General features: G+C 35.4%; 7 protein-coding genes across 10 annotated transcripts; 1 reads left to right on the top strand and 6 right to left on the bottom strand.

Annotated features, from left to right (window-relative positions):
- Positions 1-7,594: 7,594 nt before the first annotated feature.
- LOC115993724 lies at positions 7,595-10,836 on the bottom strand. Of its 2 annotated transcripts, XM_031117682.1 has the most exons (5): positions 10,346-10,836; positions 10,112-10,212; positions 8,942-9,121; positions 8,465-8,865; positions 7,595-8,384 (listed from the first exon to the last, which is right to left on the bottom strand). In XM_031117682.1, exons 1-5 carry the CDS (start codon positions 10,357-10,359, stop codon positions 7,848-7,850), a joined length of 1,233 nt encoding a protein of 410 aa, XP_030973542.1. In that variant the 5' UTR covers positions 10,360-10,836; the 3' UTR covers positions 7,595-7,847. The 2 variants fall into 2 exon arrangements, with proteins under 2 accessions (XP_030973542.1, XP_030973541.1); XM_031117681.1 differs by lacking the exons at positions 10,112-10,212; positions 10,346-10,836 and adding an exon at positions 9,201-9,744.
- A 3,593-nt stretch (positions 10,837-14,429) lies between these two features.
- Positions 14,430-15,583, bottom strand: LOC115950999. Its single transcript, XM_031068300.1, has one exon. The coding sequence runs from the start codon at positions 15,306-15,308 to the stop codon at positions 14,643-14,645; it is 666 nt and encodes a 221-aa protein (XP_030924160.1). The 5' UTR covers positions 15,309-15,583; the 3' UTR covers positions 14,430-14,642.
- A 19,968-nt stretch (positions 15,584-35,551) lies between these two features.
- On the top strand, positions 35,552-39,812 carry LOC115994655 (lipid phosphate phosphatase epsilon 2, chloroplastic). The gene is made up of 4 exons (XM_031118871.1): positions 35,552-35,973; positions 37,178-37,403; positions 38,108-38,181; positions 39,190-39,812. The coding sequence occupies exons 1-4, from the start codon at positions 35,632-35,634 to the stop codon at positions 39,427-39,429; spliced, it is 882 nt and encodes a 293-aa protein (XP_030974731.1). The 5' UTR covers positions 35,552-35,631; the 3' UTR covers positions 39,430-39,812.
- A 420-nt stretch (positions 39,813-40,232) lies between these two features.
- Positions 40,233-43,649, bottom strand: LOC115994654 (putative pentatricopeptide repeat-containing protein At3g47840). The gene has a single exon (XM_031118870.1). The coding sequence runs from the start codon at positions 43,364-43,366 to the stop codon at positions 41,225-41,227; it is 2,142 nt and encodes a 713-aa protein (XP_030974730.1). The 5' UTR covers positions 43,367-43,649; the 3' UTR covers positions 40,233-41,224.
- A 680-nt stretch (positions 43,650-44,329) lies between these two features.
- On the bottom strand, positions 44,330-47,510 carry LOC115994383 (mannan endo-1,4-beta-mannosidase 7). The gene is made up of 5 exons (XM_031118515.1): positions 46,978-47,510; positions 46,690-46,884; positions 46,195-46,317; positions 45,390-45,592; positions 44,330-45,132 (listed from the first exon to the last, which is right to left on the bottom strand). Exons 1-5 carry the CDS (start codon positions 47,299-47,301, stop codon positions 44,676-44,678), a joined length of 1,302 nt encoding a protein of 433 aa, XP_030974375.1. The 5' UTR covers positions 47,302-47,510; the 3' UTR covers positions 44,330-44,675.
- Positions 47,511-50,731: 3,221 nt separating this feature from the next.
- LOC115994384 (GTPase ERA-like, chloroplastic) lies at positions 50,732-57,395 on the bottom strand. Of its 2 annotated transcripts, none has more exons than XM_031118516.1 (9): positions 56,958-57,395; positions 55,289-55,434; positions 54,482-54,622; positions 54,277-54,390; positions 54,049-54,174; positions 52,070-52,168; positions 51,852-51,953; positions 51,262-51,342; positions 50,732-51,079 (listed from the first exon to the last, which is right to left on the bottom strand). In XM_031118516.1, the coding sequence occupies exons 1-9, from the start codon at positions 57,343-57,345 to the stop codon at positions 50,993-50,995; spliced, it is 1,284 nt and encodes a 427-aa protein (XP_030974376.1). In that variant the 5' UTR covers positions 57,346-57,395; the 3' UTR covers positions 50,732-50,992. The 2 variants fall into 2 exon arrangements, with proteins under 2 accessions (XP_030974376.1, XP_030974377.1); XM_031118517.1 differs by having other exon boundaries at positions 51,033-51,116.
- A 4,982-nt stretch (positions 57,396-62,377) lies between these two features.
- LOC115994940 lies at positions 62,378-68,158 on the bottom strand. Of its 2 annotated transcripts, none has more exons than XM_031119286.1 (4): positions 67,816-68,158; positions 65,939-66,687; positions 65,099-65,500; positions 62,378-63,228 (listed from the first exon to the last, which is right to left on the bottom strand). In XM_031119286.1, the coding sequence occupies exons 2-4, from the start codon at positions 66,657-66,659 to the stop codon at positions 63,050-63,052; spliced, it is 1,302 nt and encodes a 433-aa protein (XP_030975146.1). In that variant the 5' UTR covers positions 66,660-66,687; positions 67,816-68,158; the 3' UTR covers positions 62,378-63,049. The 2 variants fall into 2 exon arrangements, with proteins under 2 accessions (XP_030975146.1, XP_030975145.1); XM_031119285.1 differs by having other exon boundaries at positions 65,939-66,663; positions 67,816-68,036.
- Between the last annotated feature and the right edge of the window lie 3,015 nt (positions 68,159-71,173).

The raw sequence follows: 71,173 nt of genomic DNA, 5'->3' as shown, positions 1-71,173 counted from the left end.
AAAGAAAGGGTTACCCAAAAAAATGCATATGGAAATATTATTTTTATTTATAGTAAATAGCACATCATTAACACCAGATTGTGAATGTCAATATCAAACTAGGATTTGAAAAATGCAACTGCTAATGATCTTCTTATAACAAATGTATGATTTGGACTACCATTCTTGTGTAAGCCCTTATTTGGTAAGAATTCTGATATTTATTAGAGCTTAATTGCTGATCAAGTAGCCCTAAAAAAAAAAAAAAAAAAAAATTAATGATCAAGTTCATAGAAGTAATGCAAGAATGGAATTTATGTCTTGGAGAAAAAACAACTACCACATCTGGTTGACAACAAAACAAATTGCCTAACTGGTCTGATCCCATATACACAGTTTTGGCTAGATTTTATGCTGTATAAAATTAGAGTAATTGTTGTATGGTATAGTGAAAAAGGAACATGATAATTCTACTGCAATAATCAACATTCAGAGGACCAAATACATTGATAAGGATCCCCAACAAGTTGGCTCATGAGCCTGGCCCTAAAACCAGAAGAGACAACTGGGGAAGGCTGTCAATTGTAAGAAGCCAACTATCTAAACAATTCTAGGCTAGCTGGCCCCTCCTCCATTGACTGTATAGGATATCTTTCTTGTCACTTTTTACAAACAATCCCCCTCATACATATCCAGAATTTTACCCTACAAATTTGCCCCTACCCCCACTTCCCTTTTCAATGAAAGTGTAAGGAAATTTGGGGGGAATTGGAATTGGGATAATTATATAATAAAGTACTGAAATAATTATATAATAAACTTTAGAGCATGTTATAGTTTTTAAGCTAAACTCAAAAGTTTAAGGCTTTAAGCACATAAATGCTTATAATATAGTTTTAAACTATTACAATTTGAAGGTTTTATGAGTTTATATTAACCAAAATTACAAAAATTTATGTAAATTGCAATTGATATTTATCTATCAACTAAAAATCATTCCATTTCTATGTGGAATTTGGACTTTGAATTTTTTTTTTTTTTAAATGGATTATTCATATGAAAAACCCATAATAGATAAACAAAATATGATGAATATTGAAGATGGTAAGATTTAGTCTGGTGGGCCTATCTTAATGGGCCTGACGGATAGGTACTGTTTGGTCTGTGTAAAGCGGGACCCACGCTCCCTAAAGGCCCATCATGGACAGACATAGTAAGGGCCCATAGCCCGAAATCTCTATTGCCTGGAAAAGCCTTAAGATCCAATAAGGGAAATGGTATCAGAGTCCCACATTGGAAAGATCTGGAGGTCAAGAAGAAAAGCCACCTCTCCACTGCTATAAAAGGAGTAACTTTCACGCAAATCAAGGTAAGATTAATTGACCCTCTCTAACGCCTTTAAAAAATAACTCAAGGGACGAATTCTAACTTGACCTTCGGAGAACTTTTGGCCGGCACCACACCGGTGCTCTCTAAGGGTTTTTCTCCCGTTCGTTCTTGTTGCGCAGGTTCGTTGACTCGCGAGTACAGTGCGACTCATTGGTGACAACTCTCAACGTCATCAGTTGGCGCCATCTGTGGGGAAGAACGAGAGACGTATAGTACTTCGTAGATTCCCAGACAAAAGAGTTACATGGTACTCACTCGCTCAATGGCAACCACGAATGACGTTCAGGAAGAAGCCCCTACGACGGCCCTTGAGAGACAGGTCAGGACGCTCGCCGCAGCCGTAGAGCGCCTCACCAAGCAAAACCACGACCTACAAGAGCAGCTGAACCAAAAGAATGCCGCGGTCAGTAACCAAGGAGCGGATCAAGAGGGGAACAGCGCCGAAAGGAGAAATCAGGACGGACCACAGGGGAGTAACGCCCCGAGCAAACCAGTAAGACGGGACATAAGCATCCCTTCCCCGACGGACACTGCCCCACAATCCATCATCGCGGAGATGCAGGCGATGAAGGAGCAGATGGATGTGATGATGAGCGCTCTCAAGGGGCGAGTGTCAAGTGATCTTGACGACCTTGTCAACCGGACTGACTCACCATTCACAGCAGCTGTTAACTCCTTCCCCCTGCCAAATAAGTTCCGTATGCCAAGTATGGATAGTTACGACGGAGTCAAGGACCCTCTAGATCACCTAGAGACCTTCAAGACCCTGATGCACCTTCAGGGAGTGGCAGACGCGATTATGTGCAGGGCCTTTCCTACAACCCTGAAGGGCGCAGCAAGGATTTGGTTCAGCCGGATAGCGCCCAACTCCATCAGCACCTTCAAGGAGCTAAGCGCTCAATTTACTACGCATTTCATCGGAGGACATCGGTACAAGAAATCCACGGCTTGTTTGATGAATATCAAGCAACGGGAAGAGGAGACGTTAAGGGCCTACATATCACGCTTCAACAAAGAAGCACTCTCGATCGACGAAGCCGACGACAAGATATTGGTAGCAGCATTCACAAACGGACTAAAGGGGGGTAAGTTTTTGTTCTCCCTATACAAAAACGACCCCAAGACCATGTCGGAGGTCCTTTACAGGGCCACCAAATATATGAACGCTGAAGACGCACTATTATCGCGAGAAGATAGGCCCAAGAAAAGAGACCGACAGGAGGATTCTCGACAAGACCAGGGGCGGAAGAAAGGAAGGATGGGAGACCGAAGGGAGGACAGACGTCCAAAACCCATGGGCGGAAGGTTCGCGAGTTTCACCCCTCTAAACGCGCCGATTGACCAAGTCCTAATGCAGATTAAGGACGAAGGGTCCCTGACGTTCCCAGGAAAGCTGAAGAGTGACCCCAGCAAAAGGCCTAGAGACAAATATTGCCGCTTTCATCGTGACCACGGCCACGACACGGCCGATTGCTACGACTTGAAGCAGCAAATCGAAGCACTTATCCGACAAGGGAAGCTGCAGAAGTTCGTCAACAAGGGGAGAACGGATCAACCCCCACAGGAACAACACCTCCGTCGAGAAAACGAGCGACCAAGACCCCCAATTGGAGACATAAGAATGATAGTCGGAGGGACTGCTGCGGCCGGATCGTCAAAGAAGGCTCGCAAAACATACCTTCGGACGGTACAGAATGTCCAGTTGACGAGCAGACTGCCAAGGATAGCAAACGGAGAAGAACCTATTGTTGGGTTCACGGAAGAGGATGCACGGCGCCTACACCATCCACACGACGATGCCCTCGTCGTCAGCGTGCGGACAGGAGACTACAACGTCCACCGAGTGTTGATCGACAACGGCAGTTCGGCCGACATATTGTACTATCCGGCATTCCAGCAGATGAGGATTGATAGGGACCTGCTAATACCGACAGACGCCCCGCTCGTTGGTTTTGGAGGGAGTAAGGTATTCCCTCTGGGCTCAGTAACGTTACGGGTGACAGTAGGAGATTACCCCCAACAAATCACCAGGAACGTGACATTCTTGGTGGTCGATTGCTCGTCCGCCTACAATGCCATTCTTGGACGACCTACGCTCAACACGTGGAAGGCGTCAACATCAACTTACGCCCTAATGGTCAGGTTCCCAACGGAATATGGGGTAGGAGAGCTACGCGGAAGCCAAGTTGCCGCACGAGAATGCTACGTCGCTATGATGGAGATGCAAGACCAAATCCAGGCCTTGAACATAGAAGAGCACCGAACGGTGGCGGAACCGACAGAGAAGCTGGAGGAGATAACTCTTGACAGTTCCAATCCGGACAGAACAACCAAGATCGGAACGCTTGCCAAACCCGGAATCCGTCAAGAGCTAGTAGCTTTCCTGAGGAGCAATAAGGATGTGTTCGCCTGGAGCCATGACGATATGCCGGGAATCGATCCCTCCGTCATGGTACACAAATTGAATGTATTACCCTCGTTTCCACCCGTCCGACAAAAGAAGAGAGTGTTCGCAACGGAACGGGACCAAGCAATAGCGGAGGAGGTCCGCAAACTCCAAGAGGCAAGCCTCATCAGGGAAGTCTACTATCCCGATTGGCTGGCGAATGTGGTAATGGTAAAGAAAGCGAGCGGCAAGTGGCGCATGTGCGTGGATTTCACCGATCTTAACAAAGCGTGCCCTAAAGATAGCTATCCCCTTCCAAGAGTCGACGTCCTAGTAGACTCGACGGCTCAACACCAGTTACTAAGCTTCATGGACGCTTTCTCGGGTTACAATCAGATCCGCATGCACGAGGCCGATCAGGAAAAGACTTCGTTCGTAACCAGCCAAGGACTATTCTGCTACAAAGTAATGCCATTCGGCCTGAAGAATGCGGGGGCAACATACCAAAGGCTAATGAACAAGATGTTCGCGCAGCAGATCGGGAGGAATGTTCAAGTCTATGTCGACGACATGCTTGTGAAGAGCCGGAAGGAGGAAGACCACCTCGAAGATCTTAAGGAAACGTTCGGTACGCTACGATCCTACAACATGAAACTCAATCCGGGAAAATGCGCATTCGGCGTAACGGCAGGCAAATTCCTAGGCTTCATGGTATCCCAGAGAGGGATTGAGGCTAACCCGGACAAAATCCGAGCCATATTAGAAATGGCACCCCCGCGAAATGTGAAGGAGATACAAAGCCTTAACGGCAAGATAGCGGCGTTAAATAGATTCGTGTCGAGAGCCACGGACAAGTGCCTGCCCTTTTTTCGCACATTAAAGAAATCCTTCGAGTGGACGGACGAGTGTCAGAGAGCGTTCGAGGAGTTAAAGGCATACCTATCTTCACCACCCCTATTGAGTCCATCGCAACCTGGCGAAGAACTTTTCCTCTACTTGGCAGTCTCATCTGTCGCCGTCAGCGCTGCTTTAATTAGAGAAGAGGATAATGCACAGAAGCCTGTATACTACGCCAGCCGGGCGCTCCGCGGCGCCGAAGAAAGATACCAACCTATGGAGAAACTCGCTTTCGCATTGATAACGGCGGCTCGCAAGCTGAAACCTTACTTTCAAGCCCATACCATGAATGTAATGACCGACAAGCCCTTGCGAAGGGCACTGAGTAATCCCGAAGCCGCGGGTCGACTGACGTTGTGGGCAATAGAATTGAGTGAGTTTGACATCAAGTACCGTCCGCGTGTAGCCATCAAAGGACAAGCTGTAGCCGACTTCATAGCAGAGTTTACGCGAGACGAGGACAAGGGGGCAGAAGAACCCCCCAAATGGAGCATCTACACCGACGGGTCCTCCAATCGGCGAATTGGAGGGGCCGGCATAGTGTTGCTGTCACCAGAAGGAGACAAGATCGAATGTATGGTCCGTCTCGACTTTCCCATTACCAACAATGAAGCAGAGTACGAAGCAGTGGCGGCAGGACTCGACCTGGCAAAAGCCGCCGGAGCGGAAAGTGTAGCCGTTCATTGCGACTCGCAGGTCGTAACCAATCAAGTAAACGGAGAGTATGAATGTAAGGGGGAAAGGCTAAAGAGATATCTTGATCAAGTGAAGGCGAGAATCAACGGGCTAAAAGCGACGGTCGTCCAAATCCCCAGAGGAGAGAATGAGCTCGCCGATCGCCTAGCCAAAGCCGCTTCAGCAGAACATGTGACGACACCGGGTAATGTACTTTCCTTTGTTCAAGTCTTCCCACTAATAGACCCCGACAATATGCAGGAGATACGCTCCGAAAGAAACTGGACTACACAGATAACTTCATACTTGAAGGACGGGTTACTGCCCCAAGAGAAGGAGGCAGCGAGGAAATTAAAAGTCCAAGCGGCGAGATTCGTCTTGATAAAAGACATTCTTTACAAGAGGGGTTTCTCCCGTCCTTACCTAAGATGCCTCGGGGTTGAAGAGGCAGACTACGTAATGAGGGAAGTACACGAAGGGATATGCGGGAACCATTCTGGGTCGCGGTCGTTAGTGCACAAACTGGTACGAGCTGGGTACTACTGGCCGACCATGCAGAAGGATGCCGAGTCTTACGTTAAAAGCTGCGACAAATGCCAGCGGTTCAGCAATTTTATCGGACAGCCGGCTGAGGAGCTCACACCCATGACGGCTCCATGGCCGTTCGCTCAATGGGGACTGGATATCATGGGGCCTTTCCCAACATGGGGCCTTTCCCAACGGCGGTAAGGCAGCTCAAGTTCTTGGTAGTGGGTATTGACTACTTCACAAAATGGGTAGAAGCGGAAGCCTTGGCCACCATCACAGAAAAGAACATTAGAAGTTTTGTCTGGCGGTCCATCGTATGCAGGTTTGGTATTCCTAGAGTCCTTGTCTCGGACAACGGGAGGCAGTTCGACAACGGCCACTTCAGGGATTTCTGCACACAGCTAGGAATAAAAAACCACTACTCATCACCCGCCCATCCTCAGGCCAATGGCCAGGTTGAAGTCACGAACCGATCCCTGCTAAAGATTATCAAGACTCGGCTCGAGGGGGCAAAGGGGATATGGCCCGAAGAATTACCGAGCATACTTTGGGCGTACAGGACGACGGCTAGGACTCCGACAGGAGAGACGCCATTCCGACTGACATACGGGAATGAGGCGGTCATCCCCGCAGAAGTTGGCCTCACAAGTTACAGGGTTCATAACCATGATGAAGGCAGGCACTTTTCCTTTACGCAATTAGAAACAAGTATGATTTTCTGTCTACTTTGATGTCACTACAATTGTCCTCAAATTGAACGGATGCTAGTTAAAAGTCCACAAAGTGGACGGATCACCTAAACAGGTGAATAGTTCTACATGTCCGTAAAAGTGGACGGTTAATACGCCACTAAGTGGACGGATCACCTAAACAGGTGAATAATTCTACATGTCCGTCAAAGTGGACGGTTAATACGCCACTAAGTGGACGGATCACCTAAACAGGTGAATAATTCTACATGTCCGTCAAAGTGGACGGTTAATACGCCACTAAGTGGACGGATCACCTAAACAGGTGTATAATTCTACATGTCCGTCAAAGTGGACGGTTAATACGCCACTAAGTGGACGGATCACCTAAACAGGTGAATAATTCTACATGCCCGTCAAAGTGGACGGTTAATACGCCACTAAGTGGACGGATCACCTAAACAGGTGAATAATTCTACATGCCCGTCAAAGTGGACGGTTAATACGCCACTAAGTGGACGGATCACCTAAACAGGTGAATAATTCTACATGTCCGTAAAAGTGGACGGTTAATACGTCACTAAGTGGACGGATCACCTAAAAACGGTGAATAATTCTACGCGTCCGTAAAAGTAGACGGTCTATACGCCACAATGTGGACGGGTAACCTAAAACGGTAAATAATTCTACATGTCCACGAAATGGACGGATCATCAAAACGGTGAGTATTTAAACAAGTCCACAAGTTGGACGGTATGGCCTCCACAAAGTGGACGGACCTACGTAATTCAATACTTCCATAAGTTCGAGGTATTTATGCCACTAAGTGGACGGATCATCTAAAACGGTAAATAATTCTACATGTCCACGAAATGGACGGATCATCAAAACGATGAGTATTTAAACAAGTCCACAAGTTGGACGGTATGGCCTCCACAAAGTGGACGGACCTACGTAATTCAATACTTCCATAAGTTCGAGGTATTTAAGCCACTAAGTGGACGGATCATCTAAAACGGTGAATAATTCTACATGTCCATAAATTGGACGGTTCAGCCAAAACGGTGGGAAAATTACATACATAAATAAAGCGGACGGCTCCAGAACGCCCACGAGGTGGACGGACGACATGACTATATAAGTCAGCAACAGCTTTTAAAATGGACGGATCAACAGATTAGCTTGTGCAAATCAACACTTAAAATCAAACATTGTTCAATACAAAATCAAACTTTAAACAAACCGTCTACAAATAATTAACTGTATATAAAAGGGAGACGGATCCTCCTAAACGATTACATGGGTTACTCTGCTTTCTTGGGGTCGGCAACAGCGACCTCATTCGGCGGAGCGGACTCTCCGTCACCCTGAGCTGCTTCTTCCCCAAAGAGGTCCTCCGTATTTTCGGAGGCGACGGGCAGGGCAGAAGTCTGATCTTGATCAGTAAGTGTTATCATAGACACGTCCAGATCTGGGTAGGTCTTTTTTATCTGACGGAGCGCATCGTCAAAGCCTTGAAGGAACGATCCTCCAAGCTCCTTCAACAAGGACTCGGAGTTGCGATATTCGCTGACGGCGTCGTCCTTTGCATGACGGAGCTTTTTCTTCAGATCTTTCACCTCGTCCGCTCTGCTCTTCAAGACCTTCCCAGCTTCTTCCGTCTTCTGTTCGAGCTCCTTTCTTGTATTCTCAGACAGTTCAAATTTCTGCTCCATGGTGGACTTCCACTTGTGCAGCTGGCTAAGCTCTTCTTCCGTCTTCCCAAGTTTTGACCGTACCCGTTCCAGAGCCGCTTCACGGTTGAGGCAACGGTCCATCAAGCCCTTCATCATAACCAAGGACTGAAATAAAGAAAATTAGAAGTGTTAAAAATGAAACTAGAAAGTGAACGGACATACACTGAAGGATAATGAAAAGTTACCTGTCCGACGGCAAATAACCCCGTCTCTCCCATCGCCTCCGTCGAGTGATTCCCCAGATCCTCATAGTCCTCTGCAGAAAGTATGGACGTAAGCTTTTCCAAAGCGAACTTCGAATCATCACGAAGAAGGGGAGGGGGCTTCTCCTCGCTGACGGGTGGAGCATGCATTAGGCCCTTACCGGCCCCCTGTTTAACTTGGTTGACGGCCTTAGGGCCCTCAGCCATCAAGCCCACGATGGGCTCCATTGACACCTTTGGCTGCTTGTGTGGACGGTCGGACTTTGGTGGCTGCTTCCTCTTGCCCGATGACCCCGGCACACTGGGAACAACGATCTCACCCGTCTTCTTTTGCTCGACGGCTAGAGATTTTATCATGGCTCTTCTCTTGGCGTCGTCCATTTCTGCAATACAGGACGGATGATGATGTTCTCTCAAAAGTAAAATTTCAATTTCAAGGGTAAAAGTAGACGGACTCACGTTTGTGTATTCTTTCGTCGTAAGCAATGGCCTCACGGGTAGGTTCTGGACCGTCACAATACCAGTGTATTGTCTTTGGATTCACTAACTTGGCCCAGGTCCTTTCGTCCGGCTTAGCTTTTCTACAAACCTTTTCAAGGAAACTAAATTCCTCGAGGCTAACCTGCGGGCGCCCTCTACCTGCAAAGAGAGACGGTCAAAATACGCACATAATAGAGGACGGGTGTATAAAAAAGGAACAAGCAAGACGGGTGCATACGCGCTTGGTTTATTATCCCCCAAGTTGTATCGACGGGCATGTACTCCGTCTCTCCTGGACGGTTCATCCACCTGTCACCCTCCAGGAAGAAATAGCGACTCTTCCAGTCTCTATTTGAGTCTGGGGTCTCAAAGATGACCTTCAACAAGGGACTTCGACTAGCAAAACGGTACAACCCCCTTGATCTATCAATCTCATCTGGACGGTAACAGTGAAGAAATTCACGGACCGTCAGTCTCCTTTCTCCATTCGACATTGCGCCATAAAGAATCTCCATTGCTACGAAGACCCTCCAGGCGTTTGGAGAAATCTGGGTGACGGACAGTCCCAGGTAATGCAAGAGTTCCCTATGGAGTGTAGAGAGCGGGAACCGAAGTCCAGCCTTCAACACCTGCTCGTACACTCCAACACCTTCTACTCCGTCATAATAACATCTCTCCGACACGTAGGGAAGACGGATCGGGATGTAGTCTGGTATCTGAAAATTTGTTCTAAAGGTACTGAAATGTCTCTCCCGGATGACGGATGTGAACCTATGCACTGTCCACTCCGGTAACATGATGAACTGCCTTAGTCCATCAGCACCTACGACGGACTCCAGTGCTTGATTCCCGTCAGGACCCTCTATCTCAATTTTCTCCACATCCTCACTTGTTGAGGACGAAGAGGATGCAGACGGACTCCTATCTTCGCCTGGACTATCTTGGTCTTTATGACCGGACGGGTATACATTCTCGTATTCCGTCCCGTCACGAACCACCGATTGGTTACTTGACGCACTAGACATTTCCTACAATTAATGATGAAACCTAAGACTTGACGGGTTTAAAAACATTGACGGGTATATTAAGCCTAACAATATTGCTTGGTCGAAAATGTAACTTGAATATGAAATTAAAGTAAATACTTACCACACCTGACGGAGTAATGCTGACGGTTGTGGTAATTGGTGGTTACCAGTGCTCGACGGACTTCTCTGGCAAGGTTGACGGTTCTCTCTGACAGACGTTTTCTGTTTGGAAATGCGAAAATGAGAGATTGAGACGCCTCATATATATAGGAGATACACGGAAGACGAAGCGACGCTTCGATCCTATACAACGGCCAGTCAGAGATTGACACGTGGCATGCTAATAAATGCTAACCTGTCTGCTCGCATCAGTAGATGGTAACCGTCGACTATATGAAACCGTCTGAAACTGCAAGATACCCGTCATCCTATCTGACGGTTAAAGATCTGAAACCGTCATACATTCTGACGGTTGTGTCCGCCTATTACTTTAAATCTTCTGTTTCACGGATCCATTCCGTCATTAAAGTACCCGTCATGCCCCTACATTAGGATCGTCACCCCATTGATCCTTGGAACAGACGGACCATTGGGGTGAAGGGGGCAACTGAAGATGGTAAGATTTAGTCTGGTGGGCCTATCTTAATGGGCCTGACGGATAGGTACTGTTTGGTCTGTGTAAAGCGGGACCCACGCTCCCTAAAGGCCCATCATGGACAGACATAGTAAGGGCCCATAGCCCGAAATCTCTATTGCCTGGAAAAGCCTTAAGATCCAATAAGGGAAATGGTATCAGAGTCCCACATTGGAAAGATCTGGAGGTCAAGAAGAAAAGCCACCTCTCCACTGCTATAAAAGGAGTAACTTTCACGCAAATCAAGGTAAGATTAATTGACCCTCTCTAACGCCTTTAAAAAATAACTCAAGGGACGAATTCTAACTTGACCTTCGGAGAACTTTTGGCCGGCACCACACCGGTGCTCTCTAAGGGTTTTTCTCCCGTTCGTTCTTGTTGCGCAGGTTCGTTGACTCGCGAGTACAGTGCGACTCATTGGTGACAACTCTCAACGTCATCAAATATAATCGGCAATGATGTTTCAGCCAAAAATACAACATATGTTAGGTCATAGTTGTCACACTTACTTGACAGAAATTTTGATCAAACATTTTAAGAGTGCAACGCAAATCAACCTTCCTTGACGCATGAACTCTATCATGATTGACTTTTGCAATAATTTTTTATTTTGGTAACAATTTTTGTAATAATTGTTTCGCTTATAGTTCTCTATCTAATCCTATGACATGTGTCTTGAAATACATACATATAATGTTGTGGTACAAGACAAGGAAAGCTCATATGATAACTTTGACTTCTTTCTTTCTATGATGGTTGTCATCTCATCTCAAAGAAACCAAAACTTGATCACATCAAGGGAAAGGTTTAATAAGATGGAATTTGATTCAATATGGTTATATTATTGTTAAGCAAAGAAGCAATTATTATCAAAGTCCCCAGAGAGGACAGCTTTCTATTTTCAAGATTGGAGATGGTGCTCTTGGAATAATTGGTCATGGTGATGGTGATGTCTCAGTAGATGCCCCATGACTAACAGAAACATTGTATAGTTTCTAAAGTTCGAACATAAATTTTTCTTGGTCCTGTTACATGTAAATTTTATTTAAAAATGCATTAAATCTATAGATTAATGACGGAGTTGATTTGGAGAATATATACATAGCTTAGTGCAATTTGCCATGTGGGACCTTAAACACAGACATATTTAAAAGCTAAATAGGAGTAGATAGATGGGAAATACAAAAAGTACCTGTACTCAAATCTCCAATATTCAAAGTCCTTGTCAACAGGTTTCTCCTTCTAACTTCAGTTCGCAGTTTTTGTAGGAATCCAAATAAGTGAGTCCCCAGTGTCTGTCTCCATCTATGTCCCCATCTGTAAGCTGCAGCTTGTAAGTATAAGTTTGTGAAGGGACCAATCATACAATAACTTATCTTATCATATGCTTCCAATTCTTATATAACTACGAAAAGAAATATGCCAGCTTCTTCCATAATTGGCTTTAATTACAGCCTCCTTTAGTTAGTTTTGAATTTATGAATCAAATCCATAAAAAAACTTGTGCTTATTTAAAAAAACTTGTTTTCATTGGTTTATTGGGTTTGACAAAAATAAAACCTAACTCACTAAGCTAGGAATTACAAGAGTTAAAGCAAATTTACAAAATTGCAATATATCTCCTTATTCTCATCAGTGTAGGGAAACAAACTTTTAAATTGAATTCTAGCCTTCACTTGCTTTCTAATGAAGCAATGATCTGCTCTTGTGCTTAAACTAACGGCCTACATTCATTGTGAAATTCCTTAACGGTTCTACATAATTAAGCATGCGTTTGGGTAAGAATGAAAAATTAAAATTATTTCACTATTCAGCTTATTTTTGCTACTATTCATTAGCTTCATTGCACTTTTTGATACTATTCATGGGTTCCACTGTACTATTTCAACTCATTTTTATCTTTATTTACAATAATTTCAGGCTTCAGCAATAATTTTTTAGTTTCAGCAAAATAAACGGTATCTAAATACACCCTAAGTGTGATTACAAAGAATTATATATAAGAGCTAAAAGAGTTTATGGTTAGCCCCAGATGAATTTTACACTAGATAAAGCCTCTTGGGGCCTTACACAAGAACCAATATAATGTTGTCTTTTTTACATTTCCAATTTTCCACACGGCAAAGAGACTGACCTTCCATTTTTTCCAACGGACAAAGGAAGGTCTTCTTCCCCTTTACAAAAATAATTGAGGGGTCTCTTTTGAAAGAAAAAAAACTTCTCCAACTAATGGATAAGAGCAAGCTGCTACATTATAAATAAGTTATATGGAATTCACTAGATTTAGAATATACATTCCTTTAAAAAAGGTATCGGCTGTTGGCACCCACCACTAAAAACCCCAATACAACATGCCTAAACAAATTCTCTCTACCGGGTCAAGCAAGCTGAGAAATAAAACAAAATGGTAGTCTTGTTTGGTAGAAATAAAGTAATAAAAACAAATACAACTTAAAAAAATAAAAATGACATAAAAGAAATTAAGGCAAAGTGTATGACATGTCTCATGGGAGACATTAAGCAAAGCAATGAGCAAAAGGTGTTATTTATAAATTTGGTAAAATCTGTTTTAGAATCCGATGAGGTAAATAATGCAAGCACCATTGTGGATTTATCATCATTGCCTTAAAAGAGAGAAGGGGAAAAGGGGTATTTTAAAAAAAAATTAAAGTGGGAAAAGAAATGAAAAAAGCTAGTTTGGCGCAGAAAAATGAAGATCACTCCATTAAAAATCTGATCTCTCAATGGAATTATGGAAGCATAAAAGCTACTTTTCTATGAGAGATTACCGGGATAGTGAAAGTTAAGTACACTTGGGAAATAATTATCATATAATTTTTATGATGATTGGTACATATATCCACTAAGAAACTATGTTGCTTAGAGGAAAAAGAATAAAGTTCTTTGAGTGGGACAATGCTAAATGGTAACCATTTAAGACTATATAGCATTGACAAAGCTTGGTGTGACCTCTTAGATTGTTAATCATTCCAAGAAGAAGAATGTGGAAACTTTTACAGTAATGGGTCCTTTCAAGTTTGTTGCATGTTAATGACAAATCAATAATATTTACAAGAGGCTTTCAGTTCTTTGAGAGCAAGGGAACAAGGCATGTCAGTCAAAGACCATAATTGGTCATTGTTGATTTGTTGCTAGCAAAGAAGAATGAGCCAAAAATATTGAGGAGGCCCCATTTTTCCTTGAAATCAATCATCAATATATAAAAGAGTGTATGAGGTTTTGCCACGTGGTACTCTAATGTTGCATTTAACATTTTTTACCTCTTGTCATTAAGTCTATAACACTATAACATGGATGTAGAATAATTACTTCTTGTACATACAATAAAAACAAAACCAATGCCAAATTGGATTAAAGCACAACCCTTTTGAGCTCATATCCAAGTGATACATCTTCCCACATCAACAAGCAAATTTTAACATTCATCCTTTATTAAATTTTGTTTCATTCAAATACAAATAATTATTTTCTTTTTGTTCCTATCAAGCATTCTTCTATGGTTGGGAATTTCACACCTTATAATTGAAGATTTGTTTAGAAGTTTAAAGGGAAAAATAAAAGGGTATTGAATGCTGACAATATTTTCTTCGAAATCCATAAAGCAACAACTATTGGGTAGGAAAACATATTCACAATCACACACATCACCATGGTTTGATGGAAATTCGAATACAATACTATTCCCTTACTACCACCAATATAGTATTATTGAAAAGAACTTTCCAACTCGAAATATCAAAAAACTAGACAAACAGATTTTAGTTCCAAAATTCCATATCTTCCATTTCCTTTAGCACAAATTCCTTTAACACTCACATACACTCATATTTTAACAAGTTAAATGGTAAAACTGTCGCACTAAAATAACCCAGAAATTCAACATATTAAAAGAAGTTAATTTCATTTGATTTTTTTTTTTTCTCAGCTAGAAGTTACTAACAGTGTACATAGCATATTGACAAAGTGTAAAACAGCAACTTCATTGTTCATGTACTCATCAGCTATGGTTGGAAACAACAATAGCGAGAGACTCTTGGCGATGAAACTTAGACTGCTTGGCAATGAAGGCCTCTATGGTGCGCTGGAACTCCTCGTCGCTTAGCTTTGGATACTCTTTCTCCGGCAAATTCTCATCGGACTGAGCAACTTTCATGCACTTCTCCGTCTCCGAACGACGGAGCTTTTGGCGAGGTTTCTTCGAACTCTCACGCTCGAACTTCTCCGACTGAGTCCTCCTACAGACTTTCGAATCCGAACCCATTTCAGCTTCGCCTATGATAGTGCTCTTCTTCTCTTCGAAGACGATCTGTTTGTCTTGGTAGACAACCAATCCCGATGGCTCAGTCAGGACCGAAGGGTCGGTTTCCAACGGTGGCTCCGCGCTGTCGCCACCGTGTTTGATGAGTTCCTCGTAGATTGCAGTCTCGGCATTGTCAGCAACAGGTTTTTGGGCAGAGAAACAGCCGGATTTGACGATTAGTGTGACGATGATGACATTGCATATTATGAACACGAAGAGAGGGCTCGAGACGAAAGCTGAGAGTTGCCGGAAATACTCACCGGAGAGTCTGACGGCGAAGGGGAGACGAGTGAAGGTCCACGAGAAGAGAACCACAGCCAGACAAATCTCCACGTAGCGAAAGAGGTTCGCCATGCGAAACATCGTTACTCTCTGCCTCTGCTCTGCTCTGCTCGCTTTCTTGAAAGTTGAAACTGAGAGTAAAAGAGAAATGACTTTCTAGCTAGGATACTTTGAAAGAATATGAAATGAGAATTGAAGGGGAAAATTCTAATTTATAGAGAGAGAGAGAGAGACAGTGAGTGTGACTGAACAGCGAGAGAGCAGTGACTAGTGAGCAGTGAGTGGTGAGAAGCTGTGGGTGGACCATATATAAGACCAAAGACTATTAGACTCAGAGCGTGGAGTGTGGACTGGACTCTGGCTTTGCTTTCGCTTTCTTTGTTTGAGAGAACAATCACTTGTTCCTAGATAACTGAACCTCTCCCCACGCAAATCTTCTTCTTTTATAACCAAAAAGTTCCATCTATGTCGCTCTTTTTATATTATTGGTTTAGTCTAATAATTGTATTTTAGGACAAAGTTTGATAATAAATTTTTTATCCAAGTTTTTAAGCTAATGAATCATGTAACTTGTTTAATAAAATGTCACCTAAGGAGTTGAAAAAAAAAATCAAACTAATTTAGAGCCAACTTTTATTTTATAATGAACTGAAAATCAATCCGGTTCGGTTATATATATATAAAAAAAAAAAAAGGGTTAAACCGCCAATCGGTAGTGCAACCACATGCTTTTGAACTGGTTTAAAAATCAACTCACTTTGTATGTGTTTGGAAATTGTTAAAAAAAAATTTATTTTTTTACTTTTTATTTCAACTTCTTAACAAATAATCTAGCTTTTAGTTTTTTATTTAAATAAACTATTATTTAGTTTTTTTATTTAAATAAACTATTATTTAGTTTTTTTAAAAAACACATTTAACACTAAAGTTACCAAAAAAAAAAAAAATTATTAATATTATAAAAAAAAGTTATCGAAAATTAGCAATCACACACAAATCTATCCAATCTCAAGCAATTTGAGAGGAAGGCTTTGAATGGGCTGAAATCTCATGCTATCAAACACGTGACTATGAAACATTGTTTTAGCACATCCAAAAAAAAGAAAAAGAAACATTGTTTTTGTACTAAAGAAACAGAGTTACAGAGTTTTTGCTGACAAAGAGAGAGGTACAATAGATGAGTAGAGTGCTAGACAAACACGCGATCGAATGTGCTTGAATTCAATTACCAAAAATAAAAATTCATATATTCGATGTCAAGGAAGAAAGCCTTGCTCTTTGGTCAATGCCTTGACAGAGTTTTGAGTGAGAGAGATCCATCAGGATTAATAAATATGTGTACTCCTCCACCCAAAAGAAAGAAAGTGAAAATTGATTGTGATATTTAACCAAAAAAATAAATAAAAATTGATTGTGATATTCATTATTAAGATATTAAAAGTCTTTAAAGAAGAAAGAAAGAAGAAACAATCACCAAAACATAATAAAAAATAAAATAAAATGACATTGTATGATATTTTTGTTTGAAATATAACTTATAGTGGGATTTTTTTTTGGCAAAGTCACTCAGTAAGCAGGTAAGAGTGACCCCGTCTAGGGGCTAGTGAGCAGCAACATTATTGCAATTAATAGGGACTAGAGTTGCTGTTGAACTTCAAAGGCAGAAAAGAAATTCTATAAAAAAAAGAGGGGGCCTAACTTATTATTGACAATGGCAAATTGCCAGACTGTCTGGTTTTAAATAGTAGAAAAGAAGAAAATGGAACTGTCATATACAGACAATTTTATTCAAAATAACATCATCTTTGTGGCGAAAACAACCCATTCAAGTTACATAATGAGCCGTAGAAAACTTGCTCGGTTTTCTTTGATTGCATTAGTGGTTAACTAAACAATTAGATCGGTTTAGGTACTGGTTTATTGGGTTGCATGCATTTCATAGTCGTCTTATACCTTCCATCATGAAACAAAAATTGGTGCATGCGGTAAATCTACTTGAAGGAAATTTTCTAGAAAAGCGACATTGGTCATGGCAAGGGGATCCTCACAAAAATTCATTTCACCAAATTTCACGTGATTCCATCATTAGCCCTAATGATTTTTCTATTAGAAAGTTTTTCTCATTTTGAACTCATTGCAAATTGACTTCTAACAATCCCACTGTTGAATGAAAATCTATAATGTCCTTTGTACATAATTTTTCTTTTTAACTTGTAAAACAAGCATGTCGCAAGCATTTTTTGTGGTCATTGTTGCTCTCTATAAAGCTTGTTTATAGATTGTTAAGAGTAATTTACGATTTTCTTTATTAAACTATTGGTTAGGTGGTATCGGCGTAGATTGACAATTTGTAAATAGAAAGTTAAAGAAATAGCCAATATGATAAGTGTGCAGAATCATATATAGTCAAGTGGGAAATTAGGAGTCTCTCCAAAAACAAACAAAAACAGACAAAAAAAAACCTAAAAAGAGCGCAAGATGCCAAGAGGGAACAAGCCTTTAGTCATCTCCATCATCTGTCATTCGAACAGAGAAGGGCAAGTTAGATATGTGAATAGGTCCAATTCTACTACCAATTAAAGCCCTCTAAACTAAATGATGGCCACTCAAATTTGCTTCTCTCTCAACACAATAAATATTCCAATAATAAAAGTATTCACAAAGTCTTATTCACATCAGTGTTGTTGGTTCTAATGAACCTCACTAAAGTTTTTGCAATTTTGTAAATTTTTTATAATACCATGGGTGTCTTTCATCCATAAAAAAAGAGAGAGAGATGTACGGTTCATCATCCACTAACAAACAAAGTCGATTCGTCATATTCGACTACACTAGGGCCTTAATTTCAAAGATAGAGAAACCTACGTCTATGTGCTCCATTTGTTTATAAAGTCTACATTTCAGCTTTATCAATTGTTTTTTTTTTTTTTAAATTATCCAGGCAAGATAAAATTCTGCTCTTTCTCCCATTCTTAGTGGAAAGCCAATTTTCAAAATCATGATTTCGATTCTAAATTGTAGCTAAACATGAGAACATTATGGTACTTTATTGCCTGTAAAGACATTGAAGAATATATACATAAAGCTTGATTGAGATACTCAGCCTTTGTGTTAGGCTCTCGTGCTTGATTTTATTTTAATTGTTTAGTGGTTGGATATGTGGTCTAGGTGAGCTTCACATAAAGATGACATTGACCTCACGCTTCTTCTAAATTTGGATGGCATTTTTTCCAGTTCATGGTATATTCGATTCGACCACCATTTTCATCCGAAGTTCTTATTGCTCCATATGATGCGACATTGTTAATATGCTCTACCATTAGCTTACGTTTATAGCCCTATGCTGTTTAAACAAGTGGTTTGCAGATTCCATCAAAAAAAGGAATCCCCATAGAGATTTCGTTTCTTGTTCTTTTTTAGGTACGTATTTGCTTTTACTAAAGCATAAAGCATGAAATCCTCTTTGTCCTTTCATGGTATTTCATTCTCAGAAATGGTCATGTGTATGTGTATGAACTATGATCTAAGAAGCATGAACATCTCTCTCTCTCTCTCTCTCTCTCTCTCTCTCTCTGTCTTCTAAATTGAACTCAATTTGGATCAGAATTCAAGGTGGGCATGAGCTGAGGTATGGGCTTTCAATTCGTTGAGGTCTTGGATAAAACTAAAAGGTCTCTGAAACAAACTAAAAGCCAGACCATCACAAAGTTGGGAGCCCACTTTGCCAAACCTTTTTTGGGCTTTCTTGCTAAATATCAGACCCTCTTAAGAAAATAATAGAGCACATCAACTGGTCCGAATTCCATTCCAGGCCTCAGGCTAAAGGAGGTGTCAGAAAATAGCCCGATCTGTTTTCAGATCCACTAAAACTTGAGTGAGGAATGAAGAATTGAATTGAATTTGACCCATAAACAAATGCAATTTCATTCCTCACCCTGCTTCTTTTTTTATTATTGAGAAGTGCTATGTACACAACATTTTTACAACAATATTTTTACAACAGTACAAAATAAATTATAGGTGGTAAGTTGTTATTGGTTCTAATTTGAATTTACAACTTAAATTATTTTTTTGCCCACTCGTAACAACCAATAATAAACTGTCAATTAAGATTTGTTATGAAAATGTTGTAGACACAACATTTCTCTTCCTTCTTCTTCTTTTTTTCTTTTTTTTTTTTTTTTTTTTTTTTTTTTTTTTTTTTTTTTTTTTTTCATATTCATGTTTTCCACCTTTTTTATGCTTAAGTATTGTACTTTTATCATATGGAAAATAGTCTTGGTGCCGTGCTCCGGGCTCTCATAAATGGTGTGGGCTCCATGGTGAGACCCACATGTGAGGCCCACACCCATTATGAGAGCCTAGAGCACTGCTTCAGGACTACCTAATTTTTTTTTTTTTCTAAAATGATAAAGTACAATACTAATATCTAATCTAACATGAGGCGCTCAAAATAATTAAGCTAGAGACTCAAATGGGGATTGGTGCAAGGGGGTAATCCCCTTTCTCAATCTTTCATATTGGAATGCCTTTGGAAAAAAAAAAAAAAGAACATATAAGAAAACGAAGAAACAAATATACAGTGAAACGGTTTAAGGCATGTTTGGTTAATTGTAATAGACACTGTAATATAATAGTTATTTTTATAGTTTAGCTATTCTTTAGTTTAGAGATATTTTTATTACCAGGAATAATAATTCCTTATGAATAGTTATTCTTTAAAATGAGGAATAATTATTCATTTCTAAGTAATAGTTATTCCTCAGTAGGAGTAATAATTTCTAAAATTAATATATTTCTAAGTAAACAAATTTTCCCTATGCACATAACAATTATAAAACTAATAAATCATAAAAACTTAATTCATCTCTATCTCAAATTTAAAAAAAAATATTATTTTTAATGAAATATAATTGTATGAGTAAGATATTTCCTAAAATAGATCTTAAGTTTTAATTTAATGTTACAATTCACAATTAAACTTATGAATATGTTTTAGTTACTCCATTACAACATATTTTCTTTCTAATAATAAAGATTACCATTTTTGGTAAATTTCAATTAGCTCAATTGGTAAATCTTTCACGATAAAATAAAAAAATCTAAGTTTTAATATATTGATATCTTAATCGGACGATGTCTTAGTCTTACTCTTGAATGTAGTGACCCCGTCCAACAAGCAACAATAAATGAAACGGCAAGACTTTTAGTGAAACTTTGTAAAAAACGTGTAGCACGGCATGAAATTTGGCACATGGTCCATTAAAATATCACAAAAATAGAAGGCCTTTATAGCTTTACCATGACTATGAGAGAAGACCTAAAAAGGCCGCAATTCCAGAATCTTCATTTCGAAAGAGTCGTTCCAAGTTTTACCCTTTCAGGAGCTTTAGAAGTCAGGAAGACTTAGAACTTCTGACTCAGAACTACTGAAGTCTCTAAACAAAAGCAACACCGAGTGGAATTGATTTTAGATAAATACCGAGTGGAATTGATAGATAGGGAAATCTTCAACGTGTTTTTTCTTTTTTTGGTTGTTGTTGTCTAACAACTCCTTTTTTGTTTTTTTTTTGTTCTTAAGTTTATTTGCCTATAAACAATTGTTTAAATTTAAAGTGTATTTTCTTTTCTTAGTCTTATTAACGAGTGCGCTTATGACATTTGTTAATAGACTATTTTAAAAGAGTCTTAACACCACTTTTCATGAAATTATAAAAATCTATAAGTTAATTAATTTTTTATTTTCCTATAGTTTTTAGCAAATAAATAATCAATAAAAAGTTGGACTCATGTTAAATAAATTCCAGGACCTTTATTAATTTACGGATCTTGAATTTTGATTAAGCAATGTCACATACACCGAAAAAAAATTACAATATTTTTAAATTTTTACACCTATTGATGTTAAAAACTTATATTGATTCTTATCTGAATCCCAGCAATAACATCATTTTTTTACCTATCACTAATCACCTACCACACCAAAAAGTGTCAAAATTTGTCTTTTTTTTTTTCTTTTTTTTTTTTCTGATTTTAATTTTCTTTTCTTTTTTCCCTGGTAAGAAGTTTCCACTTTCTTGTCAACAATGGCTGTAATTTTGAATAATGAAAATAAGTAAATTCGGACCATACAACAATTTTTTTTTTTTTTTTTTGAGAAGGTACTATACAACAAAGTAGATTACGCTATTTGGAATAATTATTCTGGAGATAGAGATTATAGAGAAGACAGATCACTCCATACAGGTACTAGCTCTGCTGTTGTCAACCCAAGTCTACGTATGAAATCATTATTATTTTTTGGGAGAGAATGAATGAATCGGCCGGCTAAAATAAAAAATTCATTTCAGTTTTTCAATTTTTATTTTTGTTCATTTAAGTCTCCTAAATTTTAAGTTTATTCAATTAAGGTCTCTTTGTAAGCTTTGATTAATTTTTTTTTTAATAATTTTATAAAATATTTTTCAATCATTAATTAGATTTTTTTAATTTTTAAAAATTTGAAGAAATAAATTAAAATTTTGGACAATTAACCACAACATTTAATAGAAGTTGATGGAGAGGTCTTAATTAAATAAATTTGATATTTAGAGGAATAAAATGAATTATGGTGAAATTAGAAAGTGTGTTTTACAATTTTGCCTTTATATATATATATATATATATATGCAAAAATGTAAAACACACCTTCTATATATATTGTACTATAATTTAAAGTCAAGTGTCTTTCAATTATACATACACTAAGTCTCTAATTTCATGTCATGAATCTTTTCAATTATAATTTACTTTTGCATCAATATTTACATGCAAATTCATACATCTAAACTTAAAAAAATAAATAAATTAAAATAATCAAAAGTGTAAATACAATTAAAATCCAAATACAATTCAAATTAGTTTTTAATTGTAATCTAATTTGATGTCAAGTGTCTATTTTGAGGTTTTTAAATTTGATGCACTCAATGCAAAAGTTGAATACCATAAAAATGATTAGGTTGTAACTCATGTTAATACACATGAATAATTAACAGTAGTGATGATAAAATAGTCTTACCCAAATAATTGTGGTCATCATTTCAGAATTTCGTGTTAAATATTATGAATGGATCATATTGAATAAATACAAAAACACTCTTTTCATCGCATGAGCATAGCACGTTTAAAGGCTTTTCTATTTTTAAAATGTCAATTTTTTCGTCCGTCCCAAACTCCCAATTTAGGGGTTTACACATTTATGTATGAGATTCATGCATCTTGACCTATGGCCTAGCTACGGCCTCCCACATTAAATGCAGCCAAGAATTGCAAATCCATATTGATGGAGATTGGTGAATAACTGAATATGCAATCATTAGGTGATCCAGAAACTAGTTCACAACAAAATTGATCACCGTCCTTTTTTTTCCTAAACAAAAGTCCTTTTTTTTTCCTATTTTATGTTGGGAAAGGCATGAGAGTCTTTGGGCATTGTTTGGGCCGAGTTAGGCAGTACAGGTGTAACTATTTGTCCCATTCAATGCATTTTTATTTACTAATGCACGTTTGGTGGACTGTAACAGTAATTACATAGAGTTAAGAATAGATATTATAAATAATACAAAATGTAGTAATATAATGTTTATTACTATTTATTTATTTGGTGATAACACAATAGTAGAACCCTAAAGACAATGGAAAGAAAACATTTTAAATCAAACTTAAGATATATTTTAGAAAATATCTTACTCATATAATTATATTTCCTAAAAAATAATCTTTTTAAATTTGAAAGAGAGATTAGTTATGTTTATGATTTTTTATTTTTATAATTGTTATGTATATATGGAAAGTTTGTTTATTTAGAAATATATTAATTGTATAACTTAATACATCTACTAAGGAATAGTTATTACATTCATTTTAGAGATGAATAGGTATTCCTCATTTTAAAGAATAGTTGTTCATAAGAAATGATTAAACCATATGAATAACTATTACATTACAATGTCTATTACAATCTACCAAATATACCCTTAGATGCGTTCCCAGTAGCTGCTCTAGAATTTTTTTTTTTCCTAGGGAGTTCAATACTATCGAAGCTAAGAATTTGTTGTGGGGGCTAAAAAATAAAATAATTATTATTTTTTTTGTATATATAACTTTCAAATTATATACAATAATCTAAAATAGTATTCTAAATACAATTCAAATTAGTTTTTAATTGTAGTCTTATTTGATGTCAATTGTCTATTTTGAGGTTTTTAAATTTGTTGCACTCAATGCAAAAGTTGAATACCGTAGTAATAATTAGGTTGTAACTCGTGCTTATATACATGAATAATTAACCGTAGTGATGATAAAATAGTCTTACCCAAATAATTGTGGTCATCATTTCAGAATTTCGTGTGAAGTATTATGAATGGATCATATTGAATAAATACAAAAACACTCTTTTCATCGCATGAGCATAGCACGTTTAAAGGCTTTTCTATTTTTTAAACGTCAATTTTTTCGTCCGTCCCAATTTAGGGGTTACACATTTATGTATGAGATTCATGCATCTTGACCTATGGCCTAGCTACGGCCTCCCACATTAAATGCAGCAAAGAATTGCAAATCCATATTGATAGAGATTGGTGAATAACTGAATATGCAATCATTAGGTGATCCAGAATAGGAACACATATAAGAGTAAGACTGTGAGTAAACCATGAAACTATGACAAAAATATCGATTGGTATAAGTTTTTATTTTTGAAGTATATGACTTTTTAACCATATATGTGGTCATTCTCTTAGAATTTGAGCAAGCACTAAAAGACTTTTTGGACTTGGAAATCTATAGAGCACTTATCAAACTATTTGATTAGACAGAAAGAAAATATTGAAAGGAGAAAGAGAGGTTGAGAGAATGAGTAAAGAATTACAAATGTAGATACAAATTGGTTAGATGTTCAAGTTATGTAATTTTTTGCTGGTGAAGTAGAAAAGTGCAAGGAAAAATAATTTCATTCCATCTTGCAAAATAAGCCAGAGTTCAGAGAGAAGGTTTATTTAGCTATTTAATTTTTAACAAATGACCAATTTTATGAGTAGTGCTATTAACACCAGGGCAGGACCAAGATAATTTAAGACTTAAGACGAAAATTTTGACGGAGCCTTTTTATATCTAAATATCTCTTAAATAATATTTATTTTATTTTTTTATATTTTAATTTTTTATTTCAAATCTATTATTAATTCTTACAAATTAATAAAACCAATTCATCCAAAGTGAGCTAGTGATACTTACTATGTAGGTTTTACAAACCGACGTGTCGTCAATAAAAAAAAGTTATTCATTACATTCATTTATTTTATTGTTTGAGTGGCACCAATCATATTCCAGTCATATCAATTTGTAAGTTTTAACATTTTTCATTCACTTAATGGTGAGTTGGTGATTGTGTTGTATTTCTTTCTTTTTTTTTTTTCTTTTTTTTTTTTTTTTTTTTTTTTTTTTTTGTGTGTGATGAAGATGCTAAAGTTATTACAAAAATTACAAACTGATGTGACATTTCAAAAAAAAAAAAATCAATATTGAATTACTTATTGTGATTGTACATATCAATTTATAAGATCTATGTGATAAAAAAAATTGTGCAAGTTACTCCCTCTTTTTTTTAATTAGGAGAAAAAAAAAAAAAAACTTTCTGCCCCCATTTTTATTTGGGGGCTTTTCAATGTTAGGGGGACTTAGGCCATGGCCTAAATGGCCTAGGCCTAGGGCCAGCCTGACTAACACAACACTTTACAACAAAATCTAAATGGTGAGTTGACAAAGGTATGTAAAAAAAATGATGTTAGTTGTGGGGAGAATCTAGTCTTTTGCCCCTATTTGGCAAAAAATTTGGCAATATGCCCCTATTTGCAAACTATATAGGTGCATGCCCTTGTTTCGAAACTCGATTACCCTAAAATCGAGTTATGTCTGATCAAACTTTAAAAAAAAAAAAATGCATAGAACTCAATTTGATGGAGATCAAGTTCCAAAACGCCACTATAGGGCTCCCTCAACCTGCCATGGGACAATAACACTTAGGAATTTTTTTTTTTTTTTTTTTTTTTTTTTTTGCAGGAAAACGCCATTATAGGGCTTTAAAACGTCACTATAGGGCTCCCTGAACCTGGTATGGGGTAATCATACTTATTAAAAAAATTTGCAGAAAAACGCCGCGCTATAGGGCTTAAAAACGCTACTATAGGGCTTCCTGAACCTGGTATGGGGTAATCATACTTATTAAAAAAAAACTTGCAGAAAAACGCTACTATAGGGCTTAAAAACACCACTATAGGACTTAAAAACGGTACTATAGGGCTCCCTAAACCTTGTATGGAGCGATTACACTAAAAATTTTTTTGCATGGAACTCTTTTTTTTTTTTTTTTTTTTTTTTTTAAGTTTGATCGGTCAACTCGATTTTCTACAAATCAAGTATTTAATTGGAACTCGATTTTAAGATAATCGAGTATCGAAATAGGGACACGCCTCTATATAGTTTGGAAACAGGGACATATTACTATTTTTTTTTTTTAAAAAGGGGTAAAATGCCAGAATCTCCTTAGGTGTGGGTCTAGATAAAATTAGTTACAACTTGCCACTTAACCTTTACTGTTAGTTGTAGGTCTAGATAAAACTAGTTACAATTTGCCACTTAACCTTTACTGTAAAATTATTTTGAAAATATTGTGAACGTAGCACTAAAATGATCATATTCAAGCTTATTTTAGCTAGGTTTAAACAAAATTTAGGATTATGGTATGTTTGGATACTATTTATTTTGTTGAAATTGAAAAATTATTGCTGAAATACTATAAATTAATAAAGGTAAAAGTTAATTGAAATAATATAGTGAGGCTCATGAATAGTGCCAAAAAGTGCAGTGGGGCTCATGAATAATAACAAAAATAAGCTGAATACTGAAATAATTTTAATTTTTAAAAATTCATATATAATTTTTTTTTTTTTTTTTTTTGGTTTTTTGTCCGCTGGGCTGACTGTAGCACCGCCCCCTGTGCGACTGCATTCCTCATCTTTTTACCGTCCTACAAAGGTTTGCAAGTGCTCAAAATGGACTACTGAAGTCATCCATGGCTGCTTTGATCCACGTCAAAATAATAAAGCTCCACTCTTCAATTAATTTGTTTGGCTTTTTTTTTTCTTTGAAATGCGACAAAAGTTTTTGGTTACATCCCAATTTCCGACACAGCATTGTGTTTTATATCTCCAAACATGACTATATACAAGCCATTGGCATTGAGCAGGCAGCTACAGGCAGAATAGGAGGACCAAAAGGCTGCTCTAGCTATATATCATCGTCACTTCTTCAATCTCAATACATATCTATTACTCCAATTGTTCTTGAGAGTTCGTGCACCAATCTTGATTCCTTTTATCTATAATTTATAATAATCTCTCTATCATTTAAAATGTTTTTGTAAAGGTCTGTTATAGAATTCTCATTTTATTATTGCTCAATGATCGTAGTAGGTGTTGGTGAAAGCTTAATGTGGGGCTAGAGAGTTTGTGACCTCAGCCCATTTTATGTTAAGACCCAAGGCCTGTGCCGAGGAGATACAGGGCCGAGTACGCGACGGTCTAAGGAAATGGCCGAGGACGAGCTCCTGCTCGGCATGCCATAAATGCCCCTAAAAGGAAAAGCGATCATAGTGCAGGAACAGTACAAGTAAAAGGCTGCCAGAACTGCAATAAAACATTTTGCACCTGACAGAGCCATGCTCATCAATTTTTACACCCACCCCCAACCACTTTGGGTATGGGCTGATGGGACAAGTATCAGTCTTGGAAAAATCGATCCTACACGTGGACGAAGGATAAGGAATACAGACTAATATAAAAGGAGGAACAAGCAATCCGGGAGAGGTGGCTAGGAAAAATGGCCAAAAACCAGAACCTCCCAGTCCGCCTCCAGGAGAAAGACTCCTAGAACGAACACGATTTAATTATGTATGAACACCACGAAAAAACCACTGTCTTGTAACCAAGGCCTAGCCTTTCAAACCCACGCTCCATAAATGATATTGTTTGGGCCTTTTTACGTGCAAACCCAACATTATTATGGGTCGTTACAAATTGTGTACTCACACTTAATATATTGTAAGATGAAAAAAAAAATTGTCATTAAACGATTCATGTGGTCCTTTTTAGTTATTGCTATGAGAACTGTTTTTCTTTCTTTATAATAATTTCTTCTTTTATATATATATATATATATATATATATATATATATGCATTACTATACCTTTACATAAAATTTTTCATGGCTTTCAAACTAGTAATATATTAAAGGAAAAGCTGAATTAAAAATTCAAATCAATTTATATATATATAAAATCAGAGACCTCATACGGGAGTGTATGAGGTCTTACCAAGTGACGCTCTAACTTTGCATTTAGCCTATTTTTACCTCTTTCATTAAGTTTTTCTATATTAATATATGTTGTGATGATCCCAAGCGTTTTCGCTTTTCAGTTTTCTATTAAAAAGTGAGAATACACAATTTGATCGATTCGCCAATATTTCATACTTTTTTTCTTTTTTGATGAAGTTTCATACTTTTCTCACAACCTATAATTTTGAGAGAAGTTTGTGTTCTAAAGATTTTCTTAGCACAATTCTTCATACGGTCCCATTATTTCTCAAAGAAGACCTTTCTTTTGAAGAAATTGTTTAATGCGGTCCTTCTATGTACAACTCTCTCTTCTTCCCTTTCCCTTCCTTACTTTTTCCTCCCTTCTTTCTTTTTCATCTCCCTTACAACCAAACAGGATATTAGTTTCCAAATTTAGCTAATAAAAAAATGGGTTTTGAGGATATTAATAAAAAGAGTCTGAATTTGGTAAGAATGTGGTGTAAAATTCATGTTTTACACTATCCAATAAGAGATGCCACATTAGCTTTTTACTTAAAATTCATTACATCATACCACAATTAATAACATCTTAATAAACTTTCAATTTGGTTGAATTTTTAGATGAGTATTATAATTGATTGAGTGTAGTTGTTCTTATTCTTTAATACATGATAAGATGATGTGGCATGTTAGAATTAGAGAGTGTAAAACTTGGGTTTTAAACCACATCCTTATAGAATTTAATCTTTAATAAAAATATGTAAAAACATGTTTAATTAACATTTTAGTCTTTAACACTTGTACTATCTACTATGTATCAAAATGGTTTTTAACATCTTAAACGTGTCAATTTTGTTTCTAAACTTTTGGTATTATGTCAAAATAATCCTTATTATTAAGCGGTACATGGAAAGAATTGATGTATCTAACATTAATATCAAAATAATATTTTTATGCCATCTAAGATATCCTTTGAATTATCGCATGTCCTTAATTAGAAAATATATTAATTGCATCTCCATAAGTAAATGAGATGTTATTTTATTAGTAGAAATTGAAAATTTCTTTTCTTTTCTTTTCCTATGCTTTCTCGGCAACCAAATGGGGTTTAAGTCTTGACTTTTTAGTTAAAGTGCTCATGAACATCATCTAAAAAAACATACTATTTACCTAATTTTAAAATGAAAATTGTAAAAAGAAAAAAGAAAAAAAGAAAGCCAAATGTCAATTTTTTACATTATCATTTTTTTAAGAAGTTAAAGTTATTACCAATTATATTATAAAAATCTTGTAAACTAACATGTTAATGAATATAATTCGTGTCATGTAAACAAGGTAATAAATCAATTTCTTAATTATTTTTCTATTTTGTGTTTAAAAAGTGATACATTCATTTAATAAAAGTAGTGTGTAACTTCGAGTATATGCACATGTCCATTTAAAAACAATCACAATTATATATAAATATATATATATATATATATATAATTTAGAATTTAATTGGATCTAGACTCTTCAATTTTTGTACGAAATAATTCACTTGCTACAAAAATTAAAATATTAGATGGGATATATGGTGCAAAATTGAACTCCAATTAAAATTCAATTTAGAATCTAATTGAATTTAAACTCTTTGATTTTTGCACCTAATAATTCACTTGACACACAAATTTAAAAATTAGATAAGACACGTGGCGTAAAATTAGACTCCAATTTAGAATTTAATTAAATTTCCTCTCAGTTTTGGCTATATATATATGTTATGTATATGTATTGCAACCTACCGTTACTCTATTTAAAATTACATGTTGTTCATGAAATCACAGTCCCATATATGGCCCTTTTTTAGGAGCCACTATCTCATAAAAAAAAATAATAATAATAAAAAAGTTAGTATATTGCAATGTATTTGGAATGGCGAGTCCATCAGTATTTGGAATCAATTTTTTTTTAAAACCTTAAATTGGACACATGGTGCAAAATTGGACAACAATTGGAATCAAGTTTAGAATCTAATTAGATTTTCTCTCAATTTTGGCTTTAATTATATATATAGACTGGTTATTGGCCTGTGCGTTGCATGATTATTTTTGGTAAATATTATGGCTAGAGAACATTTTTTTGGGGAAAGAAACTTCTTTCATTTTTATGTAGTGATTTAAAAAAAATACAATGAAGGGTTTTATGATAAATTTTGTTAATTTTATGAAATACATTTATATAAAATAAAACTCATAAAATGCATAAGCTATTCGTAAAGGTATAATTCATGACTACACATGAAATTTATTGTATTTTTTAAATTTCTATTAGCTAGATCACATTTCTTAAATAAACTAAATAACCATTTCATCACACTGTTATGCACGTAATGATTGGAATGTTGTTAGTTAGTACATGATCACTTGATAAACAATATTGAGTAAAAATTATTGTAATTCTATTTAAGAATTTTTTTGTGAAATTTTCATTTTCTTGTCCATTTTTTTAATCTAATAGATTTAATTTTTCACATTAGTTTAATTGAATAGTATTGTGTCTATACTTTTTTTCTTAACTACAATTGATAATTCACAAATGAGTAAACAACTTATTGAGTATTGCAAAAGATACAAATATGAACATTAACATGAGCATGAGCATGAACATGAAGGGAGATTTATATTCATTTTTTTGAAGAAAAAATGTACCTACAGAAAATTCCAAACTTTATTAGGTAAAGAAGAATCAGAGTTATAGATAGCAAAATCAGTAAACCAAAAATTTTAGGAGTTTAAGAGGAGCCATTACTCATTTGAAACAATCCAAAATATTCAAGGACCAAAAAAAAAAAAAAAAACCATCCACTCCACACTTCTATCGCAACTGCTTTAGCTCAAGGAAAACAATATATATCTCTATATTATTTATTTATTTATTTAGAAATAATTACAATATGCTGTTAACCCCGCAATTTGAACATTTTCTTCCTTAAACCCCAGACACTTTATGTATGGGGAGGTACCAATTCAGCTACATGGCCCTCGACATATATATATATATAAATATATATATATATATAAATATATATTTATATTTATATATCATTTAATAAATATAGAACTTCTTTAAAAAAAAAAAATGTTTATCATAATTAAGGGAAATCCTAATGGGTACTTAACTTGAGCATATGTGGAAAAGGCATATACATACCACAAATGGTAAAGGAGAAAGAAAAATTTGTTAATTCCTTTTAATATGGTTAATTGCTTTGCCTCAATTAGTTGCCCAAACAACATACCGCTTATTCATATCATAACCACAAATGACAATACAGCATTAGCTATCTATAATTGCTAATATAAAAGTATAGATTTCTTTAATAGCTCTACCTTCATTTCTTTTGGCTAATATTTCTTTACTGAATCAAAATCAAACCACAAAAATTATATAAAAATCACCAAATTAGAGTTTAAAATTATAATTAAATTTTTAAAAGAAATCTAGGCACAATTGCACAAAAATTCCCTGTAACTAAGTCACACTTAGGAATATTGGACTCTTTTTCCTTTGTATAAATAGGGGGGTCCCAATAGAATGAGGGGGCTAACAATTTTCTCTCCAAAACATTTATTGTAGGAACATAAAAGTTTTTCATTGTAGACTTTTCACGATTAAAGAACATGACTTGCCAGCTAATCAAACTAGAGTTTTTAGTACCTACATCAATTTCACAACATCAAAAACAAACCCCAGTGTATACAGTGTCAAATTCCATAGTCTCCTGTTACATCAAATGAGTGTTTAATTTTTCTCGCAAAGTATTGAATAGAAAAGCTGTTGGGCCATAGTCTTAATTACAACTCTCAATCATGTTGGACTTGCATAACACCTATCAACAACGTATCGTTATGAGATGCAGAAAAAATTTGGAGTGTACACAACGTTTAGTGTGGATGGGAAGAAATTTTATTTTATTCCAATTGGTTAGGTTAGTAAAGGACCTATCCCAATTTAATGATCCTGGAATTTTGTATACAAGTAATAATCAAGAAAACTTCCACCTAAAATAAGTTGGACTTTTGGCAAGAGAGAAAATTGATGTCTAGACAAATCAAGCTAAGACCGACCAAAATGGACCATACTCTTAATTTATTATCTCTATTTGTTCCATGTACAAGACTTACAGTCAATGCTTGGCATATAAAAGTTGAACATCTTATCTAAAGTCAATCCTCTGAAAGCTTGAGAAAAAATTCATTTAAACCAACACAATATATAAATTATAAAGGAATCAAAGAAAAATTGTCAAAAATAATGAAAATTTAATCTATGCTTAAATTCTTATAAGGATGAACACAATAGCAATATCCTTTTTTAAAAAAAATATATAGATAAAAAAAAAATCTATGCTTATTTTGTATGTATGATAAAGTCCTATCACAAAGTTTTTTAAGACTCATGTTGATTAGTGATTAGGAGTGTGGCTCTTTCTACCTCATGTTTATCCTAGGCAATTTTTGCTTGTCCCACATTGGAAAGATGGCCTTCCTCTTTCTACAATAAAAGGATGGAAACTCATGTTTATCCTACATTGGAAAGATGACCTTCCTCTTTCTACCTCATGTTTATCCTAGGCAATTAACCAAACTAGTGGTACTCTTTCTAATTGGCTCATCCCTTATAAGGTAGAAAGAGGAAGGCCATCTTTCCAATGTGGGACAAGCAAAAATTGCCTAGGATAAACATGAGTTTATTTGCACTATAATATAATGACAAATGTCTTTCTAATTATAATTTATTTTTGTGTCAATTATATTTACATGCAAATTCATACCTCTAAAGTTTAAAAATATAAAAGACTCAAAAGTGGAAACACAATTAGAATCCAATTACAATTTAAATTAGTTTTTAATTGTACTTTAATTGATGCCAAGCCTTTATTTTAATGTTCTTTTTTATTTATAAGTATTTTAATGTTCTTAATTTTAAGAAACTCAACGCAAAAGGAGAGGCGGAGATCATAATAATAATAGTACCTTATTGTTACTTCTTCAATCTCAACATAATATTTATTACTTCAATTGATCTTGAAATTAGTGTTTATTCACCAATCTAGACCCATTTCATCCATAATTTATAATAATCTAGATCGTTTAAAATGTTTTTGTAAAGACCTATTTTTGACTTCTCATTGTTTTTCTTATAACTCATTGATCGTTGTACGTGTAAAATTCTAATGCATTGTGAGATTTAAAATTAAAAAAAAAAAAAAAGTTTGAAAAATTCAAGTGCTCCTTATTATTTATCGCGACAAAGACATTTTTCTTTATTTTAATGATTTGTTATTGTGAAGTTATATATATATATGTGTGTGTGTGTACCTTTATATATATATTTTTTTCAAACTAGTATGTTAAAGTAGAAGTAGAAATGAAGTAGAAAGAAAATCTAATTGAATCCAAATTAGATTTCAATTGAAGTCTAATTTTGTGACTATGTGTCCCAAAATTTCTCCTCAATTTTGATGTCAAAGGTGAGGACGAATATTAACACTCACCTACATAGGTAAGATTACCCTCCCATTTCATTCCCCCATGGCCGTGTGTGTGGGCTACACTTCAAATGGCCCTACGGGTCCTTCACTTACTTGTGTAAGCTCCTACCAACTTATTATCACTCCATTGCATTTACACTTATTTTATGAATATGCTATTCCTTAAAAAATCCAATTCTTAAAAAAAAAAAAAAAAAAAAAAAAAAAAAAAAAAACTATAAATCTTTAGTTAGTGACATAAAAACCAAGTACCAAAAGGCCGATCGCATGTTAAACGCAAGGACAATGCCATTGCTAATAAGCTGGCCATATTAGCCAAGCACTCTATTGTTTCTCGAATTTGATTAAAAGACATCCACAGTAATGCTACCAATCTTGTGATCGCTGACAGAAGTTTCTGTCAATTCAATAAAATTACTGTCAGAATTCTAAAAAAAAAGAGACAATCTGAACAACTCTTTATCAATAAGGAGATTACACACTTTTTTTAAAGAACAAAAAAAAAGTTTACGGCTTAACAAGATATGAAAAGAATGAAAATCTTTTTGTTAGTGGGACTTTGTTTAGCAACACGTCTGCATTAAAGTTGACGTCTGTGTTTTTTGGGTCGTCCCATGGCATTGTTTATGGATCAGCCAAAACACAAAAACGTGTGAACAGTAGCAAATGAACAATGTTTTACCTTTTAAAAACTATTTTATTACAGCGTTTTCAATAATAAGTTTGCGTTTTTTGTTAGTGGGACTTTGTTTAGCAACACGTCTGCATTAAAGTTGACGTCTGCATTTTTTGGGTCGTCCCATGGCACTATTTATGGATCAGCCAAAACACAAAAACGTGTGAACAGTAGCAAATGAACAATGTTTTACTTCTTAAAAACTATTTTATTACAGCGTTTTTAATAATAAGTTTGCATTTTTTGTTAGTGGGACTTTGTTTAGCAACACGTTTGCATTAAAGTTGACGTCTACGTTTTTTGGGTCGTCCCATGGCACTGTTTATGATTCAGCCAAAACACAAAAACGTGTGAACAGTAACAAATGAACAATGTTTTACCTTTTAAAAACTATTTTATTACAGTGTTTTCAATAATAAGTTTTCAGTTTTTAGCAAATAAGCGGTATCCAAACAGACTCTTAGGCTTTGTTTGAGAGAAGGGAATGGAAATGAATGAAAAGAATAATTTTAGAATATTCTTCCATTCACTTGTTTGAGAGCTTTAATGGAGGAAATTGAAAGTTCATTCCCTTATTTGGGAGTTTAAGTGAGAGGGAATGAAATGGGTAGGAAGGAACACTCATTCCTCTCTATTCCCTTAAAACCTTAAATTTTCATTCTCCTCGAAATTGAGAGAAATGAGAGGGAATGAAATTAGATTTAATGGTTTTTTTACTAAAACTCTCAAAATATCCCTATATATTTAACCATTTATTTTAAAATAGGAGTCTAATAGTAATATTGTCATAAAATAATTCAATTTCATTTCATTCCCTCCATATTACTCACAAACAAGATTACTTACATTCCATTCATTTGCATTACTTTCCATTTCTTTATTTTAAAACATCCAATCAAGGTTACTTAATTCCATTTTATTCTATTTTTTTCTATTCCTTTCTCTTCCTTAAATACATTCTATTACATTCCTTTCCATTCTCTTATAATCATTCCATTCCATTTCCTTATGAACTCCCAAACAAAGCCTTAGGCTAAGTTGGTTTTTTAGTTTTCTTTTTACCAAAATTAAAAATAGTAATAGCCAAACTTAAAATCCAAGAACTTCCTTTATTTTATTTTCTCTTTATATTTTTGAGAGAGTTTCAACTTATGACGTCTGCTCTTAATGATAACTATTTATCATCAAATCAAGACACCAATCAATTTTTGATATAGACGGAAAATGAATCTCAAATCTCTTATTCAATTATGAGAAACTTTATCAGTTGAGCTAAATGAAACACACCTTTATTTTATTTTCTCTTTAGTTTTGTGTTTATCTGTTCTATTTGTTTTTGGCTTCTCAAATCTCTCAATCCATAAATTTCACGTTTTAAAAGAACAAAAAGAGGATAGCCGGGGCCCAGGGATATTAATTAATAGTCAATAGTCACTAGTCATTTATGGGGAATGAAAATTGAAAAGAATTCCAGATTTGTATAAAGACATACGAGATTGAGTTTGGATTGCATTTTTCCTGTTGACTAAAGCGCGTCTGCGTTTAGGCAATGTATGTTTACGCCGTAAGTACGAATTTTAGTAAGTCTTATAAAAAAATTGGGTATTAGGTTACTATTTATCCGTTTAAAACTTATTTTGTTTCAACAATAATCGATATTTTTGATTCTCATTCTCAGCCAATCACCACAAACAAAATTAACAATAATTTGGGGACACATTTAAATGTGTGTTTCCTTGTTCCTACGTTCTTCTTTGTCTCCTCCTTGGTCGTCTTTTCCCACTGAAACTCAAGAGCAATGTCACTGAGGCCCACTTTATTGTACCGACCCAACTTCAACTTTTTTCCCAGTAACACTCCTAAGCTCAAGCCTATAAATTCTTCGAAGTTGTTTGTTGATTCATCTGTATCAAAGTTGAGTTCTTTAGGTGGGTTTGTCTCAAACAAAGGTTTTTCTGACATAAATTATAGAATGTTGGGTACCAACAACATGGTTCAATTGAATTCAACTTGTGCTCTCAGAGGTGATGAGGGCGATGAAGGTTTTCAAGTGCTTGAACAGGAAGCAGTTGTTAATGGGTTTTCTAAGTTAAGTCCAGAATTTAAGCCTGATGGGCTGGAAGCCACCCTCAATCAATCGGTTGGTATTTCTGGATTCTCTTAAATCATGGTTTTTTCTTTTAATATGTTGATGTTGTTGTTGTGTGTGTGTGTGTGTATAAGAAGCTATCACTTTTTATAGAATTATTTTTGGATAATTTAAAGTAATACTGTTCTAATTTTTTTGGTAACTTGGTTAAGTTTGGAGCTTAAAGGTTAAAATTTAAAGCTGCCATTAGCAGTTCTTGAATTTGCTACAACATCTTGTAATTTATAGCTTCAATACTTCAATATGTTTGGTAATTAAAAGTACTTATATGAAAATGCATTGAAGAATAAAATTTTCGCCCATGGTGGCAATTGTGAACCATTACAATGAGGAGTTATAATTTCTTTCCATGATCCTATAAGCAGCGTTCTTTCTAGTACACTTGCATCAAATATGTGGAACACTTAGATGCTAGGATAGAATCCAAATTCTCATCACATAAAAGTGATAGTGAATCAAACATCTGTTTGATGCTTTGATTGGAAAAAATTATAAAAATGGTATGCTGCTGCCATTTTCTCTAACTGACTACACCTACTTGTTCGACACTATACTTCAAACCTGACACTTTTACCATTCAGCCATGGATGATTACTTGCTTAGTGGGTATCCTCATTATGTCTTACGTAAAACATATTACTCTGTTAGAAATTTACTTCCATTCCAAATACACAGAAGTTATGGAACATTTCACATGATAATTGCAGGATGTTGCTAATTGCACATATCATGATCTCATCTAGTGTTCCTTTCTTCCTTTATGACTTCATTTAGTGTAAAATCATGCTTACAATCTTTTTTTAATTATTATTTTGTATTATACTTTCATTAAAAATAAAATAAAATAAAAAGATGTTTCTGTATTATACATATACTTGAATCTTATTCTTGCTCCCTTTTCCACGTTCATGTCTCTGCAAAAGAAATCCTTCAGCTGTATTTGAGGTTCCTAAAATGGAGATTGATGTGGGATTGAGCTGAATAATGGGAGATTAAACTGTGGGATTGAGCTGAATAATGGGAGATTAAACTTAGTTTTCCTGAAATTCAAGGACATAGTACTATTAATATACTTCTGTAGATACCACACTGTTGGGTCTTGCAACCGTAACGTGATGGTTTGCTCATCTTCTCAAAGGTGAGATAAAATAACATTTTTTTATGACCTTAATGCTTCATTGCTGTTGGTTTACAGAGCAAGTGGCTTGTAGCTGCCCTTTTTGGTGGTGTCATTCTTTGGAGGCATGATGTAGAAGCTATGTGGGCTGCTATGGGGTCTGTTGTAAATGTGATGCTCTCACTTAAGCTCAAACATATACTAAACCAAGAGCGACCTGTTTCCACATTGAAATCTGACCCTGGGATGCCATCTTCACATGCGCAATCCATTTTCTTCACTGTCACGTTTACTTTTCTGTCAAGTAATTTTCGTCCATTCTCTTTATTTTAAGATCACTTATGAATGAAAATAACTTTATGATTTATTGTATAACTTCATTAATGTACAATTTTGTGATGCTACATGCTAGGCTTAGTGTATAATGCATGAGACCTTGTAGCATTTTCTAAAACATATGCTCTGTACTCAAGTTCAAAGGATAATTTAGGAGTTATAGCACCAAAAAAATAAATTAGTGTGAGCATGTCATTCTATTGTTGGTAGCCTAACATATCGAATAGAATACCCCTCTTATTTCCTATCTTAAAAACTTTGAAATGATTTCTCAAAGTGGGTTGATGTTTATTCTTCATAGGATGTTATAGGATATTTTGTATTGCCTGTAGAAGAATTATTGTCAAATTCCTGGTATTGATGCTCTCTCTCTCTCCATCATTTCTAGTGATGGCTCTCTCATTTGTATAACTCCATTTTAGCAGATTGTGCCTTAAAGCATATGCCTAAGAAAATGGAATGATCGCATTTCTTTAGAACATCCTATTTAGTCTCTTTATATCTTCCTTTAGATTCCAACATGGGCTTGTTTAAAGAAAACATGAGAGCAATTTCCTTGTTGGGCTTAGAATATATTGGTGTGCAGTTTCCTTGTTTTTTGTCAGTAAAATATCAATATATGTTGGCTCTATTGTAGAAAATCAAAGTTTGTTTTTCTGCTTGCTGTTGCAGTTATTGAATGGCTAGGGATAAACGAAATCACCATAGCAATCGGTGTTCTTGCCTTGGCATTTGGTTCTTACCTTGTAAGTATTCTCATCTGGCTCTTATTAAAGTCAAATGAAGCATATTATACCTGCTTTTTTTTAGCATAGGTTTCATATATGAATGTTGATATTCTTAAAATTTAGTCACAGATACTATGCTAATCTGGTACATTCCTTTCCACTCCTGTTCAGAAACCATAGGCCAGCTTAGTATAGACCTAGTACGGTATTCTAGCTAAATTTTAATGGATTGTGCCATGGTGACTATCGCAATCCTCCAAATTTTGAAACCATATATTTGGCACAGTTTCACCTTGATATGTAAATGGGATCAAAGGGTCAAATCAACCGGGTGGCCCCAAATAAGCCCAATGGATTTTTATTTTTTAGTAAAAATTAATGAAGTACTTATGAACTAATCTCAGCCTTTGATAATTTTTTTTTTTGTTGGGTTGAGGGACAACTTAAGTCTTCAATATTATACTCCTAATAGAATATTCAATATCGAACACTTGTTGATTGGGGTTACGTTTGGGATTTGAGAAAAAGTTAGCTTATTTTTGCTCCTAAAGTGGGTCCCTTTGTACTTTTAAGTGGGTCTCATTACTCCAAAAGTCAGCTTTTAACTTTTTTTCTATGTACTTTCAGGAAAAAGTTTTCCGTTTTAACAAAATAAGTGATTTCCAAATGAACCCCGGGAGTAAAAAATAGGAAGTCACAAAATTTTCACTTGATTATCATGATTTTAGATGTTATATAGATTATAGAGAACTAAATTAATTCATGGACTAATGACCAATGATGATTGCTTTTGTTCTACAGCTGTAAGTTAGCTTTTTATAATAAATTTGCATTGTGACACCTCAAAGGTGGATTGAGTAGGTGGATATTAGAAGAAATATTGTTCAGCTCATGGTTAAGTAGAAACAAAAATTCCCAGCACTCATGGAACCTGAAAGGATTTGGAAAAAAAGAAAAAGGAAAAAGAGAAATGGTTACTGAAATATTCTTCCCATGCTGATGTTTATCTTTCATTGGTGTTTGCAGTCATGGCTACGGGTCTCACAACTCTTTCATACAGTAAGCCAAGTTGTCGTGGGAGCTGTCTTGGGAACCATTTTCTCTATTCTGTGGTATTTGTCTTGGGATGCTATTGTGCTAAAAGCATTCAACTCCTCGTTCTGGGTTCGAGCAATTGTTGTTCTGGGAGCTGCTGGATTTTGCCTAGGCTTTCTTGTACACGTAGTTCGTTATTGGCTTAGGGATGAGGATGAAATCTCTAAATAGAAAGATGCCTTGCAAAGCTGAGACTCAAATTTTCAAAGTAGCTTAAGTAATGAAGCATGAGATGTGTGCGTGTGTGAGCATACACACAAGTGCACACATCATGCAGTAAAGGCCTGAGCCTTTTATCTTACAAATTAGATGGTAGCGGCAGAGAACTGCCAACTGCTTGGAATACTCCTTGTACATCAGAGTAGTTAGTGTCATACTGAAAATTTCATTGATTTAGAGTATGTAATTGTATCACAGATTAATGGAACTTGTTTGGGGTCTGGATATACCTAGTGATTCGGACTTCAGAGTATTTTATTGTATGAGTTGTGGCTCCCCCACCCCCTTTTCTCCTAATGACTCCGTGATAACCAAATCCAAGGCCATTCTCTCTACATTCTGTATCAACTTATCAATTATCATTCCTTAAATTCCTATGATTGAAAAGTGGCGACATTACAGGGGAAACCGCCCAGCACGTAAGACAAAAGAAATTGACGTGATGTATGTTAAAAAAGAGTGATCCTGGAAATATTACACATTTGACTGCTTAAGGCTTACAAATTAATGTGTCATTTATCACACAATAGTAATTAAGATATTTATTTACTATGTATTGAATTTGTATAAATCATATTCATTGTTACGTCAAATTTTTAATTATATTTGGATAACTACAGTGCAATGCTGAAGGGCCAGCTCGGAAGCTTCTATAATAGAAGATTTGTGCTCGGGTTGCTGAGACTAGAAAAAAAGGAAAGAGAAAAATTAAAATGCATATTTCATTGTTTTCTTCTCTCTTTTTCTCCCCCTTAAAAATGGTATGCCTTGTACAAAAATGTCAGGCCAAATAATCTGAGTATACACAGCGAAAAAAAGAAGAAGATCAATACGACCTCCCACCTATACAAAACATAAGAGGATAAAATTTAAAGTCGTAAGAAAAAACATCTTAAGATAAATCAGTGAGAACTACTGAATCTTCTCCACCAGCTCAGGCTTAGCCTATAATTATTAATCTTATTCAACCTACGTTCATGGACCTGTTACCACATCATCCAGGAGCAAGGTTACATTCTTCAAACTCCCCCTGCTTGGACCTTCATACATTTTTGAGCTCCTATCTCTTCTGAAACATGCTTCCAATTTTATATATCAGGATTACTTATGATTCACCTTCAACATCTCCAAAATACATGTACCAAATAAGTCTAAAATCCCATAAAGAAAGAGGGGAGAGCTTAATCTTAAGAACCAACATACTTGTACTCAAATGCTGCAGCACAATGCTCTCTGAAAACCCTGCTAAAATTAATGTTAACTTTGTCAAGTAAACGATAATGGACAAAAATCGTTAGTCCTTGGAGTTAAACAAGTGAACAATGATATGGCTCACTTTCACAGATGGGCACAGGTCCATTAGAGAATACCATATTCACAAAGTCTGGTGTCATTCTGTCCCTGAGACTGATCATTTGATGTGGCGTGGGGTCTAGTTTTGCAAATTATCACAATCTTTGAGCTGTAACCAAAGATGTCATCTCATTTGACTTTGTATATTAATTCAAGGCACAACCAGCCTTTTTGTTCACCCTCTCGCAACCAGATACAACTATATCTCATCCACATACTCATGAAATGTTCAATTTATATTTGATACAAAAATTGGCTTCTGTTTGTGATCTGTATAACTGAAAACTGGCTCCATGCTATTTTTTTGAGAACTGAGATTCTTGAATAAGTAATTGGACCATGAAGAGATAATGTTAATCTGTAATGTGATAGTGAAGCATATGTCTGCCTTCTGCTAATCTTCCACATCATTTAGAAGGGAACCCACTTCCTGAATTGCAATTTCTGTCCTTGAAGCTAGTAAGTCCAACATGCAGTATATATCTTCACCTTGAGGATGAGACCGATCCCCAGCAACAAAAGCAGAAAGCAGATTCTTCACCTTTATCCAAGACCATCCTGGCTCCTTAATCACTCCTTTTGATTTCATAATCTTCCTTACATTTGCTGATTCACTTAATCTCCCTTTGGAAGCATAAATGTTAGCCAGGGTAATATGAGTTCCTGCACAATTTGGATCTAATTTAAGAATCTCCTCTGCAGCGCGTATTCCACGGTCAACATCTCCATGTATCCTACATGCTCGAAGCAGAGTAGACCATACAACATCATCCCGTTGAAACGGCATACTTTTGATCATGCGCTCTGCATCATTTAATCTTCCAGCTCGGCAGAGGAGATCAATCATGCATCCATAATGTTCTTTTGAAGGATTTATCCGGTACTCATTAATCATCAAAGTGAAGTAGTGGAAACCAAGATCAACAAGTCCAGCATGGCTACAAGCAGTAAGAACACCGATGAAGGTCACAGAGTCTGGTTTTAAACCACCTGTGTGTATCTTCACAAACAAATCAATGGCTTTTTGGCTGCACCCATGTTCAGCATAACCATTAATCATGGCAGTCCATGACACAATATCTTCATTTTCTGCCACATCAAAGATTTTTGAAGCATCTTTTATACTCCCACATTTAGAGTACAAATTAATTAGAGCACTTTGTATCATAGCTGTGTGTTCTAAGCCAATGGACAAGACATGAGCATGTAGTTGCTTCCCTTGCTCAAGAATTGCCAGACTTCCACATACACTCAGCACGCTAGCAAAAGCAAACTCATTTGGTTTAGGTCCTTCTCTTCTCATCCATGATAGATACTCAAAGGCTTCTTCCCCATAACCTCCCTGAGAATATGCTGCAATTATAGTACTCCATGAAACAATGTCTCTTCTGGTCATACCATGAAACACCATTGAAGCTGACATCAACTGCCCACATTTTGAGTACATGGTAATGATGGAATTTGCCACTGACAAAGAATCGACAAGACCTATACGTAAAACATGGGCATGTAATTGTTCACCACATTCTGTTATTGCAAGATTGGCAACACCAGAGATAATAGCCGCAAAAGTGTACTCATTTGGACTAACATCTGATCCCTTCATTTTCATAAATGCTTCAATTGCATGCTCCTCCTGACCCATCTGAACAAGTGTTGTTATAATTGTTGTCCATGAAACCACATCCTGGGTCCTCATTTTTTCAAACAAGCGCATCCCGTAGACTAATTTTCCGCATTTGTTGTACATGGTAGCAAGAGTATTAGCCACAAATGAGCTCTCATTGAACCCTTTTTTCATTGTTTTTGCGTGGATTTCCCTCCCATAATTCAGAGCACCAAAATCAGCACATGCTTTCAATGCAATAGCAAATGAATATGAATCATACTCCACCTTTGATCTCTGCATTTCAGAAAAGTAAACCAGTCCCTCTTTAGCATAACCAGCTTGAACAAGCCCAGTTATAACGGCAGTCCACGATACTACATTCCTTACCGGCATCTCATCAAAGACTCTACAACCTTGCTGAATTTTACCAACCTTGGTGTACATGTCAACAAGGGCGCTTCCCACAAAAACCGAATTCACAAAACTAGATTTCACTGAATACCCATGTAACAGTTCCCCATAATACAAGTTCATATTGAGTGCACAAGCCTTGAGTGCAAGACTAAGCACAAAGTGGTCCATTCGAACTCCAGGCTGAACCCACATATTTGAAAACAAAACCAGTGCTTCACAAGAATCCGAGGCATTGACATAGCCAGAAATCATATTGGTCCATGAAATCTCATCTCTATGAGGCATTTTATCGAACATCCTACGAGCAGCATTCAAATCACCCGCTTTCACTAACTGCTTCAACTGAGAATTAACTTCAAGCATATCTACATGACTAACTAAATGGGTTTTCTGAGCTAACTCTAATGGGTGTAGTTTTGCCTCCGAAAACAGGAGGTCTCTGCATTCAGTGTAAGCAATGGTTGATGAAGTAAATAATCTCCTAAAAATAAGAGGCCTAACTGATAAAACCATGTTTGTGCTTTTTCCACCGCCATGCAACGCAAAGCATTTACCTGAACGAAGTTTGAGCTTTGAAATGCTTCATGGGCTTCATTTTTGCGAGACGCTAACCAAGGATTTCTTCATTCTTTTTTCTTTTTTTTTGGGGTGCATTCTACAAGCTCCAAAGGCATCACATATCATATTCTTCAGCGAAGAAGAAGTAAAAGAGAAAAAACGGTGCGTGTCCATTTAAAAAACGGGCCTTGTCATTAGACATAGGCCCAAAAACTACAATAGTGGATTTGCAACCCAAACAGTCAATTTCAAAACGTAGTTGAGGAGAATGTATCTAGTGTATGTTACTCTCAATACATACGATACTCTTTCGTAGATGAGGATGAAAATAACCACATTGATAGCACAAAAAAAAAAAAAAAGTATTTATGAACATAGCCACCAATGAGAGCATGCCAAGTGGATGGGCTCTAGAGATTGTAATTTCAATTTCTCATGTGTTAGTGTCATATATTTTGTTCACAGTTGATTTAAATCCCAAAAGAGAAAATGAAGAATCGGGTTGTTATAGATTGACACCCACTCTATCATCAATATATCTATTATAGGGATTTCTCAAAAACAAAATATATATATATATATATATATCTACTATAGGTTTTTTTTTTTTTTTTTTTAAATATATGTGGCCGACCATGACTAGTTTGTTGAGAATCTATAATTGGCCCCAAAAATTTAAGATTAAGACTTAGTTGTTATATGTGAAGTTAATATCAAGTTACTTTCTTTAATCTTCTCATTTAATGAAATTTTCAAATCCCACTGTAAACGTTTACCTCTTTCTCAACTTGATTTTCCAAACATAGAGAAAGAAACAAATCCACATCAAGCAAGTCTCACTCCCATATGACAGAAAATTAAACAAAGTTGCCTTGGCAAAGAACTCCTGCCTTTCCAGCTACACTTCTCTAACAATCAGATTATTCAACTTAGCATAGAATTTTGTATTCCATTGTAATATAGATAGGATTTTACAATTCATTTTTGTATGGTCTTGTTTTCATCTATCAATGAAAATAAGCGAGTACCATAAGTCTCCAGATTGTTACAAACATAAAGCTCCTTGAGCTACTCAAACTACAAAATTATAGTAGAAAAGTTACATTACATAGTACTAAAAGCTACCCTCCTGGACGAAAATTATTCATCTCTAAGAGAGTAACCAGTTTTGGAAACCACACAAGTCACAACTACACCATCAAACAGGTTTACTTTGACGTTGAACATGTCCACACACTTAGATTTCATGCAAGCTATGCATATCTTAGTTTCCAATCTGCTTGCCTCCGTTTCTAGCCAACCATTGAGCCCTTCTGATAGCCCTTGCCCTCTTCCACCTCTCCATATTTCTCATTCTTGCAAAAATCTTCCTAATCTGATTAAGCTTGTGAGACTGTTGGGCAATAACATTTGCAGTTGAGGGGCTTTGGCTCAGAACTATCTCATACCCATCATGGAACGAGTCCATGCCTTCAGTTAGAAGTTGCCAGAACAGGCCTCCAGCAGCTGCACCTCCTCTTTTAGCTGATGAGTATATCTTGTAGTACACGGTATTGAACAAGAGGTCTCTTTGGTGGGTGCTGAAACCAGGGTCTTTTGTGGATTTCCCAAATTCTGTAAGAAGGATTGGTTTACGAAGAATGTACTGTGCATCTTGGATGTGAGCATTTAGCCAATTGTTCAAGAAAGAAAGCTGGTATTGGTCATTTGAGCTGGACAACCTGTGCTCATAAAACAAAACCATGCAAAAATTCAATTAAATAAAGTGTCTTAATTCTGTAACCTGATTAGACTCTGTAACATTCATTTAGTTTGCTAAATGTCTAAATGGTTTTTGCTAAGAAGCTAAAAAACATTTAGACCTCAATTTTTTAGGCCAAGATTTCATTTTTCACAACTTTGCTTGTTCTCATAAACAGTCCAAGAAATAACATATTCATGAAATTTATGTATTTTCTATATTTCAAATAATAGTTACCATTGATCAGGATATGTGTGGACTGTTGCAAAATCAATGCCAGGGATCCGGTTATTTGCAATGAAATCTGTTCCTATTTCAAGACTAGGATTGAGTCCCTTCCTCTGAGGCGTCGAGTGCCCATAAAATCCTTCTAAACCAGCTTCCAGCAAGTGATTTCTGTCTATGGACTTTACATGGGAAGCCATTTCCATTATCCAAGCCTATCACACAATTGCCAAAGGATCTAGAAAGTTTAGCTTGAATACTGACAATAACAGTAAAAACCATGCCTAGACAAACACATTTAAGATGTGATGTTGTGGTAATTATTAAGGTTGCCCGACTCCAGAAGGAATGGAGGTTGAGTGGGTGGTGATTTAAATACCCCTTAATGGCTAACTGAATTGCACATGCAGGGCACATTGAAGAAAATTTAATAGCAAACGAACTTCAATTTATTTGCTAAAGATACTACCAATTTTACTACAAAAATTTTATGAACATAATAAATAAATGTAATTAGTGTCACATCCATAACATAGTAAATAAATTAGTGACAATGAATGTAATTAGTGTCACATCTATGATATAATAAATAAATTTCTTAATTATTTTTTTGTTGTGTTTAAAAGTTGACACATCAGTTTGTAAAACATGTCTAGTAAAATTTGTAGTATCCCTACTTCCTAGCATATCTCGTAGACTTAAACTTCAAAAAAATGAGTGAGAAAATTTTTTGTAGTAAGAAATACTAAATGTAACAGCTTGAAGATAGATCTATGTTGGGAAACAAGATAAAAACCAGAGAGAAAATTATTCTAACCTGAATGGTCCTCCCTGAAGGATCTGATGTGCACCTAGGCTCGTTGATAAGCTCCCAGGCCATTATTGTTGGGTCATCTTTGTAATGAATTCCAGTAAAGCTGTTATACCTGTTTAGAACAGTCTTTGAAAGGGTAAAGGAGAATTAGAGTTGGACATCATCTATCTCAGATCTCCATAATGAGCAACTAAATCCTTCTTAGAAAGTACATCTGGTTTTCTTTTTGGAAGAAATAAAAAAAAAATAACATACCAATAGAAAAAAATAAAAACTATTAGAATCAGCTATTATTGTTTGATTTCACTACAAAAAAATCATATAAAGGAAAAAAGTATATTGTTTGGAAAACAAGGAAAACAGCTAGAGTAGTAATTTTCATAGCAGTACAACCAGCTCCTCTTTGATTTCACTAGGAATTTATACCAATTATCAAAAAAACAAGAATATATCTAAAATCAGTGAAAGATAATTAAAGAATGTGTGCCTTTTGTTTACCTTAATATGGTTCTTGTAGTAACCCTTAACAACAGGATTCCTAAAGAAGTCATCATCAGAGGTCAGGTACTGTCCCTGATTTCTAGCCCAATTCACATACTGTTTTTTACCTCCAAAGCTGTCATAGTTGTTAGCCAAGCTCAGTATGAGCTTGATACCATACCTCCTGGCCTCAGCTATAACAAAATCCAAGCCCTTTAAGAACCCAAAACAAAAAATCATCAACTTTGTTTAAGTCTAAAAATTGAAAGAAAGGAAAAAATGGCAGAGATTAAGTGTGAAAGAGACCTTAAACGCTTGCTCATTGTAGGAGCCAGGAGAGTACTGTAGAGCTCTGTAACCACCATCATTGAAAGCCCAAGTTCTAGCCACAGTTAGACCATGCCTTGAGGCTTCATTAAAAACAGCAGAAACTTTGGATCTTTGAGATGGGTCAGAAGCCATATACATCAACCAGTAAGCATTAAAGCCATTGGCATAGTAAGGGTTTCCATTCAGCAGAAAATGCACTCCTCTGGTTCTGATGAAACCACCTCCTGCTTCAACATGAATGTGAAAGCACTGATGGTGGATCAAAATGGACAATAGAATAGCAAAAGCTAGATGCTTCATCTGTCTTTCTCACTGTGAAGGAAATTTAGCTAGTGTTCATAAACTGAGCATAGAAGCAAGGCTTGTTTATAGCAGTTGTCTATAGGAAAAAACACGACAGTAACTGTCAAGGCAGAGAAACCGACAGAGATACCTCTGTGAGGTGAAAAAAGCTTAGGTAAATAGCACAAATTTTTTTACTTGTGTGAGAGTTCACCTAGTTGTATAATAAGCAGTGTTACAGAACAATAATTATATTAATTTGATTGTAAACGGCAAAAATAGCAATAATGGCATAAATTGTGAAGCTTCCTCAACCGTCCATGCATGTGCAATATTATTCATCGTACCATGAAATTAGTGTAGAAAGAATGTGAAAACTAATAAGTGATGGTCAAGTCCTGTGACAACTATAGAAATATAATTTCAGGCATGGCAAACATGCTGATGCAGGGCTCCATGAAAATGAGATACTATTGCTGATGAAAAAGATGGATAGATAACTATTATGTTAGATTAAAATTTACTGTAGTATTTCATTTTGTTTTCCAGATGAATAAATGTTTCACATTAATATTATTGAGCTCACATGGAAATCGAGCAAAGTTCTTACAGTCATTTAAAGAGTCATCAGAAATTTATGAAATTCACTATTCATTAACAACAACAACAAAAAAAAAAAAAAAATTCAAATTACAATATTTTTTTTTAATGATAGAATTTGACTGTAAAAACTCTCACTGATTATAGTTTATCATCATACCATCTAACCATTACTTGAAAAAGCTGTGGCAAAGAATATTAATCTAGGAAGCACGGACACTTTGTTTGAAGATATAGTACTAATATGTGTATTTTATCCATGTTATACTGGTGTATCATGTTATAATTTTTTTTAAATTGCTCGTAGCATTGTGTCATACTTGTATCCGTAATGCGTTGGTGCCTCCTAGAATATCATAGACTTGCACTTTTAGGAACTACTCAAATTGATGCAAATTAATTGCCATCGCACAATTGCAACCGACAATATAGTCGTACCCAAGTAGCAACTAGTACTACTCAGTACTGGCAACGTTTCAGAGGTCAAAAAGATAATTGTGTCTCCAAAAAAAAAAAAGGTTAAAAATCATGGTGTCACAGCCTTTGGTTCCAAATTCCATTAACCTTTTTCTTTGTCTGGGGTCCTGGATTCCAAATTCCAATAACCAAAACCCGTCGAAAAGCAACAAAGGGTCTCCCACGCTCAAAGCTTTAGACTTTATCAATGACGGTAACCCTACTAGGTGCAAAAGCTTCTAAAACTCCAATTTATTGCATAGTAATACAAACAAAAAATTGTGTAATTTGCTATGCACCATTGCTTTTGACCCAGTGTAAAGGCCAAGATAGACGTTCTATTCCACTTCGACTTTATTATTACTGGTTTCTTTTTTCTCTTTTTTTAGTGATTTCTATTTCCTTTGGTGTCTCAATCTAATCCACCACGCGGCTGAATTTGGTGAATGTGATAGTTAAACCAACCCATGTGAGGAGCAACATCTAGTGCCCTTTACATGGTCCTACTCATACCTCACCGCTAGGCGGTGGGGTTCTACAAATCTCAAGGGCAATCTCAATACATGTCTTGCACTCTTTTATGGGTATCACTGCTCAAATTTTTATGAGCATCTTCTATTTTGTTTGCTTCTTCTTCTTCTTCTTCTTCTGCGATCTATAATAAGTCACCGTTTTGTAAAGAATGCTTTAATTTTTAAATGGTAAAGGAATGTAATTGTAGCAGACCAGGCCAACATGTAAGGGTAATAAGTGGAGAACTGAAGATCAGTGCTAAATAAGGACACTTAACCAGTGAATCTTAGGCAGGATGCTGGGATTAATACATTTTTTCAACCCAAGTTTTGGATTATTTTCAATTTGGTTCTTTACGTTCAAGGTTTTCCATTTTGGTCTCTCCAAATTTTGGGTTGTCTTAATATGTATATATAAAATTCACAAATATCTTAAAGTTTAGGAATAATCAGATATCCTATTTGACCAGTGGACTAACAGGCAAGCATATTTGATTTGAAACAAAATGATTTAATTACAAACCACCACTACAATACAGAATTTAAAATGCAATACCCCTCCTTTAAAAAAAAAAAAAAAAAAAAATCCAACTATTGTGTTAAAGATTAGTACACCTATCAAGATAACTTTTTGTTTCTCCTCAACTCGTCTTACCCTGTAAACTAGTGACATTAATTAGCGTCATTCACGCCTCTCTCTAGTCTCTTCCAACAAGTAACAAGTAACATGAACTGTTTCCTTATCCTGTTGACTGAAAATGACAAGACTGAATCACAATTCAACGAACAATACATGTTGCACTTGCACCTCACATTTTTAGCATATTACTATAGATAATAAAAGTGGATAAAAGACACCCCTTCTTCAATTATGCCATTTCTTAGATCACATATCTCAGTTTTGTTGTTAAAATTTTACTTCGAAAACTTATGATTTGTTGTGAAAATATTATGAACATAGCACTTTTTATAATCACTCTCCTTTTATATCCATATGAAGGGGTGCATCATATAATATTCACGTATTTACTTTTATTTATATATAATGTCAAGGTAACAACAACAATAAAGTTTTAGTTCCAAAAATTTTAAGAGTCGGCTCACACATTAAAAAGAGAGAGAGAAGAAGAAGACACTTATACCTTTATTTTTAATAGCTAAAATAATTTCAAAATGAAAACATAAAATCTAGAAATATTCTTAAAATCGATTGAGATGTTAAAAAAAGTGTAATATTTTCTAAAGTCACATAGTATGATACTTCCATCAACAATTATTAACGGTATAATGAATAGAAGGATGTAATTAAATCAGGAACCATAGAATATGTGATTTAAAAACAAGAATAAAAAAAAATTAAAAAAAAAAAAGAGAATTAATTAAAAGATAGAAAAATGGGAATGGGGTCTGTACATTTTACCTAATAAAAAAAAATAAAAAATGCCGACATTGGTATCCTCATTCTGTATTACTGGCCCATGAGCTCTATGCAAGTAGTACTTATCTTATGCATGTATAACTCTCTCTCACAGTGTGTGAGTCCCACATGATGTAAAAGAGAGCATGCATATATCCATAAATGAAATTCCTTCTCCTAAAGAAATCCAAGCAAGGCAAAAGTTTACAAGTCAGTTCCAAATACTGGGCTCAAATCTTTCAAGTGGCCATGCGGGTTACAATTTACAAATAAGACACTGACAAAGCCATGCATGCCCTTCCAATTCAGAAATCTACAGAGATTACCTGGTTAACCTGACAAAGCTCTGGAAATTTGGCTTCAGGTTAATAAATGAAGGAATTATAATCCTGATAAAGCTAGGATTGCCTTTTTATTTTTTATTTATAGCTGATAATGTTAAGATTACTTAAAGACTATTTTCTTGTTGCTAATTAATAATTGAGTGAGTAAAAGGTCTATTAGGAAAAAGCATTAATTAAGACTAATTACTACAAGTTTAGCACACAAAAAAAAAAAAAGACTAATTACTACAATGGAGATTACAATTTACAACTACTCAATCTACCATGAATACAAATGGAAGGCTTCTATGTTAAGAGATCATTGTACATTCAATTAACTGATCTTCGCTTACATTTTATGGTACGGTGGATATGGGATACGGTCTTGATAAAACTTGAAATCACATGGCTCGAATTTGCCCTCCATAGCCGTAGTACTTCAAGAGCCCTTCATCTTGCCGCCAATTCTCTTTCACCTTCACTTCAACCTGTTCAGACATGGTTTGCCTTAAGGTGAATAATTTCCTAACAGAAACAACAATCATCAAGGTTGCTTGAAAACAATGCAGCGCCCAAGTTACCAATAGTGTCAGAAAATGCATAAATTATTAAAGCCCAGTTGAGATTTAATAACATAAAATTACACAACTAATTATTATAGGGGTTGCACCTTAAGAAAGACTTTCTTCTGTAAGAAGTCTTCAATGTCAAGTCGGGCAGCAGTTGCAAGTAGTTTCAGAGCCTTCCCTTCCTGTAGAGTGAGATATGAGACATAAAACCAGATAAACATATCAAAAGCACGGTGTGCTCATGTCTGTGCATACCATACTCAAATATTAATCTTTCTTAGGGTAAAATTCAAAATGAACCAAAATTGACTTTTACAGTTATCTCCAGTAAAAAAAAAAAATCTACCAGAAGTCCATTGATCCTATAGCAATGAAAAGACAAATCTTTAAAGGGTCACCCATTGATGGAAGAGATTAAAAGACAAGTGTTATTTTCCTCCACAATGCTAATGCCCCCAACTGCTACCTCCTTGTCATCCTCCCTCTTTGGCTATCCTATTTTCTATACTAGCCAAGGTCCCAATCCGTCGATATACTTTTAGCTCAAACGATACCACCTCCCCAGGCCCCCCTTTAGGAGAGGGAGGGTCAAGTCATGGTTTCAAGACCCAACGGGTACACATCACTTAGCATTAAAACATAAATAAAAAGACTCATCTGGCAAATCCAGTAAAGTATACTCAGTACTCACTTTTCCAATGAGGATGATCTTCTGAGAATTCTTTTCAACAACAATTTCCACTTGTATAAAATCTTTTGCAGCTGGCCTGGTTTTATAGCTCACAACATTCACCTGATAGATTCCAAATCAAAAGCACCACCCAAAAAAAAGTATTAGACATAAAGTTTTCTTTTTTACAGAGGAATACCATGCTTCACAAGCTGATCATGATGTTTCCAATTATATACCTGACATGCGTAAGGAACTTCACGATGATATTGCATAAATATTTTTTCTCTAACAATTTCAGAAACAAAGAATCTTTCTGGGTGCTCACTAACAATATCCTGAGAATTCATAAGCAACAAGGTAAGTGATCACATGCAAAAAACAATTCATATTACAACATGAAAGCCTTATGAAAAGTGCAGGAAAGATTAAACAAAATCACAATTAGCAGCTTAAAAAGGACAGGCCATGCAACTAAAGCGGAACCATCTCAAAAGGCAAAAACCTTTGTTATGGAATGTTACTTCATGCAATAGGTCTGAAGACGCCCATCTCACAACCAAGTACTCTCTTAGTTTCTACCGTGCTTCTTGTACATTCCCTACTAAATATATTAAAAAAAATCCAATCATCGTGCCAGCATAATATGATATATAGCCCACAAAAAATTATCCTAAAATTTTAAACTGATCCAAAAGAATTATTGATTACATCAGTATTAACAAAAAAGACCATGCCAAATGACTAAATAGACATCCCGCCTCAAGTCTCTTGTTCTATCAGTAATGACACCAATTCTCATCATGGGAGAATGTAGAATGAAGTCCTTGAAGCTTTTCACCTTTGTTAGATGTTAGTACCCTCAAGAAGCAACCAATTTTTGTTCATGCATGCTTATCAGCCATGGCTAAGCACAATGTCAAAGTTGGCAAAGCCAAATGGATCACTGGTTTGGTGGCTTAAATGATTAGATCAATGTGAGTTTCCAACTGAGCAGAACCAAAATGTAATTCAGCACTGGGAATTTAGAATAATTAGGAATAGAACACATAGAACAGACACTAAGAGGTCATCATACCTCATTATCCTAAAGTTACATAACATTGCTCTACGTATGTTACAAACTTCAAACATTTAAAGGGTGAACTCTATGATAAAACAACATATGAGTAAGAGATTTTTTTTTTTTTTTTAATGACATAGGAGAACTTCACTCAGATATATGAGTAAAAGATTTCTGAATGCAGTCAACTCTCATTTTTGCTTTCAAATCATATTTAATCACTATTTTCTTGTATCGAGCTCTTATTAAGTGACCAGCCTGGTGCAAACTCAACAAGCAACATTAAAATAATCCGAAGAACTAATAATATTAAATCTGCCAGAGCTAGACAATTTTGGTATAGATGGCCTCTTTGAATCTGAATCAGAACCGAAAACTTGGCATAGATGTTTGGGTCAATCTACTTCCATTTTTTAAAATCATATTCCAGTATGTACTCTGGGAATCAGCCTCTCTAAAAATGGAGGTAAGGCTTCCTATCAACCACCTTTCCCAAACTCCACAAGAACAAGAGCCTTGTACATTGGGTACAACCTCCCCACCCCAAAAAAAAAAAAAGTAATTCTACAAAGCAATATTCTCTTGTACTTTTGTTTTGATTCCGTAAAAACTGGAAGCTTTCATTAACCCAAAAAAAAAAAAAAGGAGCAAAGGCCACACATCTGCTAGAATTGTGGTTTGGGATCCCTTCTTTATCAATGGCCCACTCTTACAATCAAAGCCATTAATGGTCAAACTTACAGATATAAACTGAGTGCCATTTGATGAGAACGAGAAATAGAAATATGGAAATAATGAAGTAATGAACACAAGTATAGTTTGCTTCTTTTTAATGTAGATCAAACTCAAAAAAACCCAAAAACTTGACAGAGACATTCACGATCTGTTCTTAAACTGTGTAGTTAATGCCAAAGCTTGGAATTAGGTTGTAACATGTATCATGACAACAACAAAAACCAAGCCTTAGTCCCAAAATTTTGAGTTTGACTATGGATTCTCAACAGACTAGTCAAGGTCGGCCATGTGTATTCTCTTCCATAGTTCCACCCCAGTCATACAACATTTGTGACAACAATGATAGATAATAATATACCATCACAACTCATAAATGTTCATTCCTAAAATAATCATACCAAAAAATGAATTTCTACATGCCTTTGGATAATAAGATGGCCCAATTGGAAGTTTTGATAGTATCCAAGCCTTGATATCTTCCACTCCATTACCATATTTTGCACTCACAGGTATGACCTCATCAACATCAGTAAATTTTTCATACCACTGCAAGGAACATGAAACTTAAGCCAGGATAACAATTTAATGATACTTCAATAATTAATGCACTTATACATACCAAACGAATATCAACAAACAAGATCTCACCTCCAGTTTCTTTGCAATTTCCCCTGGTTTAATCAGGTCTCTCTTATTCAGAACCAGCAAAGTGGGTGGCTTATCTTTGAGGTTTCCTACACCTTCTTCCAACACTTCATCAATCTAGAAACAAGAAACTGAATTAAGGAACAAGGACAGAGTTTAAAAGGCAATTCTACACCCCAAAAAAAATGGAAAAGAAAAGAAAGCACACTTTTTGGGGCATTTTACAGGCATCAACAAGAACTAGTACACAGTCTGCATTGATTGCAGCGCTTCGGACATTATTCATCATCATAGAGTCCAACTTGTGCATTTTCTTCTCAATAACACCAGGTGTGTCATAAAGTATCATCTGCAAACAAGCCTCTACATCAGATGTATGAAAGCCAGAAAGAAATGCAGCCCTAAAGAGGGCGAACTTATCAACAAAGTCTATTCCTTTTGCAGGGATCTAGGGCAGTACTCACGATATTATATATAAGTTGACTACATGCAATTTACCACAAATGAGATATTAGAATTCCATTATCAAAAAACAGTGTTTTAACGAGTCTGTCTTCGACTACAATATTGATATTCAGGACATTCTATATTCTTTTTTCAATGTCCCATTTTTTCTAACTCATTCTGTATTCTTGCATTCAGCACAATAAATTTTTCCTAAAATGAATGAAAGGCAAGCCAATATAAATCAATCAGTAAGAAATTTCAAAGTGAGTATATTTAACTGCAAAAAGCTTTACCTATTGCAACTATATCAGCTTTTTTCAGAAGTCCACTAGGACAAGAAATCAGCACCAGTAAAACCCTCAACAAATACTAGAGAAAATTAGATTAATTTTTTTACTCATCTTTTATTCTACTACTAAATTTATTAGGGAAACAAAGCTGTAATGATGACCAACCAAGAGCTAGGAACATCTCACAAACAGATTCCAATGCTGGAACACTGACAGGAATCCATAAGTGCAGCTAACTAAGATCAACATAAGAGAATTAGATATAAATAAAATCAAACCTGATACTCTGGGCCAGAACATATACCAAGAACTCGGTGCCTCGTCGTTTGAGGTTTATCTGTAACTATCGACATTTTTTGGCCTACCATTTGATTTGCAAGTGTACTCTTCCCAACATTTGGCTTCCCAAGTACAGCCACATATCCTGCACTTGATTCATTAAAATTCAGAACCACAATGGAAGAAATGATCCAGAAAGCTTCTCAAAATAATATAGAGCACTCAAGGCACAAACCATGAATAACAATATGGGAAAGGACTCCCACAATGAAAAATTTTACTACAATATTTTTTGTAATCTGATCTCAATCCTTCCTAACAACTAATGCCAAAAATTTTGTCCCTGAGTTAAGCTCCTACGAAACAATTCACAAATGAAAAATACAAGAGCTAGGAGCCCAAGACAATATCTAAAATTAGCTATGTTGTAAAGCTAACATTCTATGCCTGTTTCATGCTTTATTGCAAGCATATGAACTTGGAACACAAGTGTGACACAATGCAAAAGGACAACAATAAATTCAAATTTTGCTTATAATTCATTGATTATACATATAAAATTATCTTCTGATAAAACTATTATATTTTCCAGCTTCCATTATTTCTAAAATGAAAAAAATCCCTAAAATTGGTTTTTTTTTAAATATTTGAAAGTGATATTTACAAGCTTTTCTCTATGATTAAAAATACAAAATTAGCGTGTCAAATCCATAATAGGAACATATCCAATCATAAATGGCATAAAAGTTTGGAAACCATTTAGCGCTCACATAAGTTCTTGCCTGTGCCATAAATCAATAGCATGCAACTTTTTTTTATTATAGACGGAATCAAAATTTGATCCTCATATCTATTAGCCATGGTAAAATTGGGGGAAAGGCTGCCTACCACGACCTCATCCAAACCCTACAAAAGTGGGAGTTTTGTGCACTAGGATATACTAGCTATGGTGTAAAAACACTCACGAGACTAGAAAAATAAGACAGTCCACATAGGCCACCATTCTCCAAGCCTGTGATTATTTGACTAACACACCATTCTTTAGTGAATGGTTAAAAACACACTAGCTCATGAATACATTTGATCCACCAAAATTTTACTTATTGGAGTCATAAGAATGCAAAGTGTGGAGAGCATGATTCTCCTAAGTACCTGTATTGAAGGTACCTACATTAAGCGGTTCTAGGAATGCTTGCAATTTAGGCCACTCCCTTTATTAGATGCATTAGACCCCATTGGGCCTATACTTGCATGACAAGTAACCTAGTCCTACTAGGATCAGAATAGGGTTAGGCTAGGTTCTCTTTAAAAATTCTCTAATATGTAGCACTGTATAGTGAAAACAAATTTAATTTGCTTGAAATTAATAAAAGAGAAATCACATGTTAGCTTGAGTGGAAATGATTCAATGGGCTAACTGAAAGTTAAACAACTAACCAATAACGACTATTATTCAAAACCAACATATCATAAAAATTATAGCTCATCTAAGACTCATAAGCTTACAATTTCAAGCTATTCACATTTCTTAATTCTTCAACCATTTCAAATAAGTGGGGATCAAAAAACAAAAAAAAAAAAAAAAACTTGTTACCCAAAATCACAAAAGAATTAAGAAACAAAGTAAACCCAGTAAAATTTATTGAATGGGTGTAGAAAGAGACGAACCGCTTCGATGGTTAGCGTTGGAAGCATAGTCCAGCTCCTCCATTTCATAGTCGTCGAGCAAGGCTATGTTCCTGTCGGGCTTTTCACTCAGAGACAAGAAAGACGAGTCGTCATCCGAATACGACGTCGTCTCTGCTTCCTCTTCGGTTTCATATTCGCGTTCGTCAATTTGGAGCTCTGATAGTTCCTTTTCTGACAAGATAAGGCTGTGGTTGTTCCCATTCCTGGAGAAGTTTCTGGCTTGGAATTGGAATTGGAATAATGGGTTTCTGGTAGAATGTGGGAATAAAGTTTTGTTGTTAAATGGAGCTGTGACGACTTTATCGAAGTGGGAGTAATGGGTATTACTAGGAAGAGTTGGATATGTGTGTAGTAGAGCTAGCTCCATTGTCGGAGCTCTGGACTTTGGGTTGGTTCTTTTCAATCTTCAAAAAATACTAGATAAGTTCCCCTATACGCTGTCGTTTACGAATTATGTGGGAGAAATGTTGGTCTATAATATTTTCACAACAAATTCTATGTAGCTATTATTGAAAATACTTTCTTTCTTACCAGTAACAACAAGTAATAACTTGTCATCTAAGATTTATTGTGAAAATGTTGTAAATATAACATTTCTCATAATAAAGATTCTACTTTAGTCAGGATTTTTTTTTTATATATATATAATAATTTGATAAAGTAAGAATTTGCTATAAAACACTTGACAAGTATTTGCTATTGATAAATTTAGGGTCACAACAAAAATTCTATTAAGTATTTATGTTTTTTTTTTTTTTTTTTTTTTGGGGTTGATATGGCTTATTATGCTTGGCTAGATTATTAATGTGTTTTTGTTTTTAAGGCGAAATTATTTGTTTTGTAATATTGGGAATAATTCTTTTTTCACAATTGTTGAAATGATCTATTCTAAACATCAATTTCATCGTCTCTCTCTCTCTCTCTCTCTCTCTCTCTCTCTCTCTCTCTCTCTCTCTCTCTCTCTCTCTCTCTCTCTCTCTCTCTCTCTCTCTCTCTCTCTCTCTCTCTCTCTCTCTCAACCAAAATGCATATCAGCTCCTCTAACTATCATCACCTATAGCTGCCTTAAAATGCCTCTAAACTCTAAAGTCCAAACTAAAACACTATCAGACAACTCATATCACTGGCGACTTTGACCCCATCCCAATAATGCTAGTACTACACACAAACACACACATTTTGTCATAATTGTCTTACATTGCATACTATGAGTGGTAGAAAAAAATTAGTTGGACTATGTGATAATGACACTTAACCAATCAAGTATGTCATGTAAGAAAGTTGTGGCAAAGTATGTGTTGTTTGTAGTACTCGCATTATAGAACCCAACCCTCATGGCCTATGCCTCCAGGCACTCCACCTATCCATAGCCAAACAAGCCCACAAGCTGAGGCCCAAAGGCCATACTATCCAAAAGTCCCATACCTATATTTTAGCTGATCCACTCCATTACATTGTCTATAATTTAGAAAGATTACTTTCCTCTCGGAATTTTTCCATAGATAGCTTAGGATGAGGGTGGAGTACAGATTTGGGCTTTTGTTGAGTGTCTATTGTTCGTTCCTTAGTTTGGCGGCAAATGGTGCTTGTTTGGGAACTTGGGTCTTGTGAGTCATGGCTCTCTACCTTGGTTTCATGAAAATTAATAGGCCTAAATTGTTAGCTTTTAAAATTTGAGAGACCATTCTTGTTTTAAGGACTATAAAATATGATTTACTAATAAAAATGCATTCTCATTTTTAGCCTTTAGCATCTAAAAGACCAATTTTATAACATGTTAATATATCATTTTACAATATACCTTACATCAAAATTTCTATTTTTTTTAACACTTCATTTAAATATTTTTTTTTTATTCATTTTTTATTCTCTCTCTCTCTCCTTTGTCTCTCTCTTTCTCAACCCAACTATTCTTAGCATCGCCGACCACCACACTATCAACAGTCACCACAAAACCCACCACCCAACTACCCACCACCCATACCACAACCACTACAAACCTACCTCCCATGCCGCAATTAACAAAAATAATAATAAAAAAAGAAACCTCCACATCCACCCACCACCACAAACCATAGCAAAAAAGAAAAAGAAAAAGAAAAGAAAAGAAACCACCACCATCACCGCCACCAACAAACCCACGAAGCAAAAAATACACACAGAGAGCAAACCCACATCCCAATCCACCATTGCCAATCAAACCACCAAGCAAAACACACACACACACACACACAAAAGAAACCCACAAAACTCCACAACCACAACCACAATAGCCAATCAACCACCACCATCAATCACCCACCTCTACCACCATGGCAACCCTCCACCGCCACCATGAACTTGACCCATAACGAAAATCCATAGCAACAACAGCAAACCCACCATGGTACCCTCCGCCGTCAATCTATTGCTCAACCCACCATGGCAACCCTCCAACTCGAAGTCAACCCACAACATCAAACCCACCATGGTAAACCTCCACAAAAGCAAACCCACCACGCCGATCTATTGCACCACGACCCACCACGCCCCAGACCCACTACGACCCAGACCCACAACCCACCATCCCGTCGCCACCAGATTTGACTCAAAACCATAGTTATCGGACCCAAGACCCATTACCATCAGATGACAACCCACAACAGCCCACAATCGCTAAACCACAGCCATCAGCGTACCACAATCGCCGAACCATGGGAGAGAAAAGAGAGAAGTGAGAGAGGAAAGAGAAAGACAAAAATGAGAAAAAGAGACGCTGGGGCTAAATAAAAAACAATTTTTTTTAACAATCCAGCTACAGTGAGCTGTTATTGATAATAGTTCATTGTAGCTCAATGCTAAAAATTTTAGGATTTAGCATCTTTGATGTAGGTGTGTTTTTATGATTTGAGGTGTTAAAAATGCTAAAAAATAGCATTTAGTATTTTTAGCACCTTTGATGAAAATGCTCTAACAATGACAAAATTAACAGTAATCCATGCAAAAAAATTTAATTTTTATTAGGGGTGTCAATGTTCGACCCAACCCGTGAACACGACACGAACCCAACACGGGTTTTTTCGGGTTAAGGTTGATCTTTAATGGGTTTAGGTCATAAACGGGTCAATCCAAAAGAAACACGATAAGAAACGTGTTATAAGCGAGTCAACCCGCAAAACCCACAATAGACACGTTTGACACGTCAATTTATTTGTGTCAACCTGAAATGACCCACTTAACACAACCCGTTTAACTCGTATAACAAATAAATATTCATTTTATTTTAGATTTGTCAAATAACTTTTATATCCAACATATATATCAAATTTAAAAAGAAAAGTGAGTAATTACAAAAACTTACAAGGGATATAATTGGAAATTGAAACTTTACAAACCCTAGATCTCTAAGCCCTTGAAACCCTAAATCTCTAAACCATCTTATAAATATCTAATTTTATTTTTTTTATTTCATCCGTACTACTCACTCTATTATATTATAGTCTCATACCCAATTCTCAAATTGGTCATTGCTCTCTCTCTCTCTCTCTCTCTCTCTCTCTCTCTCTCATGTGTTTAGTGAGTTTTAGAATTAAAGAAAACCGTTTTCTTTGTGTTTTAAAATTCTGCAGTAATTTTTTCTACATAATGTTTTTGTTCTATAAACTTTAGTCTACTATTTGTTCCAATTCTTTCAATATTGATACTTAGCATTTGGTGAGTTCCAAGGATATTATATTTTTGTTAAACTATATTATTTTATTTTTGTCAAACTATGTTATTTTGAATTTAGGTTGAAGTGTATGCACTTCTTTTAGAGTGTAAAGAACTTATTTCTTTATTTCTAGATGAATGTTATATTTTTGTTGAACTATATTATTTTGAATGTGGATTGAAGACTTGAAATATATGCACTACTTTTGGGATATAAAAAAAATCATTTCTAGATGAATATTATATTTAATATTATGCATGTTAAAATGGGTTGTGTCACATTCATGTTAACCCAACATGACTTGTTTATTAAGCGTGTCAAATGGGTTAAGTCAGGTCAACTCGCCTTATTAACCGGTCGGGTTAAGATTGAACGATCATGACACGATTATTAAATGGGTCAGGTTAGGATTGAGTCATTTAGTCGAATACCCCTACTTTGACACGACACAAACTTGACATGCTAACCCGAATTGAAACCCTCTAATTTTTATATAATGAGGATGGATTTGATGAGTTCCATCACATAAAATTTTAAACACCTTTTTTCTTTTCTTTTTTTTTTCTTTTTATTTTGTTATTATTATTTTTTATACATGCCCAATATTTCGTTCATTCTTTTTTTTCTTTTTTTTTCTTTTTTTTTTTTTTCACTTGGGAGTTTGAAACGCATAATTTTTCCCAATAAACTTTTATCAATCAAACAATTGTTATGGTTGATCTTAGCCACATCATTATTTAAGGCTAACAACCATTGGGTTGATTCCATTAAAGATGTGTTTAGATACCACTTGTTTTGCTAAAAACTGAAAATACTATAACAAAATAATTTTTAAATGTGTAAATAGTGCCCTAAAACCTATTTTTAATGAAAATTTTGTTCAAAAAAGAAATTTATGAATCTTGTAAATAGTGCACGAAACCCACTGGAAAAGCATCACAACCATAGAACGTGTTTCTCTAAAAAAAAAAAAAAAAAAAAAAAAAAACATTGGAAGCAAACGCTATCCAAACGCTTACTAAGACTATTATACAACTTATTGTTTAGTTTTTTGAAAATGAGACTGAGATGTACATAGGGGAAAAAAACTGTAGATTAAACACTAGGGTTTCAAACTAGGAAAATGTTAAAAAAATGTCCTAAAGAGCATTAGTTTGGAAACTATTTTTAGAAATATTTTATGAAAAAATGATAGAATAATTATTTTTGTTGACATTTTTTTATATTTTTCATAAAAGTAATGTCAACTTTTTAAAATAGTTTATTAATAATTGCCCTAATGACACCAATTAACATAACCCTTCACCAAAGGGCACATTACTAAATCTTGATTCCCTAAAATTAACAGAGGCAGTTGGGCACATCCTTGTATCCCAAAAAAAAAAAAAAAAAAAAAACCCATCTTCTCAAGCAAGCAAGCTTCAAAAGAAAATTAAGAAATCAATGCCAGTACGGTTCCACTGCGATCTAGCAGATGCAGAAACACCCGCATTCATGTAATTAGGCCATATGACTGAAAAATATCATCCAGTCTTCGTGTGCATTAAGCAATCATGAATAATGACTGCAAGCATGCACAGCAATGAGTGCCATACAATCGTGAAAATCCATAACAGTCAAATTCACAAATTAAAATGACGTTTATTCCACAAGCAATGCTGCTGCAAAATCTTTAATGAATCAAGCATGAAATCCAAAACAAAATAAATAAAACTAAAGCCTAAAGGCACTTTGGCCGTACGGGAAAGCACTTTACAGGTTCCAATATTTCCTTCCAAATTAGGGTACCGCAATCAGCAAAATTGCTGAATAAAATCCAAAAACCTCGCAAATTTTCAGAGTTAGAATATCTCTCTACATCCTGCTTCAGCAATCAAAAGGCAGCCATGAAAATTGCCTTAAAAGTAAAATATCTAGAACAAGGAGCAATGCAAAACAAAATTGGTATTTCATCCCAGACGAGTTCATATTTAAACAAATTATCTTACGGAATGGAAGCCTTGTGTTGTGTGCTGGATTTCAAAGTATTCCTCAGGCTGCACAGAGTTATATACTTTAACACACCCAAATATACCATCCAAATCCCCTTCTTGGCACTCTTCAGTGGAATGGATGATTAAAAATGGATCAACAGGTTACGCTTTAGTGCAAACAGAAGCTACATATCATGATTTTAATAACAAGACTTGTCGATTTCATGATCTATCTCCTTCCACGTTGGTCACAAAAGGCACAAAGTTAAATTATTTATAGCTGGAACTATACAACCTCCGAGTGCACAAACTGATAAAAGCAAGACTGTATCCACAAAGTGTATTATGTGACCTTTTATTCTCTTCCATGACGTGGCATCATGGTTTACTACTTAATTGACCATTTATTAATTGGCTGCATCATCACCCTCAGGATTCTGAAAATGTTCAGTGGAAGAAGATTCTCTTCCTGTTGGAAGGTATGACCATGCTAAGGCAGCAGTGCCAAGTGTGATCGCAGCAGCAATTGAACCCCAAACCCACCTCTGCCTTCTTTTCCTGATTTGCCTTTGATGTCGTGCCATCTCTACAAAACAGAAAACTGAAAATTTAGAGGAGGGTATAATGCCTAATCACATACAAAAGAACTACATGAAAGTTGGGAAGCATTTTATGGAAGCATCAATACAACAATTTGCAAAATGAATACTCTAGCTTTAGGCATGTACACACACATGCACAAAAGCATGCATACCCTGATTTGTGCACAAAGAGAGCACTAAATCATCTGGTCCCCATAATAGTATCATAGTTTCTGGATCTCATGCCACACAAGCTAGAATAGCAATCTATAAGATATCAAAAGGTTTAAACCCACAAACTCGCATGAGAGGAAGAGGCCTTAGAACCTTGCCATGGGAGATTATTGACGTCTTTCAAAAATGAACTTTTTACCAAGCTCCTCTAGAGGGCCAGCTAATAATTGGACCATTAGGAATGAAAAACTTCCCAGATTAATATTATTAAACCCATTACCCTTCCAAGATCGAGGTAACCAAACAGAACTGCTATACAGCAACTAGGACCAAGACTTAATGTAAGTTATGTATCAGCTATTAGGAAGGAACAAGATTTTGATAAGACAAGATTAAGAAAAACAGAAAAAGATAGAAAGGACCTAACATCATACTAGGGTTCCTAGGGATCACTGGAGAGAAAATACATCACACCCTTAAAAATGGCATCAGACCACACCACAGGACAAGGAGGTAGAAATACTTCATCTTCATCCATAATGCTGACAATGAATTGACAATATAACAAACAAGTTTACCAAAAATGGTAGCCTGATAGGCCATGGCCCAATGATTGTGAAGTCTCTAAGATAAGTTGGCAGGTAAGCAAATAAGTTTATTACACACCTATTATATTATTCTAAAAGACTTCTAACATAACGACATACTATTAATTGATCTCCAAATATATACTTTTGCCTAACATTCCTGAATCAACTAATACAATTAATATTTAGACAAAGACATGATAGCCATCTAATATAAACATTGCACCATATATTAATCTTAAATTAACCAAGGCTCACCAAGAGCCTCGTAGCTCAATGGCGTAGCCTACTCTCCTTTATTAAGAGATTAAAGGTTTGAAAACCCCCTCCCCCATTGCTATAACTATCAAATTATCAAAAACTAATCAATCCTCAAAGGAGAAGAAGAAGAAGAAGAAGAAGAAATTCTTACAACTCGAAACCTTGATGGTATATAATGCATAACTTCTCTTTAGCCACATTTAAAAAAAAAAATATTTTGTAAATGACAATGAGGGACATTCTTGATTATTAATATTATAATTATTTTTTGATATGTGACACTCTATATTAAAATCTCCTTAAAAATTTTAAAATATTGAAAGTTTTCTGTAAATCAATTATCTTACATACATAATTATACTCCCTTTTAATAATTATGGGCTTCTAGGACTTCTTTCAAAATGGTTGTCCAGAGAAAATTGTAGCTACTAGACATTAGCACTGCCACAATGTGGTGGAGCCAGAATGTCCAAAAACATCACCCCCAGCACAGATATCTGATTGCAAATAGCATGAACAGAAGAAGGACTTTGCACACAAGTAACACAACTTTCACTCTATAAGTATACACAATTACTAACGAACAGACCCATCACATAAGCAGAACATTGACCACGATGTTTCTTTTGTTTTGTTTTATTTTTTGTTTTTAATTAATCTGGGAAAACAATCATCTCCTATCGAAGAAAACAAAATTGCAAGACAAACTAGGCAAAGAGTAGTATCAAGTAACAAACTAGTACACATATAAACCCATATCTCCTACAAACAAACAACCATGACAGATAAGGTAATAAGGTTTGGTAGAAAATATAACAAAATGTATAGATAATATTAGATATCGCAATCTGACCTAGAGCATCTTGGTTCCTCTGATACATTTCCCTATTCACAACCTCATAAAAATGGAGTCTGTCATTCAATCGAGCAATCTCAAAGTTCTTTGACTCAATCTGAGCTTCCATCTCCATCTCCACCTCAGCCCTTGCAAGACCCCTACCAATAGATTCTGATACGAACCTAGAAACATCTACCTGTTGACAGAGCTCTTCTGCAGGATCACAATCAGGCTGCTCACCCTCTGCTATAACAGTGGGGTCAGCAGGGAGTGCCAATCCCACAAGAGATAACTGTTGCCCAAGCCTCTGCCACAGGCTTTGCATGTTATTCAGGGCTTCTTCCGCTTGCTTCCGCTTTTCTATTTCCATCAATAGACTCAATCTCATTTCACGCAATTCAGCCTCAGAGGGTAAATCTGCACAAAGAGAACCAATTAAGATAGGCAGTACAGCCGCATACACATGCACGAAACCAATGGTTCTCATAAATATGCAGAATGACCATACAAATGTGCCTACACTGTAGTTTTCATGAGTTACGACGTTTATAACACGTGCACAGATTTTTTTTGAGAAGTAATGAAAAAATAATTTTTTAAAGAATTTATATTTAAGCACCCTTGGCTGATAGCCTGATACTATTTTCTAACTTTGAGAAATGCAACCTATCTCTGGCAGAACTTAAATTTCACATCAACAAAGTGAGTGATGGTTCCTAATATTCACCATTCAAAATAAAATGGTGAAGATGTACACATGTCTACAAAAGAGGAGTCATACAATGTCTTGTACTCATAATAGATAATAAAAAAACGAGTAAATTAATAGAAAAGGGACAAGAAAAACCTAATTACCTTCCCAAGCATCATAAAACTCCCCCGTTGGTGGGGTAAGCTTCACTAAACGTTCTGCCCCAGAATTATCTTCTACATCTGTGATGCTTGTAACACTAAGTGAATCCTGTGGATCAAAGAAATATTCAGAATCACCATCTCTTTCAAGCTTCAACGACTCTTCCCTAGTCACACCATTACTTTTACTACTGCTTCCAAGTTCCAAGTTACTGCTCTCAAGTTCCCCATTACTGCACCCAGGTTCGCTGTTATGGCACCCAACTTCAAAGTCACGGTCACCATTCACATGCTCCTCATTAGGGCCAGGAATGCTAAAAGTAACAGAAATATCATCAGTTGAATGGTCAACCTCGGTTTCAGCATTGTTCTTATTCCCATTGACCTTCTCATCAGTTTTCTGGTGGGAGGATACATCGTCCTCAGAATAGCTCTTCATGAGACGTGGCCCACGCCGTTTGTGGTTAATGATGTACGGGGAAGGTGGGAATGATGTGGGTGAATCTGGAAGCGGGGTTGCCTTAGGAGTGGCATAGAGTGCTGGAGTCATCTGAGGGCGTTTAACTCTTCTCTCGGTGACTGACGTACTATTTCTCCGCTCCAGCTTTGGATTGGGGATGGGTCTTGAATTTGGAGGCTTTGAACTAGGCATAGTCTTGTCGACAGATTTTGAAGCTCCAGGTTCTAACAATGTATCTAAAGCAATAGCAGTAAACGTCGGCATGACTCTGCATCACAAACAGCCAAATAAACTTCAAAGAAGATTCATTTTAATGAGTGAGGAGAAAAAAATTATTAAAAAAAAAAAAAAAACACTTACAGTTAGTTACTGAGAATTATGAGAATAAGAAAAGAAAATAATTTGTTAATCATATGTTTGGTGCAAAATTTATGAAGTTTCCCACAACCCCAGATCCAATTAATTGTAATAGTGGTTGAGTAACTAATTTTGTTATACTAAGGATTTTCCATGATAAGATCCCACAACTAAGAAAAATCAAAGATTGTACATTTATTTCACTTTTTCAAATAACAAACAGGGCCTATAGTACTCAATATATGGCTAATAATGTACTAAATCCAAACTACTCTTTATTATTATAGGTTTAAGTCCAAATTTTTTAAAACATGAATTCCAAAACCTCTAGCCAATAAAGACATATAAATCTATTATTCCCCCAAAAAACTCATACCAAAGTAACTAAACTGAATCTCTCGAAGATTCGAATGGGATATTATAAGAAAAACAATAAAGCTAAACCTCTACACAACTTAGCCTAATACAGTCTATTATCGGCATATCACCATCATTTAAACCCGACATACAACTTAGAAACACTGATTGAAATGTTCAAATTTACTTTAACTTTTCTTCACTTAAACAGCCTCAGAATTCAAACAGAATATTATATCCTACCATTAACAGAAAGCGCAAAACTAAGATAATGCTATGCAAAGCAAGTTTGAAACCCTAATCCCCAAAAAAAAATTCAATATCAAACTCTCAAAATCCATAACCTATACAAATAAAACAATTTTGTTCGTTTTTTTTACAGATAAAACAAAACAATTAATAGGCAAAATCACGAAGTCAAATCTGAAAATACGCTTAACTAACATTAATAAGTCTAACTAAGCCTCCGTTTGGTTGCAAAGAAAATCTGCACACAAAGTCAGCCTAATATTATAGCTAGCCATTCCTCCCAGCTATTCGGAGAAGAACCTTAAGAATTCAAATCCCAATCCCACTATTCAATCCCTCTCACTCCAGCTCTCTCTCTCCGTAACCAAACAGAAACCAAAAATAAACAGCAGATCTCAGAACACAAAAAATTAGCAACAGCTAGGAATTTGAAATCCGTGGGAAATAGAATTTTTACCTTGGGGGAAAAAGGAAGGAAAGGGAAATTGTAGCCCTAAGAAGCGGGAGAAAAAGAAAGGAAGAGAGAGTCAGTGAGTGGAGGAGCCGGCATATTAGAGGGAATCGTTTTTCACAACTCTCTTTGCTTTGCTTTTGCTTTGCCTCTCTCAACCAACCTTGTGTTCTATGTTCTAAATAAATATAAATAAATTTCACAGGAAAACCCAATTCCCCCCAAACGGAAAACTTTTTTTTTGTTTTTGTTTGTTTGTTTGGTTTGGGATATATTAATATCGCAACGACCGCCTCTTTCTCACGCACAGACCGTTCCGCAAATATTTGAAACAGAACACACTTTTTCTTTTTCTTTTTCTTTTTCTCCTTCTGAAGTTTCGCCCACGAAAAGGCAACGATGAATAATGACTGAAAGGGTCTAGAATGATAGGCTACAAAATGGGTTGAGAGTAAGGGTGATACTGACTTTTCAGTTGCTCATGCGGCGCCGTTTTATAAACTTGAAACTTGTAGTTGTTGGTGATGTTAATTGTGAAAACAGCTTTGGGGATTCTGACATGAGGATTGAAAAAGTTAAACTTGTCAAACAAACAAGGATGATGACGTGTTTGGTGAGGTCATTATAGATAGCGGTCTCCTTGGAGAACACGAACACAAACTTCTTATTTTCTTTAAAAAATATATTTTTTTTATTTTGTTATGGAGTTATTAATTTTTGTATGTTTATTTTATAGTTTTTGAGAATAAAAAAAGTGCTTTTAGATTAATCCTATATTTTTTTGGACATTTTTTTTTTCACTTTTTAAGGAATAAAAAATTTTAAATTATTTGTTGCCGTTACAGCCTACCATAGACTCAGTCATGCATCTGAAATGATAATCAACAAAATGTTCTCACTTCCTTTGCTTACAGCCATGGAATCAGTCAAAAATAGACACCATCATTCGAGATCAACTCCTGATCACTCTATGCAACACAAGTGCATAGTGCGTTCACCTTGTTCCAAAAACAAGAATTACTTTGATTTAGACACGTACTAATAAAATTGCTCTGTCCTGATAGCTTTAATCCGAGAAAGTCTGTGGTCACAAAAAATTTTTGATAACTACTAATGTGGCAGATTATTAGTGATAAAGAAAATAAATGACATCAGTAATGAGTTTAGATAAAAACTTCTTGTTAACTCAACTGTTGTAATAAAAAATTGTGAAACTTTTGTATATGCAGTAGCAATGTAGCATTGCTATTTTACTCCAAGTTTCAATCAAATATTTGTTGTAATTTAATTTGTGGACAGTCATCAACGTGTAGAATAACAGTTAAGTTGACCTATAGATGGGTTATTGAAAAAGGAAGAAGTTTTCAATTGTCTATAAAATTGTTTGTGTTAGCTAATTAGCTCATCTTTGGGCCCTTTGGTGTACGTTGTGAATGGTCGTATCAACTACCTCTTTAGGCAGGTTCACACTTAAACGAAGCTTCGGTGTAGTTGCTTAAAAAATAGAGAATTGAAAGATTGTGTGGTCATTGTCGAAGACAATAGCTAGTTATTTTATTTATATGCTTACAAAATCCTGCACACCCGGCCAATGTTGAGAACCTTCGGCAAGGATCCTTCTTTGAGACTCAAATTCCAAAGTTTGAGGTGAGTTTGAAAATTGAAATTTCTTTTATCAACCTTATTATAATAATAATATAAAATACTACCAATTAGAACTTACCCTTCTATTAGACCAAATTAATTTACAACTAAACAAATTTTTGTTATATTATGTTTGTCATTCTTTAAACAAAGTATAATTAAAATTGTGTGTGATTTTGTTTCTCAAGATCTCTTATTCAACCTTTTATTTAGTATTATTATATTTAGAATCTGTTTGAAATTCGCTTATTTTACTAAAATTGAAAACTTTTTACTAAAAGTACTGTAAATAAAAGTAAAAATTAGCTGAAATAAATAATACTAAAAAGTGCAGAGGAACCTATGAATAGTAGCAAAAATAAGTTAAATAGTAAAATAAGTTGGTAAAAATAATTTTTGTCAAACACACACTGAGTTTGAGTTTTGGTGCAATGACAAGTACTTTCCATTAAAATGGACAAGATACAAGTTCAAGTCTTAGAACTAAACTCTCAAAAAATAGGACGGGTATAATTATTTACCAATTACCTCTCTTAGACCCGCTAAAAATGAGAGTTCTTTTGTGCATTAAGTAAAATGCTTTTTCTCACCCAAAAAAAAAAAAAAGGCGCGACCTTTTATTTAGTAATATTATATATAAATATTTAATATATACAATGGCATACAATTTTTCATAATTCTTTTAAAAATTCTTAACGTTAGCTATTATGATGGATCCATATGAACGAAATGTTCACTAATTATGACTTATTGAGTTAATAACTTCTTTTAAAAAAAGTTGTCAAAATTATTTTTAATATAAGGCTATGAAAAAAAAATTTGTATGACATAGTGACAATGTCCAAAACATGGCATCTTATCTTAATTGTCATTTTTTTTTCATGCAGGTAAAAAGTAAACCTATCCAAAATGTGAATGGGCATAACTTGGGGAAGAATTTAACCCAAAAACACGATAACTTGGCTTGGGGAAGAAGTACAAACTATAGATAAAGCAGAAGGGATAATAGTTTTTCACCCAAAAAGAAGATAACTTGGTGGGGAAAAGCAAAAGGGGTAATATCTTGGTGGAAACGAATTATTAAACTTGGGACAAGCGACCTAAATATTCCTTCTTCCATTTATATTGCCATTTATATTGAAAGCTAGATGATGACGATGATTCCATATCTGAGGTGAGGAAATTGCTACAAGAAAAAGTGATTTTGATTCTCATATTCCTATATCTTAAACAAACATTTACATATAGTATTATTAACGTATAACCATGATCCTTGTCTTTGTTGTTCCGTACATGAAACAAACTCTTTGTCCTTTCATTATCAAGTGTCCACAACTTGTTAAAATGATATACTTTCATAAACCAATTTCCTTAAACTTCCTTAAAATTTTAATTAAACATTAAATTAAGATAGCTTTAAAGTTGGCTTTAATTTGGTATTTGCTGTAGGAAGTGGAAAATTATTGAATACTCCAGAGTACCATAAATGCGTACTAATAATTACCATAGGAAGTAGAGTTTTAATTGTAGAGCATTTATAACATGGAGCTTTAACCAAAATGTTGTGTTTCTTAATGTTTTGAGTATTTAGTATCTGTTTGGATACTGCTGAAACGCATTGCGTCTGCGTTTCACATTTTTTTTTTTCATTAAGAAGCGCCTTTAGTGCTTTCCAGTGGCTACCGTGCACTATTCACGGGACCCATAATCCTCTTTTTTT

Source organism: Quercus lobata, chromosome 6, assembly GCF_001633185.2.
Source record: "Quercus lobata isolate SW786 chromosome 6, ValleyOak3.0 Primary Assembly, whole genome shotgun sequence".
In the NCBI taxonomy this organism is placed as follows: domain Eukaryota; kingdom Viridiplantae; phylum Streptophyta; class Magnoliopsida; order Fagales; family Fagaceae; genus Quercus; species Quercus lobata.
The sequence above is the reverse complement of the archived record's forward strand: the minus strand, read 5'-3'. Positions and strand labels throughout refer to the sequence as shown.

Bases quoted from the DNA above. Each gene is read 5' to 3' on its own strand.
- LOC115993724 (XM_031117681.1), bottom strand. From the start codon at position 9,477: ATGGAGATTCTTTATGGCGCAATGTCGAATGGAGAAAGGAGACTGACG. The intron at 8,866-8,941 runs GTGAGTCCGTCT...CCTGTATTGCAG, and splicing joins CGACGAAAGAATACACAAAC to AAATGGACGACGCCAAGAGA. The intron at 8,385-8,464 runs GTAACTTTTCAT...TCTTTATTTCAG, and splicing joins GGTTATTTGCCGTCGGACAG to TCCTTGGTTATGATGAAGGG.
- LOC115994384 (XM_031118516.1), bottom strand. From the start codon at position 57,345: ATGGAGCTAGCTCTACTACACACATATCCAACTCTTCCTAGTAATACC. The intron at 54,391-54,481 runs GTGTGCTTTCTT...TCTTGTTTCTAG, and splicing joins CCTGTAAAATGCCCCAAAAA to ATTGATGAAGTGTTGGAAGA. The intron at 52,169-54,048 runs GCATGTAGAAAT...ATGAATTCTCAG, and splicing joins GGCCATCTTATTATCCAAAG to GATATTGTTAGTGAGCACCC.
- LOC115950999 (XM_031068300.1), bottom strand. From the start codon at position 15,308: ATGTTTCGCATGGCGAACCTCTTTCGCTACGTGGAGATTTGTCTGGCT.
- LOC115994655 (XM_031118871.1), top strand. From the start codon at position 35,632: ATGTCACTGAGGCCCACTTTATTGTACCGACCCAACTTCAACTTTTTT. The intron at 35,974-37,177 runs GTTGGTATTTCT...GTTGGTTTACAG, and splicing joins AAGCCACCCTCAATCAATCG to AGCAAGTGGCTTGTAGCTGC. The intron at 38,182-39,189 runs GTAAGTATTCTC...TGGTGTTTGCAG, and splicing joins TGGCATTTGGTTCTTACCTT to TCATGGCTACGGGTCTCACA.
- LOC115994654 (XM_031118870.1), bottom strand. From the start codon at position 43,366: ATGGTTTTATCAGTTAGGCCTCTTATTTTTAGGAGATTATTTACTTCA.
- LOC115994383 (XM_031118515.1), bottom strand. From the start codon at position 47,301: ATGAAGCATCTAGCTTTTGCTATTCTATTGTCCATTTTGATCCACCAT. The intron at 46,318-46,689 runs GTAAACAAAAGG...ACCCTTTCAAAG, and splicing joins ACTACAAGAACCATATTAAG to ACTGTTCTAAACAGGTATAA. The intron at 45,593-46,194 runs GTTAGAATAATT...ATTGTGTGATAG, and splicing joins CTTCAGGGAGGACCATTCAG to GCTTGGATAATGGAAATGGC.
- LOC115994940 (XM_031119286.1), bottom strand. From the start codon at position 66,659: ATGCCGACGTTTACTGCTATTGCTTTAGATACATTGTTAGAACCTGGA. The intron at 65,501-65,938 runs GTAATTAGGTTT...CTCTTTGTGCAG, and splicing joins GTTTTATGATGCTTGGGAAG to ATTTACCCTCTGAGGCTGAA. The intron at 63,229-65,098 runs GTCAGATTGCGA...TCTGTTTTGTAG, and splicing joins GAGGAACCAAGATGCTCTAG to AGATGGCACGACATCAAAGG.